This window comes from Hippopotamus amphibius, chromosome 1, assembly GCF_030028045.1.
Source record: "Hippopotamus amphibius kiboko isolate mHipAmp2 chromosome 1, mHipAmp2.hap2, whole genome shotgun sequence".
Classification (NCBI taxonomy): domain Eukaryota; kingdom Metazoa; phylum Chordata; class Mammalia; order Artiodactyla; family Hippopotamidae; genus Hippopotamus; species Hippopotamus amphibius.
In genome coordinates, this window is record NC_080186.1 from 101949875 (window position 1) to 102021686 (window position 71812).

At 44.3% G+C, this 71812-nt stretch overlaps 1 protein-coding gene across 1 annotated transcript; it reads left to right on the forward strand.

Moving 5' to 3' along the window:
- Positions 1 to 28774: 28774 nt before the first annotated feature.
- ATP1A1 (ATPase Na+/K+ transporting subunit alpha 1) lies at positions 28775 to 59657 on the forward strand. The gene is made up of 23 exons (XM_057719967.1): positions 28775 to 29078; positions 39781 to 39885; positions 40927 to 40986; positions 42901 to 43104; positions 43883 to 43996; positions 44391 to 44525; positions 44633 to 44750; positions 45206 to 45474; positions 45966 to 46164; positions 46433 to 46542; positions 48457 to 48591; positions 49255 to 49447; positions 50687 to 50862; positions 51851 to 51987; positions 52835 to 52985; positions 53601 to 53769; positions 53915 to 54069; positions 54450 to 54573; positions 55755 to 55900; positions 56026 to 56156; positions 56423 to 56524; positions 58619 to 58710; positions 59308 to 59657. Exons 1-23 carry the CDS (start codon positions 29067 to 29069, stop codon positions 59334 to 59336), a joined length of 3066 nt encoding a protein of 1021 aa, XP_057575950.1. The 5' UTR covers positions 28775 to 29066; the 3' UTR covers positions 59337 to 59657.
- The last annotated feature ends 12155 nt before the right edge of the window (positions 59658 to 71812 follow it).

The following is a 71812-nucleotide window of genomic DNA, read 5'->3' on the forward strand; positions in this document are numbered from 1 at the left end:
CTAGCACCTGGTCTGCAAGTGCGCTCAGACATGGTATATACGGTGTTGTTACAAGTCATCGTTGACATGTACTGAGTGCTTACTATGGCTCAGGCACTATTCTAAACTCTTTGTATTATTAATGCATTTAATCCTCAAAACAACCCTGTTAGTAAGTGCTATTATTATCCCCCATTTCACAGATGGAAAAAAAAAATATGAAGGCACTAAAACGTTAAGAAACATGCCTGAGGTCACATGCCAGAGGAGACTGAGGAGGAGGTTGTTACTTTGGTACCTTGAGAGTGGCCCATGTGTTAATCAAGCAAAGACTGTAGCAGAATCCAGTGCTAATAAGTGGCAGAGCTGCGACGAGGCAATTTGGTGCCTGAGCCCATGCTCTCGCACTGCTGCCGACTACTGAGCATCTGTTATGTGCCAGGTACTGGACTGGGTCCTCTGCGTGCACTTTCTCTAATCTTTACAACATCCCTGCCAGAGAGTTATGTCTCCAGGTTTCCAACCGAGGAATCCGAATGTCAGAGAGATTAAATACGCTTGCCTAAGATCTTGGTTAGTAAGTGTCAACATCCAGGTCTATACTGAGCTGTAAAGTCATTTGCCTTTTCATGTGCATGTTTCTTCTACAGCCCCAACCAGCTCCCCTACACCATCTTCCCAGGACTTCTCTGAGAGCTCTAGATCAGGTCTATGTTCTGGGCATAAATAGGTGGAGGGAGAGAAAAGAAGGTGGTGGCTGCCAGCTGCTGCTTCAAACAAAATATATCCACATTTACAAAGGCACCCAGGCTGGTTGCCTAGCAACAACTTTCTGCCTCCCCAACCTGTTCCACTCGATCCTTACCACCACACATCACACACACCCCTTGGCCTGCAATGCCCTCTGAGACATCCCCCTTCAAGTGTGCCTTTGTTCATCTCAACCTGATTTGCAGAGCAAATTCTTGCAGCTTGCAACATGCAGGAAGTCCAGGAATCACAGAATTTGTATTGCAGGTGGCCTTAGAGCAGGCAAAACAGAACTGCTCTCCCTGCACAGCCCATACCTTGGCACTCAAAGGGTATCTAAGGCTGTGGGAAGGAGAAGGTCTCATTTCAGGCTCTTTGTCATATCCCTGAAGGTTTAAAAAAAGAGTTTTGTGTTTCACATATGTCAGGTCCTTTAAATAGTTCTTTGAAATAAAAGTTTGATTGGGATAGAACTAAAGTAGACTGTCTAGATTTCTTTTTTCATCTTATCTCCCATGTTTGAAGCTGAGAGCCTCTTATCTTCAGTTCAACCAGTCCAAAAGGCCTTGGGGCTATTTTTGTCCTAGAGTCTTTAAGGGAGGTAGGACAAGGCAGAATACAGAGTTCCCTGAGCTCTTCTTTCAAGCATAAATAAAAAGGGACAACAGTAGTGCAGCTCCTGACAAGCCCAGAAGCTTCAGCTTCATGGTGAGAAGGTGATGCTGACCTGAGAGCCAGGGCTGTAATATCCCTCCCACATGGGCCCCAGGCACTCTTGCCATCCTGGGCGCCCTTGACCACAAAAAGAACCAAAAGATATTAATAATTGTATTTCACAACTATGCGGGTATAAAGACAACTGTAATCCAGGCTGGATTCATTACTATATATTTATTATTTTTATTATGCTCTGTTCATCTTCTTTCTGATTAAAAAAAAATTTTTTTAACATTTTCATGGGCCTCCAAAAGACTTGTGGGTCCAGGCCACTGTGCCTGTAGTGTCTAATGCTGAGAGCAGACCGGCACGCATAGGCCTTACTGGGGTTGGTGCCCAGGTCTGTACTCAGTCAGAAGGTTAGAAAAAATGTGAGGTATTTGCACTCAAGGGACTTCCAGCCTAGCTGGGCAGAAAAACAAAGGCCACAAGTATCAATACAATCACTGAAGCATAGAAACTCATCTCGACAGCCATCAAGAAAATCATCAAGGCCCCTTTCTAGCTTAGTTGCATTCCCATTTAAATAAATAACGTACTTTAAAAGCATAGCTAATTGAGAAGAGTCCAGAAAGGTGGGAGATGACTCTGGCAAGCATAGTATGATTGGATGTTGTGGATAAAGAAAAATCAAGGAAGATCTCTGGGTTGGGGGCTTGAGTGGCCATCTGCATAGACAGGAAATACAGAAAGAGGAGTGGGTTGGAGGAGGCAGCAATGAGTCTTGCGTTGGGCAGGTTGAATTTCAGATGCCTTTGAAGAGTAAGAGGAAAAGACCAGGGCTGTTTTACTCCCCACTGGAGTCCTATCTCCCTGCTCGTGGATATAGGTAGAGAAACCTAGTAACTAGTTTCTAGTTGCCTTTATGGGTTTGGTGCCCAGAACAGGCATCTGGGCTATAGTTAGACACTGGGTGCCGCAGCAGATGCTGGCCCCTGACATTCACTCTGTACCCAAAGGCTATTTATATGAACACCTGTAACTCCTTGCCTGTTCTGGCTTTAGGAATAGATTTGGTCCATATGTAGGACAAGCTGGAACTGCCAAAGAGTTAATGCCCCAGAGCAGCCCTCAACCAGTGATGGAAAGGAAGTTGGGGGAATTCCCTGGCGGTCCAGTGGTTAGGACTCCCAAGTTTCCAATGCAGGGGGCCTGGGTTCGATCCCTGGTCAGGGAACTAAGCTCCTGTAAGCCGCATAATGCAGCAAAAAAAGAAAAAAAGAAAAAAAAAAAAAAAGGAAGTTGGTTGATCAATAACCCAGCTTCTAGTTGGGATAACTCTGAGGCATGGTCTATACAATCTCCCAAAATTCTCCAGCGAGACTGAGTTTCTAGAGCTTTGTGTGAGACTGAAGACACCCTGGTCACACCTTTTTTGGGTAAGAGGCTCCTTTAGGTGAAGGGCTATGTCGCCAGCTCCAGGACCATGTACATCTAGAAAGGAAAGGTTGAGATTCTTAACAGATCATAATCAACGTCCACTTGAATATTCACTGCTCACACAGAGAGCTTGACAACTCAGAGACAGCCCATTCCATTTTCAGGTATATCTAGTTACTGGAAAGTTCTTTCTCAAAGTGAAATAACATAAGTTTTGGTTCTACTTCTTTTTTTAAATTAAAAGTTTCATTTTAGTAAAAAAAAAAAAAAAAAAAGAGGTACATTTCAACGGTTTTTAGTGTATTCACAGTTTTGCAGCCATTACCACCATCAATTTTAGAATATTTTCATCACCCCAAAAGGAAACACTATATCCATTAACAATCTCTCACCATTACCCCCTAATTTTCCCGGCCCACCTCTAGTCCTAAGCAACCACTAATTTATTTTCAGTCTCTATAGATTTGCCTTAGACTTTTCACGTAAATGAACTCATATAATATGTGGTCTTTTTTTGAATAGCTCGTTTCACTTAAGCATAATGTTTTCAAGGTTTATCCATGTTGTTAACATGTGTCAATACTGCATTCCTTTTTATTGCCAAATAATATTCCATGATGGATAGATCATATATTTAATTTATTCATTCATCAATTTATGAATATTTGGGTTATTTTTACTTTTGGATATTCTGAATAAGGTTGCTATGAACATTTGTGTACAAGTTTTTGTTTGAATATGTTTTAATTTGTGGGGAGTATATATCTAGGAGTGAAATTCCTGGGCCATATGGTGACTCTGTTTACCTTTTTGAGGAACTGACAAACTGTTTTCCAAAGTTACATTCCAACTGTCAGTGTGTGAGGATTCTGCTTTCTCCCCATTCTCACCAGCAATTTTTATTTTATGTCCTATTTATAACAGGAATCAATAGTGGTATCTTGTGGTTTTGATTTGTATTTCCCTAATGACTAGTGATGTTGAGAATCTTTTCATGTACTTATTGGCCATTTGTGTATGTTTTGTTTTGTTTGTGGCCATGCTGCGCAGCAAGAAGAATCTTAGCTCCCAACCAGGGATCGAACCTGTGCCCCCTGCAGTGGAAGCGTGGAGTCTTAACCACTGGACGGCTAGGGAAGTCCCCATGGCCATTTGTATATCTTTTTGAAGAATTGTCTATTCAAATCCTTTGCACATGTTTAATTGACACCTTTGTCTTTATATTATTGAACTGTGAGACTTTATATATTCTAGGTTCTGATCCCTTATCAGGCAAGTGATTTGCAAGTATTTTCTCCCATTTTGTGGGTTCTTTTTGCTTTCTTGATTGCGCCCTTTGAAGTAATAAAGTGTTTAATTTTGATGAAGTCAAATTTATATTTTTATTCATGGTTTATTCTTTGGTAATTGTATATAAGAAATCATTGTCTAATTCAAGGCCATGAAAATTTACATATGTTTTCTTCTGTAATTTTAGTTCGCTCATTTAGGTGTATAACCCATTTTGAGTTAATTTTTGTGTATGGTATGAGATAATGATCCAACCTCATTTTTTTGCATGTGGATATCAAGTTGTCCCAGTACTGTTTCTTGAAAAGACCAGTGTTTTCTCCATTGAATTGTCTTGGCATCCATGATGAAAATCAATGGACCATGAATATGGAGGTTTATTTCTGTACTTTCAGTTCTATTCCAGTGATCTACATGTCTATCCTTATGCCAGTACCACACTGTGTTAGTTACTGTAGCTCTGTAGTAAATTTTGAAATGGAGAAATGTGAGTGCTACAACTTTGTTATTTTTCAAGATCACTTTGACCATTCTCAGTGCCTGGCCCTTGCATTTCAATATGAAGTTTAGAATTCATTTGTTCATATCTACAAAACAAAAAACAAAAACAAACAAAAAACCACAAGGGCATCTGTGATCTTATGAAGGATTGTGATGAATCTGTAGATCAATGTTGGGAGTATTGCCATCTTAACAGTATTAAGTATTCCAGTTGATGAACCTGGGATGCCCTTCCATCCATTTACATCTTAAACCCCTTTTGTTAAATTTATTGTGATGAATATAGATGCAAAAATCCTCAACAAAATACTAGCTAACAGAATCCAACAGCACATTAAAAAAATCATACACCATGATCAAGTGGGGTTTATCCCTGGGATGCAAGGATTCTTCAATATACGCAAATCAACCAACGTGATACATCATATCAACAACTTGAAGGATAAAAACCATATGATCATCTCAATAGATGCAGAAAAAGCTTTTGACAAAGTTCAACATCCATTTATGATAAAAGCTCTCCAGAAAATGGGCATAGAAGGAAATTACCTCAACATAATAAAAGCCATATATGAGAAACCAAAAGCCAACATAGTTCTCAATGGGGAAAAACTGAAAGAATTCCCTCTAAGAACAGGAACAAGACAAGGGTGGTACCACTCTCACCATTATTATTCAACATAGTTTTGGAAGTTTTAGCCATAGCAATCAGAGAAGAAAAAGAAATAAAAGGAATCCAAATTGGAAAAGAAGAAGTAAAATTGTCACTCTTTGCAGATGACATGATATTATATATAGAAAACCCTAAAGACTCTACCAAAAAACTGCTAGCACTAATTGATGAGTTTAGTAAAGTAGCAGGATACAAAATTAATGCACAGAAATCTCTTGCATTCCTATACACTAACAACGGAAGAGCAGAAAGAGAAATTAAGGAAACTCTCCCATTCACCATTGCAACAAAAAGAAGAAAATATCTAGGAATAAACCTGCCTAAGGAGGCAAAAGACCTGTATGCAGAAAACTTTAAGACATTGATGAAAGAAATCAAAGACGACACAAACAGATGGAGGGACATACCATGTTCCTGAATTGGAAGAATCAACATAGTGAAAATGACTGTACTACCCAAAGCAATTTACAGATTCAATGCAATCCCCATCAAATTACCAATGGCATTTTTCACAGAACTAGAACAAGAAATCTTACGATTTGTATGGAAACACAAAAGACCCCGAATAGCCAAAGCAATCTTGAGAAGGAAAAATGGAGTTGGTGGAATCAGGCTTCCTGACTTCAAACTATACTACAAGGCCATAGTGATCAAGACAGTACGGTACTGGCACAAAAATAGAAAGGAAGATCAATGGAATAGAATAGAGAATTCAGAAGTAAGCCCAAACACATATGGGCACCTTATCTTTGACAAAGGAGGCACGAATATACAATGGAAAAAAGACAGCTTCTTCAATAAGTGGTGCTGGGAAAATTAGACAGCAACATGTAAAAGAATGACATTAGAACACTTCCTAACACCATACACAAGAATAAACTCCAAATGGATTAAAGACCTACATGTAAGGCCAGACACTATAAAACTCCTAGAGGAAAACATAGGCAGAACACTCTATGACATACATCAAAGCAAGATCCTTTTTGACTCACCTCCTAGAATCATGGAAATAAAATCAAGAATAAATAAATGGGACCTCATGAAACTTAAAAGCTTTTGCACAGCAAAAGAAACCATAAACAAGACTAGAAGGCAACCCTCAGAATGGGAAAAAATAGTTGCCAATGAAACAACGGACAAAGGATTAACCTCCAAAATATACAAGCAGCGCATGCAGCTTAATACCAAAAAAGCAAATAACCCAATCCACAAATGGGCGGAAGACCTAAACAGACACTTCTCCAAAGAAGACATCCAGATGGCCAACAAACCCATGAAAAGATGCTCAACATCACTCATCATCAGAGAAATGCAAGTCAAAGCCACAATGAGGTATCACCTCACACCCATCAGAATGGCCATCATCACAAAATCTGGAAACAACAAATGTTGGAGAGGGTGTGGAGAAAAGGGAACTATCCTGCACTGTTGGTGGGAATGTAAGTTGGTACAGCCACTATGGAAAACAATTTGGAGGTTCCTTAAAAAACTACAAATAGAACTACCATATGATCCAGTAATCCCACTACTGGCCATATATCCAAAGAAAACCATAATCCCAAAAGAAACTTGTACCATAATGTTTATTGCAGCACTATTTACCATAGCCAGGACATGGAAGCAACCAAAATGCCCATCAACAAATGAATGGATAAAGAAGATGTGGCATATATATACAATGGAATATTACTCAGCTATAAAAAGGGATGAGATGGAGCTATATGTAATGAGGTGGATAGACCTACAGTCTGTCATACAGAGTGAAGTAAGTCAGAAAGAGAAAGACAAATATTGTATGCTAACTCACATATACGGAATCTAAAAATGGTACTGATGAACTCAGTGACAAGAATAAGGATGCAGATGCAGAGAATGGACTGGAGAACTCGAGGTTTGGGAGGGGGCGGAGGGTGAAGGGGAAGCTGAGACGAAGCAAGAGAGTAGCACAGACATATATATACTACCAACTGTAAAGTAGATAGCCAGTGGGAAGTTGTTGTATAACAAAGGGAGTTCAACTCGAGGATGGAAGATGCCTTAGAGGACTGGGACAGGGAGGGTAGGGGGGATTCGAGGGAGGGTGGTGGGGGAGTCAAGGGAGGGAGGGAATATGGGGATATGTGTATAAAAACAGATGATTGAACTTGGTGTACCCCCCAAAAAATAATAAATAAATAAATAAAATTAAAAAAAAACAGATGATTGAACTTTGTATACCCCCCAAAAAATAATAAATAAATAAATAAAATTAAAAACAATAAAAAAAAAAATGAGAGGTTTTTGGAGAAAAAAAAATTTATTCCTGAGTATTTTATACTTGTTGATGCTATTGTAAATGGAATTATTTTCTTAATTTTATTTTTTGAATTGATCATTGTTACTGTATAGAAATACAATTCAGTGTAGATATACAATTTGTATATTGATGTTATACCTTCAATATTATTTGTTAGTTCTAATAGTATTTTTGTGGATTCCTTGGGTTTTCTATATACAAGATTATAACACCTGCAAATAGAGATAGTTTTACTTCTTCCTTCCAATCTGGATACCTTTTGTTTCCTTTTCTTGCCTAATTGCCCTTGCTTAAACCTTCTTGTTGAACGGAAGTGGTGAGACTAGACATCCTTGGCTTGTTCCTGATCTTAGAGAAAGTTTTCAGTTTTTGCCATTAAGTATAATGTTAGTTATGAGTGTTACATAGATGTCTTTTTTCGGGTTGAGGAAGGTCCCTTCTATTCCTAGTATGTTGAGTGTTTTTGTCATGAAATGTATTAGATTTTGTCAAATGTTTTTTCAGCATCTATTGAGATGATCATGTAGCTTATGTCCTTGTTTTTCATGTGTTAAATCAAGCTTGCATTCCTGGGATAGATCCCACTTGTGTAACGATCCCTTTTAAGTTATTGGATTTGGTTTGCTAATATATATATATATATATATTTTTTTTTTTTACTTTTAAATGCATTTTTTTATTGGAGTATTATTGCTTTACACTGTTGTGCCAGTTTCTGCTGTACAACAAAGTGAATCAGCTGTATTTATACATATGTTCCCATATTCCCTCCCCTTTAAGCTTGCCTCCCACCCTCCCTATCACACCCCTCTAGGTCATCACCAACCATTGAGTTGATCTCCCTGTGTTATGTAGCAGCTTCCCACTAGCTACCTATTTTACATTTGGTCATGTTGGTTTGCTAATATTTTATTGATGATTTTTGCTTTTATATTTATAAGATATATTGATCTGCCATTTTCTTTCTTCCTTCCTTCCCTCCTTCATTCCTTCCTTTCTTTCTTTCTTTTTCTTGTGTGCTTGCTTGCTTGCTTGCTTGCTTGTATTGTCTTTGGTTTCCTATCAATGAAATACTGAACTTCATAGAGTGAGTTGAAAGTATTCCTTTCTCAACTACTTTTGGAAAGGGAGTATGACTGATTCATGTCAAGTATTCTTTAAACCTTTGGTGTAATTTGTCATTGAAGCCAATTTAGGCCAGAATTTTCCTTTCTAAGTAGTTGTTGAGGTTTTTTAGTTGTGTCATTTTGTGGGGGGGTTTTGTTTTGTTTTGTTTTGTTTTTGAACTGATTCAATCTCTCGCTATAGGTCTATTCAGATTTTCTAATTCTTCATGAGTTAGTTTTGGTAGTTTGTGTCTTTCTGGGAATTTGTGCATCTCATTTAGATTATCTAAATTTTCGACATACAATTGTTCATTGTATTCCCTTATAATCCTTTATATTTCTGTAAGATTGGTAATGATGTTCCCTCTTTTTTTTTTTTTTTTTTTTTTTCCATTTTAGTAATGTGAGTCTTCTCTCTTTTTCCCCCCTTGGTAAGTTTACCCAAAGATTTGCTAATTTCATTGAACTTTTCAAAAAACCAATTCTTTGTTTTGCTTATTTTCTGTAATACTTTTCTTTTTTCTATTTCATTATTTCCCACTTTATTATTTCTTTCCTTCTGTTTCCTTTGGGTTTAGTTTTCTCTGTTTCTGGTTTCTAAGGTGAAAAGATAGGCTATTGATTTGAGATCTTCTTTTTTATCTTTGTAAGTTTCCCTTTAAATGCTGCTATAATTGCATCCTTAAGTTTTGGTATGTTGTATTTTCATTTTCATTCACCTCAAAGTAGTTCTAAATTCCTTTGTACCTTCTTTGATCCAGTGGTAATTGAGGAGTTTGTTGTTTAATTTCCACATATTTAAGAATGTCCCAAATTTCTTTCTGTTATTGCTTTCTAATTTTATTCTATTGTGGCTGAAGAACATACTTTATATCATTGCAGTCCTTCTAAATTTATTGTGGCTTGTCTCATGGCCTAGCATATGGTTATCCTGGAGAATATTCCATGTGCACTCGAGAAGAGTATATATTCTGTGCTTGTTGGATGGCATGCTCTGCAGAAATCTGTTAAATTTGTTTCAAGTCATTCTCACCAGCATTTGGTATTATCCGACTTTAGAGTTTTTGCCAGTCTGGTGATGTGAAGGAACATCTCAGTGATGCTCTATCTGGTTCTTCTCTGATTGCTATTCAGGTTGAACATTTATCTCCTCATATGGTTATTAGCTACTCAGGATTCCTCTGCTGTGATATATGCATATCCATTGTCCTTTTTTTCCTATCTTTTTATTGCTGACTTGTACTAATTCCATTAAATTCAAGCAAGATCCTATTTAAATTTAACCAAAAAAAAAAAAAAAAGCACATATGAAATGATACCATTGTGCAAAATTATTTTTCTCCCATTGCCTAACTATCTCTCCTTCTGGTTGTCAATGTGCATAAAGAGATACCTAGAACAATATTCCCCAAGTGTTAACCATGGTTATTCTGGATGATGGAATTTAGGAGATTTTTGTTTATGTTTTATTTGTTATTGTTTTTTATTTTATTCTCTTAATTTTATATGTTCCTTGAGTTTTTATTATATTTTTTGTCTTCTTCAATGACCTTACTGAGATATAATTTATACAACATAAAGTTCACTCATTTCCAGTGTATACTTCAACACATTTTAGTATATTGACAGAACTGTAAACTATCACAATAATCTAATTTCAGGACATTTCCATCATCCTAAAAAGAAATCTTGAGCCCGTTTATAGTCACTCCCAATTTCCCCTTCCTATATTATGCAAACACTAATCTGCTTTCTGTCTCTACATATTTTCCTTTTTTGGACTTTTTGTATAAGTGAAATCATACAATATGTGGTATTCTGTGTCTGTCTTCTTTCACTGAACATGTTTTTGAGGTTCACCTATGTTGTAGCATCTACTGGTACCTTGGTCCTTTTTACTGACAAATAGTATTTCATTGCATGGGTATATACTGTACTATTTATCCATTCACAAGGTTTTTAAATTAATTTTTCAGCTTTAATGAAGTATAATTGACAAATAAAATAGTATATATTTAAGGTGTACAATATGATTTGACATAATATAGTCTGTGAAATGGTTATCACAATCATGTGAATTAATACATTCATCACTTCACAGAGTTACCTTTTTAAAAAAAATCCATTTATCAGTTGATGGACATTGGGTTGTTCCCATTTTTTGAATATTGTTGCTATGTGTATCTCTGTAAACAAGTTTTTGTGTGGACAGATATTTTTATTTCTCTTGGATAAATATCTAGGAGTCAAATTGCTGGGTCATATGATAAGTCTATATTTAACTTTTTAAGAAACTGTCAAAATGTTTTCCCAATGTTAAGTGCACCGTTTTACATTTCTACCAGCAATTTATAAATGTTTCGATTTCTCCACATTCTCACCAACACTTGTTATTGTCCATTATTTTTATTATAGCTATTCCAGTGGTTGTGAAGTGGTATTTCATTACGATTCTATTTGCACGTCTTAATGACAAATGATACTGAGTCTTCTCATGTGCTTATTGACCACTTGTAAATCTTTTTTTCTGTGTGTATTACCTTTACAACAAACAAAACTATCATTTAAAAAGATTTTGGTGTCTAGCATTGGACATAATCATCCAGACGACATCTGACCAGCATAGAGTACAGTGAGTGTGGATGCCTATGACTTACAAGCTGCACTTTTATTAACACAGGCAAAATATTGGGCAACTTTTGTAGCAGACACATCATATTATAGCCTCAAATTAAGCCTGTGGTTAACTGAATACCCCAGATCCTGTTCTCATTGATTATTGTGGAGCTGGGTTTCTCCCATTCTCTATTTGAGTAATTGATTTTATTGAGCTTGAATGCTGGAGCTGATGTTTATCTCTGTTGAATTTTATCTTGTCAGTGTAGACCCAATGTTGCCACCTATAAAAATATTTTATCTTAAGTCTGTCATCTTACTTTACCTACCTGGCAACCTCATTTTTTTGTCAAAATATCTAAAAAGGGGGATTTTAAAAAATCATTACATTTTTGTATTTTCAGAATCAAAATTAATTCATACCTTCCATAAGCAATACAAAGACTCAGTTACAGTGCATGAAATTTGTTTTAAAAAAGTACCTCAAAAATAAAAACTAATATAGGAAATTAATAAAAGTCTACATTTTTATTTTTTGTAACCAACACAAGGACATATCTTTAATATATGAAAAGTTAAAAGTAAGCATTGACATTCAACTTTGCTTCATAGTAATAGCCACTTCTAATGAATTTATGTTTTTAAAAATGAGATTGATGAGAAGAGAAAGATATACAATGTCACTGAAATGCAAACATTTCATATATAGGGTACTCTATTATGTTTTGAGTCTTTCTGATATCATTTTTAGTGGGAATTTTTTTCTGGAAATGTTGGAAGTAATTGGTTGTCACTTTATGCGCTAATTAGTTTACCCATAACCTAGTCCCATCCCACCTCTTATTTGAAAAGTCTTTTGGATCTTCCCAAACCACTCTGATCTTTTCCCTTCTCTGCAATTCCTATGCAGAACTGAATTCCTTATTCTTCTCTGTCTAAAGCATATCCTTCATGGTTTATCTTCGTTTTATTTTTTCCCTTTCACCCTCTTCTTCAATTTCCACTTCCTTCCCTTTTCCAGCACCCACTCTGGTGCACTGAATGCATGTTCTTCCAGTCGGACTTGTATATGTTTTGATAAATGTACATCCATAAAAAACTGGTTATATGACTATGTTTTTAAGTTACATAAGCAGTATTGTGCTATAAATCTTGTTTTAGTTCTTACTTTAATCCTCCAACAGGTTTTTGAGAGCTATCCATGTGCTACATGTAAATCTAATATAATACTTCTGCCTGTTGCATATGATTCTATCAAATATACATACAAAGTGTACTTACCTGTGTTCTTCATGATGGACCCTTGGGTTGTCTCCAAAACACTTCCATGAACATCCATGTAAGTTGACTGTACTTGCAGTGTTCTCTCTGCTGGTCAGAGAAACTGTTCATAGACAGAAAGTTGCAGTTTCTCCTTATGGACAGTTTCTCTGAGGTATGTACCCAGGAAGGAGATGGCTGAGTCCTAGGATCATGCATACATAACTTCAATAACAATTGCCAGATTGCTCCTTACAAGAGCTGTAGTGGTTCACCTTCCCACACCAGTGGTGCAAAGGTTTGTTTCAAGTCATTCTCACCAGCACTTGGTATTGTCAGACTTGAGAGTTTTTGCCAGTCTGATGATGTGAAGTAACATCTCAGTGATGCTCTATTTGGTTCTTCTCTGATTGCTGTTCAGGTTGAACATTTATCTCCTTGTATGGTTATTAGCCACTCAGGATTCCTCTTCTGTGACATGTGCATATCCACTGTCCTTTTTTTTCTACCTTTTTATTGCTGACGTGCACTAATTCCCTGTACATGCTGGCCGCTAATACCTTAAAGATTTTAGGTATTAAAATCTCTGAACCTTGAACTTATGAGGTTTTATTTAGCAATGTCTCTACCATCCAAGGGCAAACAGATATTCCGCAATATTTTCTTCTATTAGCTTTACAGTTTTACTTTCACATTTTGAGGGCTTTTTAAAATGGGTCAAGATAGGGATCCAAGTTTATTTTTCTTCATAAAGTAAGATCATTTTCTCCCAAATTTTCTAAATAGCCTATCTTTTTACCACATGCTTTTCTTCATTGTATACTTCTCATAGATGCATAGTTTCATTTAGAGACTTTTCATTCTTTCCACTGATATATTTTCTTGTTCTGCACCTAAATCTTATAACTTTAGTTACTATGTCTTTCTCAAATGTCTCATTTTCAAGTAGAATTGTTCCTTCTCTTTGTCCTTCTTTTTCAAAGTTGCTTAGTTACTCAAGATCCTTTATTCTTTCATATAAAATTTAAAATCAGTTTATCATAATCCCAGAAATTCCTGCTGTGATTTTGATTGGACTTGTAGTATATGTAAATTATATCATATATTGATAGATATAATTTTATAAGTTAACATTATATTTTCTCTTTAAAAATAAATTTATTTATTTATTTATTTATTTATTTATTTATTTATTTATTTATTGGCTGTGTTGGGTCTTTGTTGCTGCATGCAGGCTTCCTCTAGTTGTGGTGAGCAAGGGCTACTCTTTGTTGCAGTGTGCAGGCTTCTCATTGCAGTGGCTTCTCTTATTGCAGAGCACAGGCTCTAGGTGTGTGGACTTCAGTAGTTGCAGCATGTGGGCTCAGTAGTTGCATCATGTGGGCTCTCAGGGCTCACAGGCTTTAGTAGTTGTGGCATGTGGGCTCAGTAGTTACGGCTCACGGGCTTAGTTGCTCTGCAGCAGGTGGGATCTTCCCGGACCAGGGATCAAACCCGTGTCCCCTGCATTGGCAGGTGGATTCTTAACCACTGAACTACGAAGGACGTCCCTAAATTACATTTTCTATTTATACTCCTGCAGTCTCTTCAAAGTTGTATTTGAGGAGAGGCAGCCAATAGCTGAGAGTATATTTAATATATTCAAATACGTATTCAATGTCTCTAACCTAAAGTTTCATTGGTGACTAGTGGCCCCAGTGAGATCATAATCTTCATTAAGATGGCTACCTGCCCATTACATTTCACATTACTTTCCTCAAGATCTAGCTCAGTGCTGTATATATGTACTTGGAGAGAAGGACAGGGCTTCAGCCTCAGGGGCACACAGTGGACTTGGAATCTGAAGGCTTGAGTGTAATCCTTCCTATATCTCTGCCTTTGAACTAGTCCCTAATCCCTCTGAATCTCTCCTTCCCCATTCCTAGCACAGGACTAATGAAGTTATTGCAAAAATTCAAAGAGGAAATAGATGTATCTTGCACAGAATTTGGCATGTAGGGACAATACCTGCTATTTGAATCTAAAGGCAAAAAATACTTAAATCAGCTGTAGCCAAAAGAAGAGCAATGGCAGGCAAGAATTATGAACTCCAAAAATGATTAAAAATTCCTACCACATTCACACCAGCCAAGGACATCAAAGACAATCACGTCTCCAGAAACCAAATGCTTTCATCAGAGGTTTTTAAAATTTGTGGCTAAAAGGAGAAGCTTCCACACCATGATGACCACCACTGGCCCTGGGCTTTCTAAAGCAGTCCGGGAAACATTTACTCTGAAAACCTGGTCTTTTGAGTGTAGGAGGAAGCTGCTGTGGGTGATGAGATAATCTGCAAAGAGATAGTTTGCGCAGAATTCCAAATACCTAGAGTTATCTGTATTCAAATGCAAATGTTGCACGTGTTTAAAGCATAGTTGAAACAAATAGGAATCCCTCTTTTTGGCTTGTTATGTTCATCTTTTCCACTAGGCTAGAAACTCCACAAGGGCAGGGACCTGGTCTGTCTTGCCATGCATAGAGTGGACTCTCAATGAATGCTTTTTGAATGACTGAAGGGAGCCCAGATCTATCAGAAATAGAGTGATAGCTCCTTCTTGTTTCCTCACATCACACATGGGCATCAGCTGACCTTTGTGGCAGGAAATGGAGTTGCTAGATGGAACTTGCTATAATAAGCAACTACTCAGTTAAGTGCTATCTCAAGGAGCACTTTGAATTGATCTGCCTGGAATTCTAGCATTAAGAAGGATGAACACACATTGGCCCTGACCTGACTTAACCCCTTATTTCCAGTGAATCCACACATTCCTGAGTTTATCTTTCAGATAAACTAAGTAATCTGAGATATAGAGCCTATGGCAATGGTCTTAAATGAATGAGTAATTCAACAAGTTACAAAGTTCTTAAAAGAAAGTTTGAGGATATGTCCTTATTCTCTTGGGCTTCTCCAGTCTCTATTCATTGCATATAGTGGGTGGGGTTGCGGGGAAGGATTTATATAAAGTAATAATCAGTTGTTCTGTTTTTCCTTTGCCCCTACCCCTCTCACTTTATTTTTTGAGAGAAAGAATGAAGAAGATAGAGTTGGAAAGGTGGAAGATTTCTAATGAAATCACAATTCTTTTCTAAAAGAAAATGATAACACTAAAACCATAAGGCAAACCAGTGGGGGTATTAAAGATAAAATTACCACTCAGAAGTCAATGGCAATGTAGTTATAGGCAATTATTGCATGTACTCTGTGTCCTTTGTAAGCGAATTGACCTTTAAAAATAAAATTGCTCCTGATTGTGTTTTACAAATCTCATTTTCTGTGCTTCTGAGATTGTTTCCAACTGTTATCTGTATATTTTTTAAATCTCCAAATATACTGTTATAAATAATAGCAACCAAAATATCTTGGATTATTAACTTTCCCTTATATTTTTAAAATATTTGTATTGTATATCTCACCATGAAGAAACAAGTCATTCTATTGCCATAAAATGGAATATTATGCAGCCATTAAATAATGTTTTTCAAGGAAATTGTAAGATATATGGTAATGTTCATTATATAATCTTATATGAAAAAACAGGATAGAAAACTGCATACAGAGAATGTCCTTCATTTGTGTTTTATTTAAAATAGTGATTGTGGGATTATGAGTGTGATTATGGTTGTGCTTTATTTGCTTAATTTTATAATTGTTTCTCTGTAATTACCATATTCTGTTCAATAAATGTCACTCATAATCAGGAAAAAATTATTAAAATTCTCAGATATCTTTTCAATAGAATTTAATTTGTCTTTAAAGTATCTTTAGAGGTAGGTAGGGAATAGATATAACTTTTCTATTTTAAAGTGGATATACTGAGATGTCATGAAGTGCCCTGCTTCAAATCACATAATTCATGACAGAGAACTGGAATCTTTTAAGAAGCTAACCTCATGGGTTTGTATAAGCTCCAGGGCTGGTCTCTCCTTGGAGCCTCTTGGTGGCTAGCTCTCTGGGAATGTCTTCCTCTCTTCACTGACGGCACCTGGAGGAGACCCCGAGGTTGAGCTGAGACTCCCGTTCCCTGGGTCAGCCCTCTCCAGCCTTTTGCCAATGGAAGGGAAGAATACTGAAATACATCTCTGGATTACCACCATTTCCAAATAACTGGATCTATCTGGTTAAGATCATTTCAGATACAATGCTATCATCAGTAAAGGCCAACATCCCATGTTTTAAATTACTGGAAGCCTAACTTTAGAATCATTGTGAACCTCTTAGGAACAGGGACTGTCTGTATGCTTTTCCAGAGTTTCCTAGGCAAATTCCTCATACAGCGATATTACATTTGCCGTGGAATCTTTCTAAATACTCATTAACTCATTGACCATCAGCCTTAGAACATTGTACCTTGAGGGCACTGGTTCACATTCAGACTTGGTGGACAGTAGATGCAGTATGCAATGTCTTATTATCATGTGAGATGACTCATGCATCAATGTGGGATCTCTAAATATCCACTTGGAGAAGCAATAAATCTTATGATTTGCTTTCAAGTGGCTTATTTATTTATTTATTTATTTATTATTTGGTTGTGCTGGGTCTTAGTTACGGCAGGTGGGCTCCTTAGTTGCAGCTCACGGGCTCCTTATTGTGGCTTGCTGGCTCCTTAGTTGCAGCATGTGCACTCCTTAGTTGTGGCCAACAGTCTCCTTAGTTGCGGCTTGAGAGCTCCTTAGTTGTGGTTCACCAGCTCCTTAGTTGTGGCATGCAAACTCTTAGTTGCAGCATGTATGTGGGATCTAGTTCCTTGACCAGAGATCAAACTGGGGCCCCCTGCATTGCGAGCATGGAATCTTAACCACTGCGCCACCAGGGAAGTCCCAAGTGGCTCTTTTAATGTTTGTTTGTTTGTTTTTTGAAGTGCCAAATGAGAGCTATTTCTTTCTGTTGGTCACGGCTCTTGATAAACAAACAAAAAATTGATTACCTGGGCTCACCTATAAAGATTTGGCTTCAACTGGTTGCCAGTGGGGCCCAGGCACTGGTTTGTTTGTTTGTTTATTTGTTTTTTAAATCTTCTTTGCTAATTCTAATGCTCAGCCAGGGTTGAGAATTACTAATTTGAACCCTGAATCTTTGCCTCTATGACATATTTAGTATCTCTGATTTATCTGATGCCAAGTGTTTGGTCAAGAATGCAACATCCAATTAGGACACAGTCCCATGGGTAAAATCAAATTTAGGATTTTCCATGTGGTTTCCAGAAATGTACTGCAGCAACAATCAAGTATTTTTGGATATTTTTTAAATCTATAGTTCAGTTTAGGGAAAATGACTTCTTTGCAATAGTGAGTCTTCCAACCCATGAACATTATTTATTCTTGCATTTATTTAGGTCTTGTATCAGTCAGGGTCCAGTGAAGAGCTGAAAACCAGACCAGTACTTTGAACAGAAAAATTTTAACATAAAATTTTTTTACAACCAGTAAAAAGGTGAATAACAATTCAAAAGGGTAGAAGATGCCTCTAAGAGGTACAGAAGGAGCCATTGCAGAGAGTAGCTATGACTGGAGCCGAGGAATAGTGAATATGAAGGTACTTGAAAACTTGAAAGGACCCCCTTAAAAGGGGCAGAGATTCAGACTTCTTTGGAGGTGTGGCTGCCGTAGAAACATGCAGTCCACCAGTAATGGAGAAACAGGAGGGTATGAACTACAACTGAGTTATAGGAATAGCCTGCCACTGAGTGGAGGAGGAAGTTGCTAGAGGCATGGGCAGAACAGCTGGTCTCAGGACTTTTGTTATGGTGGTAGAAGTGGTGTTAATGGGTAACAGTCACTCATTCCCAACCTTAGGGTGAAGATGTTCAATATTTCAGCAGATCTGTTTTCTTGATGTTTTTAGAGGCTGTGGGCAACACCCAGGGAAAATCACAATATAGTTCTCCCACAAAAAAAGCAACTTTTTATTACCAGTGGGGTATGATTTACGGTAAGAAGAGCAGCCTTCAAAAGGAAAATGAGGTTACCAAAGAAATCTCTGATCCCTGTGTTGGAAAAGGTAGGAATTTTGCTGCTAAACCAGCAACTCTTGTCCCCAGGGCACTGGGGCTTATAGGTCCTACCAGTCCCCCTGCAAAAGGATCTAGAATCAGTACTTCCCCGCCCACTACCGCTATTCCAAAGTGTGGGGTCTGATTTTCTGTATATTAAGCATGATCCAGATGCAAGTAGGCAGAGTTTTTCTGATTAGAATTTTCAGAGGAGTCAGGAGGAGAGGTTGCTCTGTGTAAAGGCAGGGCTGTGAGTAACTGGATGTCATGGCAGCAGAGAGAGAAACAAGAACGACCGAAGGAACAAGGAGATTTGAGACACTGTCCATTTGTCAAGAAAGAGGAGAGTGAAGAGACAATAATGCCTCAGAGGCTATAAAATATTAGTGATTCTAGATCAATATAAAAAGAGCCCTAGCAGACAGAAACTAGTTTTGAAGAGGAAATTGGAGATTAACTGTTTCGGGACAGGATATGGTGGATAAAATAATCTTATGGCACCTTTTCAAACGTAGGCAAGTGCCCCTTTATTGGATTAAGACAACAGATCTGAGCCAGGCCAAGGGAGCAGAAGGGAGCCTGCTGGGAGTTGGACCAGGCTACTGGAGGCTGCTCTGGCTGCCTTGGACATCCCCCTCGGCCTCCGTTACCTGCCCAAGTCTTACACCAGCTCCACTCCCAGGCCCTGGCCCCCGTGCTACTCTGCCCTCCATGTTCTCTTAAGCATGCTCCTCCATCAGCTGGCAGAAAGAAGAGGAAGTCTGAGGATGTTGGGACCAAGATGGCCATGGAGTAGAGCTGGGCAATGCCACTCAGCAGCTCGAGGAAACCCCATACAGGTGCGATATAGGGTCCAGGAGACTGTCAGTGGACAGAGAGCAGGCTTTCCAGGAAACAAGTGGAGGAGCCTTGTCCTGAGCCTGGGACCCCTGCAAGAGATTTTAATTTAATTTTACCTTGACACCATTCAGGGCTTCCTTGAATTCTCTCAAATTCAAAGCAACAGTGTATTTGTCTGTGTGTGTGTGTGTGTATCTGTGTGTGTGTGTGTGTGTGTGTGTGTGTGTATTCAGATGTAGCTCCCTTGAGACACAAGTGAAATGAAGTCACGCAAGATTTTTAAGATGAACCTATATGAGTACACAGAGCATCATGGAAAATGCTATTTTCAAAAAGCTGTTCCTTTAAATCGCATGGTTTGGATAACCCTCAGTTTTTGGTTTGGAAGCAAAACATCTCCATCTTTGAGTAAATGTTTCCGAGGGGTCCTAAAGCTAAGCAAACAGCGCGGTGTAGTAGAAAGAGGAGGGGCTGGAGTCTCACTTAGACATTAAGCAGGTGGTCTGTGATCCTGGGAAAAAGCACATGCAGCCCTGCAGACTCAATTCCTCTGTAAAAGAGGAGAGCAGACCAGGTTCTCTGTGGTGTAGAATTCTCATTCCATAAGCTTAGTGTCTCTTGTAAAACCCAAACTGCCCTGCCTGTGAGTGAGATTTCTGTCCAATGGCAGAGCTCCCCTCCCACCTCAATCATCCCATGTTGCCTGAGCACGGCTCCTAATCGCACTCAGTTCTGCTGTAGACTTTTCAGATACAGGGAAATGGACTCAAAGGAAAGTACAAGGACTTGCTCAAGACCACCCAAGTTCCCAGCATTCTGTTTCCTTTTATAGCTCATCCTCACCAACCCTCCTGCTTGACACCAGCTATGCTGTGCGTGTAAACAGAGGGCGGAAGGTGGGGCTGCGAGTTGCATGTAAAGTTTCTGACTCCTTTTCCTGGTATGCGGGCATCTCAGGTTAGGGAAAAGGAATGCAGCCCCATTCAGGCTGCTTGATGGTGCGTCCCTCTGGGGAACAGGGGTGGCTGGCAACCGAGAAGGCTGCTGTGAAGAGCAGGGCATGGCATCCAGCCCATGGATAGACACTTGATATTCCTCCCAGGCAACCCACCCCTCTTCCCACTATTTGAGGAGCTGGAGACACAGCCTCCTGAATCCTCTAAGAGAGCAAGGTGATTTCAGTCACACATATTTCTATGACGTGGATGTCCAAACAGGAAGCCAAAGAAAACTGGCTTTTCAATTTTTGTTTTTTTAAAGGACCATATGACCAGGAATGGATGAGACCAACATGACTGCTTTAATTCTGCAGCCTAAGAAATCTACCATGCATTGAGGTGACCTGATAGAAAACCGCTTTTGCTATTTAGAAATTAAGCTTTCTGTAGTGCACATGGACCTCAAGCCTTCATTTACAAGTCAAGACAAGACCTTAGCTGACACTTCCATACCTGCCAGGAGCTGCTGATGAGAACCAGGTGGCCTGCTTTGATTCAATTACCCAAATGGCAACTGTTTCTTCATTCAAAACTTTAACATCACCTTTTTTTTTTTTCATTATGAAAAAAGCAAAGGGGGAAGAGAATACACTGAGGACTTCTGATTGATGAGATTAAAGGCATGAGAGGGCAGTGGATCCCTGGGCCCGTCTAGCTCTCTGCAGTTCCAGCTTGCAGCATGGTGCCAGGCTCAGCTGCTTTTTCTAGGAATGGGGGTGATGGTCCTGAAAACCAACATTCTTTTGGTTCTGTTCTTAGGAAGAGGAAGAACTCTCCCTTGCCAATTAGTGACTGCATTAGCAGATGGTATCTTTCTTTCTTTTTGTTTTGCTTTTGTTTGCTTGTTTGTTTTTTTAAGTAAAAAAGAAAAAATAAGAAAAGGCTTTATTGGTTTGAAGCTGCCCTTGGAGACAGTGCTTTCTTTTTCCCCGAGGCGGTTGTGCTGTATCAGGCCCTGCAGTCCAGAACATGGATAGTCAAGCTTCTTATTCTGAAGGTGAAGACTTCTCAGTGAGGCCAGTGCTACAGTGTTTTAGTGCAAGGCTTATTTCCCTGGTCGTCACTTGCGGTTTGGTGATAACTAGGCCAGTTCAGACAGGTGGAGTGTTGCCCACCTGACCCTTAATCACCCAGCTCCTGCACTCTGTGCTCTGGTTTCTGCTACGAGCTGCCTGTGTATCTGCAGACAGGCCACCACTGTTGGATACAAGAGGTTGGCTGGGGGGAGAGGAAAGCCAGCACAAAGCAGATTTTGTTCTCACTCCCTCCTCCTCTAGACAAATTTTCATGGATGCCTTCATCCTTCCTTGAACCTTGTTTCTCCCAGGCTGAGCAGGCATTTGAAATCAAGACAAGATCATTCCTTACACTTTTTGAACAGTTGTTATGTGACAGGCGATGTTTCCTGAAGAGGAGCATGTCAACTGATGCTCACAGTAGCCCGGTGATGTGCTTACAGATAAAATAGACTCCAAAGCTTCATGTGAGGAAGGAAACTGCAATTGCCTGAAGGAATCATGTGACTGGGATCCTGTTATTGGATCAGCTGTTTGGGTCCGCCCCTTTACCATCATTGCCACCCCTCCCACCACCTCCCCACCACCTCCATGTCACCAACCCACCACCATCTCCACCCCCGCCTCTACTGCCATGTCCGCTACCAGACGCTAAGTGTCAAACTGACAGAGACTTGTCAAGAAAATAAAGAGCCGAAATGTGTTGACACAGGGACACCTTTTACTTCAACTGTCTAGACCACAGAAGCCAAATTATTCATTAATTTGGCCTCTTACTCCATCATCTCTATCATCTAGAGTCCTGGTCTAGAGGGGGTGGGAGCCAAGTGGCTGAAGTTTCCTTTAGTCAGTGGAACTGCATCAAGAACTGGTCTCTGAGAGAAGCAGAAGCCAACAAAGTCCTTGATCTATTCAGAATTTGGTGTAGCAAAAAAAAAATATTAGGAAAACTGAGTAAAATGCCTGTACCTTCCCCGCAAATTGAATCATCTTCTGAGGTCAGGAACCTGTATACTCACAGATTGTTAAGATTATGTCCAAATCCCAGTTTTCCACCATATCCAGCAACTTGAAGCCTCTGTTTGGGGGAAGGAGTGAATAATCAGGATTATAATGCGGATCAAGACATGCATGTGTGTGCACAAAAGAGGAAGAAAATAAAATTAACACGCGATCTCAAAGCTATATGGGGAAACATGGATGCCTTGAGATTCTGAATTCAATAATACGATCAGAAGAGCTTTGGTAAATGCACTGATTGTGAAACCTTATCCCACGGTTCTGGTACCACCAGAGAAACCTTCCCAAAGCACACATCTGATCATGCCGCCTCCCTGCTTAAAATCCTGCAGTGTCTCCCTATGGCCTGCAGGATAAGGTCCAAGCCCTTAGAATGATATCCAAATCCTCCACAACCTGGACCACGCTCACCTCTCTAGGCTTATCTCCTGCTGCGTCCTCTCTCACAACATGCGCTCTAGCGGTTTTAAGCTACTGGCCAGTCTTCCGACAGACTCAGCTTGTTTAGGTACCGAGGGCCTTACTCATGCTGCTGCTTTTGCTTGCAACCGCCCCCCACTACACAAACATGTACACACATGCGCCCACACGAGGCTCCACTTAACGAGCTCCCATCCTTCTTTCAAGATCCAGCCAGGGAAGTCTTTCCAGCTCCACAGGCGGAACTGACCACTTCTTCCTTTATGCCCCCATGATACGCTGCATAGATACAGCACTTCTCACTGTGTTACTAATATCTCTTTGCGTGTCTTTCTCTATGCCAGATGGTGAACTATTTGAGGGTAGAGAATGTCTTAGTCGTCGTTATATGCCAGCACCAAGCACGACGTTAGGCTCAGAGTAGATGCCCAGTAATAGCTATTCTGGGTTTTTTGTTTTGTTTGTTTATTTTTTGCATGAACTAGCTCTTGCTTCTGTTTCACAGTGTAGAGTGCCAGAGGTAGGGGTTGGAGAAGGGAAGAGAGGGAACTTTTCTTAGGGGCTTATCAGTGAGTCCACATATAGAGGTTGCCCATCAATCAAATGGCAGACTCCAGAGTAAAACCTAAGCTGTTAAAAATGAATTGAGCTGGTTACTATTTTTGTACCTGACCTACTTTTGGGTTACTTTCTACAACTCCCAGACTTTTGTAAATGAACCAAACCACTTTTTGATGGTTTTGTATTCTCTCCTATTATGGTGGCTTTTCACTCCACCGAAGGGAAAATCTACACAGTCCCTGAAACCCAATTTTAGTGCAAAGGCATCTCGGAAGTGTGCTGTTCTCAGTGGACCCAGCTTTCACAGAACTTTCTCAATTGTTTTTCCATGGAAGATTTAAAGGCCAAGAATAGCAAATCTATCCACCCCAATGGCAGCACTCATTTCCTTAGGGCACATGGCTCTATTCCCCTGAGAACAAGAAGGGTTTGATGACAGTTATCTCCTGCTGCATCTTCTCTGCCTCCAGCTTGCCCACGGTGAGATGTAAGCCTGCCTGAAGTTGCGTCTCTACTGCCTGGGTGCAGATAGGACTCTGGCAATAGAATATTTTAAGTTCCAGATCCCTTGTTTGTTGCCATTTAATTTTTGTTTGCAATGGGAGCAGTGGTTGTTGATTTATAGAGAACAAAAGATGAGTTTTTACATGCCAGGATATTGTAACATTTAATACTGTTTTGAATTGGGGTGGGGCAGTAGCAGTGTGTTGGGGGAGAGTTAGAAAAGAAGACCAAAGCTGGATCTGAATTTCAGGACTCAGTGTAATACACCTGGGGACCAACTAAAGAATCCTTTCTAATTGTTTAATTTACAAAGACTGCTATTAATAAGAGCAAATTAGTTAAGTGGCAGCTGTATTAAAGGAATGCTGAGGAAAAGACTGAGGACTTGACTCTGTGTGGTTAATAACGGCCTCCAGGATAGGCACCAAGTAAATGTTGACTTTTCTAAATTTCCAGAGGCAATACCTAAGGGCTTCAAAAATCATTAACAGAAGAAAATATGTTCACAAGCATACTAAAGAGCTTTTATAGGGAGTTAAGAGATGACTGGAAAATGGAGTCAGGGAGGAAACGTTTCAGGGGTTAAAATTCTTTAGCTGACAGATTTCTGATGGTCAGTGGTCTGCCTAGAACTGTGCTTTTAAAGCAGAAGGTAATATGTCTGCTGCTAGACAGGAAAAAATAGATTTGCAATGGCAGGATAGACACTGGCTAGGAGGAACTTTGGAATGGTGACAAGGGTTGGCTTTAATGCAGTGATAGCGGCAGCTAAGTGGCTTTCTGGGGTACCAAGAGAATGGTAAAAGATAAAGATGCACGCTTAAGATTGTTTCCATGCTACCTTTGGTGCAAGCTGGGCCAAAGAGACTTCTGTCCTTCCAGATCCCTAGCTCATTGATCTCGCAAATGTTTGCTTCCAATGGAAAATGCTAACTTCGTGCAGGTTCCAACTCTTATTCTAAAGCCCTTAATTGCAATGGCATGTTTATTCATTTCAGCAAGTACTTACTCAAAGTGCTAGCACTCTTGGCTCAAAATACTGACTTGCATCATATTTTTCAGACATCTGCTGACTATTCACAATGACTGGGCCAACCCTCCGTGGTTGTGTCAAATCCTCCTCGAAGCCATCCACACTTGGCAGCCTTGGGGGGCTGTAAATGCTGAGTCTCTGGACCAATCAGTTAATTGTTTCCCAAGCTAGGAGCTTAATAAGTGCTGATAGGATAAGAGGTAGAGAGAATAGAGAGGCAGAATTTGCCCCACCTTCTCTTCTGGAAGTTTCTTTTATCCTCAGCACTGCTCTGGGAGTATGAAAAGATGCACAATAGTTCTGCCAGTGTCCTGGGACTACCCAGTGCCAATCCCTCACTCAGTTTCTTCATGTAAAATGAGGGGAATGCTTGCTCTCCAAGGTTTCATTCAGAAACCTCTCCTGAGAGGAGGAAAGAAGTCTGTCTCCCAAAAAGGATATTTCCCCCTCTGGTCACCTATGTCCCAAAGCATCTCTCTCGCACACCTGAGATTTCTGGACCTCAGTTCTGGCCACAACTTCCCTTTGTCTTAATTTTATAAGGGTGTTCAGAGCTCCCTAGTACAACCTGGCAGGGGTTCTTTTCATCATTCTTTCTCACAAAAGTTTTCAGCTCCTACTTCCTTACCATATTTTTTCCCTTCCCCTCTTAAAATTTGTCCTTAACAACTGACAATAAACTTTACCCCTAAAAACACCCCTGAAAATTGCCCGGAAATGCCTGGACCAAATGTTACTTGGCTGTAGCATTTACAGAAACATCAACATTAGAGGAGCAGGACTTCCCTGGTGGTGCAGTGGTTAAGAATCCGCCTGCCAATGCAGGGAACATGCGTTTGATCCTTGGGCCAGGAAGGTCCCACATGCTTCAGAGCAACTGAGCCCGTGTGCCACAACTACTGAGCCCACATGCTGCAATTACTGAAGCCCGTGCACCTAGAGCCCATGCTCCGCAACAAGAGAAACCACCGCAATGAGAAGCCCACACACCACAATGAAGTGTAGCCCCTGATCACCACAACTAGAGAAAGCCTGCGCACAGCAATGAAGACCCAACACAGCCAAGACTAAATAAATTTAAAGAAAAAATTAGAGGAGCAATAAATAGCAAGGCCCTTTCTGATATTCTGAAATGTTTTCATCAAATTTTTTCTTTCAACAGGACTGAAATGAAAAGTGGATTATCACGATTTGAAAATGGAATGGGATTCACCTCTAGAGGTGGGATCAGGTGGGTCAGAACAGGGGTGGGGGAGTGTTTGTTGATCTGTATCGGGCTTTTTTTTTTTTTTTTTTTTGGGCGCATGAGCTTGTGGGATCTTCCTAGAGCAGGGATCGAACCCATGTCCTCCGCACTGGCAGGCAGATTCTTAACCACTGTGCCACCTAGGAAGCCCTGTATTGGGCTTTTGGATGAAAGAAATGGTTCTCTGCCTCACGATGATGCACAGCAGACCAATGAAGAGTAGGAATGGGCAGAAAACGCTCTTGCCCGGGTCTTTTTGGTTATCAGAGAGGAGAGGCATGCGGAAACTCTCTGTATTTGTGAGGACAGCCATGTTGAAAGCAATTAGTATTCTTCCACCAAAACTTCCTTGGTGCTATGCTCAGAGACCAAATTTTACAAGTAGGAAGATGGTTCTCATCTTGCACTTTCGAGGCCAGGCTCCTCCATGGCTAGCTGAGTGGCCTAGTTAGAAGAAAGTCCTCAAACCTCCAGTTTCCCACTCTGTAAAATGCAGCTAAAGCCCTTTACTTTCCAGACTTGTGAGAATCCCAGAGGACTTTATATGTAAAAGTGCTATGTGGAGGAGGAAGCAAATTTCCAAGTTTAATATTTCTTATTTTTATGCCTTTCCCCCACTCTTGAATATAGCTAGAACTTGGAGGTGCTCCTGAAAGGACCTTCAGCAATCTTCAGCTGCCAAATAAACAGCTGTTGAGACCAAGGGAAATGCCTTGCTCTATCAGGTTTATGTTGTTGAATGAAAAAAAAAATGATCATTTTACTAATGAAGGGAGGAAAAGGTGATCCGCTGGCAGGAGAAACCTACATTGTTCAGACTCTTGCTTTCTACATTTTGTTGTTGTTCTTGCTGTGCTTTTTCCATTCAGACCAGGGCCCAAGGGACAATTAATCTCAAAACAAGCTGAGAGATCTTTAGGAGCAAAAGCCTCCTACAGGTTAGCAGTAATGGGGGATGTAGGCCATGTAAATAAAGCATTTTCTAGACCCCTGGAGACAGAGCCCTAACTCTTCATAAATTCCTTCTGTTGAATTAGCAGCACTGTTCTGGATTTGGGGATTCTTTCCCCAGCGGTCATGAATCTGAATTCAGTTTACAATTCCTCTGCTCTTCAGGGCCTGCTCTGATTTAACCAAGCTGGAAGGTGGCTGGAGGAGGCACAAGCTCTTAACAATACATTCTTGGGCAAGAGGAAAGAAACAGTTTCTTCTAAGAAGGAACAAGACTTACCCTAATGGTCTAACTGATGACACAGTTGCTAGTTTTTCCCCTTTGTCTTTCTTTCCTCCTTCCCTCCTTCCCCATTTCTTTCAAATTTCACATTTTTATTTATTCATGGTAAATTAATACTTGGAGTTGACAGGGCCAGTTTTAACAGCTTAGGAAGTTAATGTTTTCCTTGTTTCTAGTCGGAATTCCCAGAGACATGGAGTGACTTTCTCCTGCAAATCTTGTGCTTTCCAGAATATGCCTGACTGCCTGAAAACGCTGTTAATAGTACTTTGCTTTTTAACTGCAGGAGAACTTCAGCCTCTGCAGAAGCTGTAATGGGAGGAAAGCCACACAGCACAGCCAGGCCAGGGCCCTCTGGGGGCTTCCTGGACTCCTCAGCACATCCAGGCCCAGGTCCCTCAGAGCACCAAAGGCAGCGGGGAAAGAAGCCCTGCTGTGCCAGACTGGTAAGCAAGGAGAGGCATGAGACAGGCCCTCAAACATCTCCCCCTCAGAGGACACCTTTTGCTAAAGATACGTATCCCCTTAGGTTTCAGGTATTCCTCCCCCCAGAAGTGAATCCCCAAGCACAGCAGCATGAATGAATTCACTGCAGCCCCTTTGGATTCTCATTCGGGGGTCTTGAAGCAAAGGACGGGGGAGGCACTTGGGATCTCTGGTAACGCCAGCTCAGGCCCTGCGGGATATGGATAACGGAGATCCCAAGACCACAGGAGGCATTCAGGAGGGCACCAAGAGGCTGGGCGAGGAGGCCATCCGCAGGTGGGCGCGGGGCCTGGACTCCGCAAGGAGGCGGAGTCCCTCCTCCGGGCGCGGGCTGCAGTCACACCCGACTCCTCCCGCCCCCATTCCGGTGCGCCCCTGAATCCCAGAGGGGCTTCCTGATGCCCAGAATGGCCCCTCCGCGCAAGGTTTCGGTCCCGGGTCCGCGGAGACTCGGGGGCCCAGTTCCGTGGAGGTCCCCGCGCCCACTGCGGACCCTGCGCGCCCTCCAAAGCAGGCCGGTCACCCAGGGCGGCGGGAGGAGGGGCGCGGGAGCTGCGTGGCCGCCGGGCCCCCGCCGCCCAGCCAGCCGGCGCGCCCCGCACTGGCGCGGCCGCGGCCTCCCGGGACGTGGGCACGCGTGCCCCAGGCCCCGGCGCCCTCCTGCCGGGAGCCCCGACCGGCTGCAGCCGGCACGGCCCGGGCCTGGGGGGTGGGGCTTGGGGCGAGGGCGGAGCCAGGCCCGCAGCCGGTGTCAGGTTGCTCCGGTAACGGTGACGTGCCGCGGCGTGGGCGGGGCCAGCACGCAGGTTGCATATTTTAGGAAGTGAGGAGGAGGCGCGGGCTGGAGCTGCGGCTGGGTCTGGGGCGCAGAGCAGCGGCGGGAGGAGGCGGACACGTGGCAGCAGCGGCGGTAGCAGCCCCGGCGGCGGCGGCAGTAAAGGCAGCGGCCCGAGCCGCCGGCCGTCCTCCGTCCTTCCCGGCCCGCGGCAGCCCTCGCTCCCTCCTCTCCGCTCCCCCGGCCGCGCTTGCCCGGCCGGGAGCCGCTCTCTTCTCTTCTCTCTGATCCTCCGGCAGCAGGACCCGGCGCGGGGCACAGACCACCGCCACTATGGGGAAGGGGGTGAGTGTCCGGCGAGCCAGGGGAGGGCCGCGGGGAGCCGGGGAGGAGGAGGAAGAGGAGGAAGTCAGGAGGGCGACCGCAGCCAGCGGGAGGCGGAGGAGGAGGAAGCGGCGCGGCGCGGAATGGCTTGGCAGAGCGGCGAGGCTTAAAAGACGACGCACTTTGGAAATGGAGGGAGCGCAGTAAAGAGGGGCGGGCGGCCGGGCGGGGGAAGGGAGCGCCGAGGGGAAGGAGGGCGGCAGCGCCGGGCGGTGTGCAGCCCCCGCAGAGGGGCTGCGGGCCCCCGAGTCCGAGCGCGTCCGGGGACCGGGGCTCCTGGAGGCGGCGCTCGGGAGCCGCGGGCTCGGGAGGAGGAGGGAGGAGGAGGAGGGAGGACGGCGGCTGGGCGGCCCCGGCCAGCAGCGGGCCGCCGGCGGCATCCCCAGCCCGCTCCTTCCCTCCCTCCCTCCCGCCCTCCGCCCGCCCTTACCTCCCGTCTCTCGCCTTCCTTTTTCCCTCCGCCCTTCTTGCCCCGAGGAAAGGCGTGCTCCTCCCCTTCCCCTGGGGCGCTCTGCTCGGCCCCTTCCCCAGACTGCGGTTCCCGGCGCGGCTCCGGCCCCGCCGCTGGGGGGCTTGCGACGCGGGGGCGGCCCTAGGGTCCCAGGCTCCTCCCGGAGGCTCCAGGGCTTAGCCAGTTGCCGGCAGAGGCGGCCGCCCTCCCCCAAAGAAGAAAACTGGCTTCCCCTTACTGTGGAGCCGGTCGGGCTGGCTGGTGCCAGAAAGGGTGTGTCTTTGCCCTGGGATAGCCTTTAAGGTATACTTTTGAGAGCTTTAATGGGCCCTTTTCCATAAACACGGGATGCGCCCGGGGCAGCTGGAACAATTGGAGTGGTCATCTTGGTGGTGGGGAGGGTGTGTGTAGGTTTTTTTGAAGGGATGAGCCTGGATGGAGCCAGGGTCTCCACCAGGGTCTCCGGGTACTATAAACACGAAAAAGGACGGGAAGCGAGGATAGTACGCGATAGGAATGCCGACCCACCGAAGTGGGGTTCCCGAAGGAACGAGGGGGTTACCCGGGCAGGAGAGGCGAGCGCGGTGGGGATATCAAAACAACGGCTGCTGCCTGCATTTCTGTAACTCGGAGCTCTGATAACCCGTAGCCACGGCAAGAGACTGGGTCCCAGACTTCAACGGGGCCAACGTCCAGTCGAGAAAAGTTTGTACAGAATAACAATCAGAAGTATCAGTTGATGGGATAAAATGACCAGGTCATGAGAATAGTGGTAGGAAAGAATCCGCTCCATTGTGTCCAGGGCTTGCACAGTGTCCAGCACTTAGTAGGTCGTTGCAGGTTCCTAGGGCTCCTCCGTGTGGAGTGAGTGATGGGCAAAGAGGGAGGGTGCGTTCTTTGGGGACTCTACATGGATTTCAGAGGAGGTCATTGAAAGGTTTAGACCTGGTTGAGAAAGTAAGGAGAAGTGGAAATGCACAGCTTGTATCCTTTAAAAGCACAAAATGTGGAGGGCTGACTCAGGTCAAGGAGCTGAAAAGAGCTGAGTGCCGGCCTCTGTACGCCTGGGACGGAAACTGGGTTAGTGGCCTGTGCTTGTACCACACCAGCAAATCCTACCTAGGTTATCCCAGTTAGCAAGCTCTTTAAAGCTCTTTTCTTTGTTTCTTCCTCCTCAAAGGAATAGTTGATTTCTCGAGCCACACATTACTGATTGGAGGGCTGTAGAGATGGTAGATATGTACCCGTGGCCTAGGAAGGTGAAGTGATTTGCTCAAGGTCAAATGGTTGGTTAGTGACACACCAGACGTCACTGATTTGTGAACAGCCTGTGGCCTCCCAGCCTGAATACTCACTCTCTCCTTAACGTTGCCTGATATGCAGAACTCTATAAAGCTAGTTTTCCAGATGAAACGGGTGTTTGTGATGCTGGTTAATGGACCAGAGAGGGAAGTTTGAGTAACTAAGTTATGTCCATGGATCTGTATGTCCGTTTTGTAACCACACACATGTACAGTAGTGGTAAAGATACCTGGGTTTTGAAGGTTCAACCTATATGTTTTATTGGTTTTAATAAAATGGCTAGTAAACACAAAATTGAATTGTAACTGGTTAACACAGGCTGACATGCTGCGTATCTGCCGGGTTGTAGTTAGTATTGTGGGTACCTGGTAAATTGAACGTGGGGGGGGGGGGTCTTGTGTTTGTGTGGTGGTGGTGATTCTCCTGGGATAAAGTTACCCCCTTTGTCCCCAGTGACTTACTGTGATAGTCCAAATGTTGCGAAGGATATTTTATGCTGAAATGTTGGGATTTTTCCACATGGGGATTAAAATGTGGGTGGAGTGGTGACTAAAGCCCTGATGATAATTGGTTAACCAGGAAGCCTGTGCTGCCAGCTGATTTTTAAGGTCCTTGTTAATCTCTTCCCCTCCCCTTCCCACTACTGTTGGGGGCCCGGGTTTTGACGATGTTTCAGGTGATTTTATTTCCCCTTAAAAATCGATCTCCTAAGCTTTTGGTAAGGAAATGAAAGAACAGCTCCTGCTGAATCATTCCTGGATGAAATAGGATTTTGTCCTTTTTTTCATACTGGGTGTTTGTGCCAGTGACTTGGCTTAAATCTGCAGCTGGGCCTACCACCCCCAGTTCTTTAGCTCACCCAAGGTGGGAAGATACACAGGAAATTTTCTTTTTCCTCACGTTTGCAGAAGATGAGAGGAGGGGGCGGGGGATGTCACCTGGTCCTTCACTGCAGTTTTCCATTGTTTGAACATTACCTTCATTACCTAGAGAAGAAACTGTAGCTTATGCGTAGTGATTTCAAGAGGAGCCTGGGAAAAGGTGCAGGTGAAAGTTGCACAAGGGACACACGTGTCAGCAGAGTTCCTGGTTGTATGGTAACATTATCTGCTGCCCTTCTGGAGCTCAACTTGAAAATGTGACTGAATTCCCTCTGGCTGCTATAAAGCGAGTCCTTTAGACCGAAAACGTCATAAGGCAGAGTCCTCAGAGGGGAAGGCTGCTGTCCAGGCCCGGCCCGAGCAAGGGGAGTGGTTGCGGGAGGAACTGGTGACTAGCCCTGAGGACAGGACGGAGAAGGTCGGGGTTGCATCACACCCTTTGCCTGTGCACTGCTCAGTGTATGAGTATCCCCCCTCTCCCCACCCTTCTGTACCCTGCTCTGAGGGTGTATTCTCTTTGGGTCACTTAACTGTTTGTTAACTTGTAGTTTCCTCTGCCAGTAAGTTTGTAACAGTCTGGTGACTCACCTTTGTGAGTGGGAGGGTAGGAAAGGGGGAGGTCTGCATGGTAAGTCTGAGAAGATTGAGAGTAGGCTAAGCCTGACAACCCCCATTCCCAAAGGGGGAGGAATTTTTAAAAACCCAGTGAAATGTTTATTTAGGTGAGGAATAAAACTGAAAATTTCCAGCCCCCTGGGAGTATTATTCCTAAATTGCATGTAAAAAGAAAACCATCCATTTTCCATCCCAGAACGCTTCTAAAGCATTGTTTTCTGATTATTTTAGCAACAAAGGAACAGATAAGTGACTTTCTGTTCAGCCAGGCTATGTTCTTTTGCACAGTATATCCAAACTTAAGAATGAAAGAGGCTTTAAGGAAAATAGTTTTCAAAGGATTTTCAAAGGATTTTGAACAGTAAGTAAAATTAGTTTATTTTAAATGAAAATTTTTTTAAAGCCCTGAAGCGTCAACTTATCTGGCCCTTAGGTAGAGTTACTCACCTAAGTGAAAGTCACCTCCGTTCCGTTCAGAGAGTGTGCAGGGCAAGTGTGAGTGGTGGCTGTTGTTGTTGGGCTTTTAAGGTGTTTGGCATTGAGAGATCAGAGCTTTATAAACTATAGGTTTTTGCTGTTCATCAGTTAGTCTTGAGCCCTTTCAAAACTATAAAACAGTTTTTCTTTTACCTGGAAAAAAAAATACTGAAGATTGAAAAGAATGGGAAATACTGTGAATTACCCTCCAAAGGGAGGCTGAGTGAAGTGTCAGTGGACGCTGCTGGGATGCTATTGAACAGCGTTTTTGAGTTTTCATCTACTTTCACTTTTCGAGTAAAAGGCTTTACGTTTTGAGTCTTGGTCAAAGTCTTGCGAAATAAAATGGGCTTTTCAGCCCTCTGTGAGGGGCGGGAGGGTGAACATTTGTGCCGTGGTGCCTTCTTCTAGCTGCCCAGGGCGCTCTGCCAGCCAGCAGGCCAGAAGAAGAAACACGAGTGTCAGATCAGATGGGCGCACAATAATCAGAGTGGCTGCTCTTGGCCAGCAAAACACCGGGCAGAATGTTTCCCCATCCCTGCCAGAGCTGTCCAGTTCTGGATTCCGCTGAAATTACACGTCCGGTAAGTGATAATGTGAAGGACAGAGAACTTTAAAATACACTATTTTTTTTTTTAAACTCTCCTTCGTTTATATATTTTTGGAAAAGGAGACGTAACCACGTCAGGTTTGAACTTTCTCACGTTGCTATGAATCGAGTGTGTGTGAGAGGAAGTGTATTCTTTGGCTGGAGTCACAGAGAGACTGTTCTTTGCATATGAGTCACCTCCTTAGTTGTGCCTAAATCTGTCAGGAATCCACAAGAAGTTCTTCACATTTATTTGATTGATGTTTGAGCAGATTCTGTCCGTGAGACTAGAAGCATCCCACTCTACCCCCCAACCCACCCTGCAGTCTTTCCTCTCTGGTTTCATTTGGATCCTAAGCCAAGGGAATTTTGGCCAGCAGACCCCATTCCTTAGTTCCTTTGTGACTTTATTACAATGGAGTATATCTGAACATTAATTATCTCTGTATCTGGTTTTATTCAAACCCTGTTTAGTAACAGCCATTAGAGATTTTCTGTTGGTGATCTGAAAAGTCCATCGTTGATGGCTTGTGCTTTTGTCTTCGGTCTTCGGGACCCGTATTGTCTGGGGGCCTGATGATCAGTGTTTAAGTTTTGTGGATTGGTGGAACTTGGTGCTTGGTTTATCTTTCCAGTTTGTCATCATGGTGAGGGCAGGACCTCCTGCACTTTGGGGTCTTGTCCTCTGTGTTTTTCCTTTATCCTTCACATGAGGCTCCCATGGTGCCGTGTTGGTTTTGTTTCGGCTCAGGTGGCATTTTTCTAGGGCCTTTCACTGCCTTTGTCCTCTTCAGCCCTGGAGCTGTATTACTTGCCACCCTAGGCTTCGGGGTGCCAATTGAGGAGTAATCAGGACTTACTGGAAATTGATTCAGTCCCCTTTTAATGCTTGTGCCAGTTATTAATCTGTGGGCTCTCAAACCAACAACTTCTTTTGAGCAGCACTAGCCCAAGAGTGGTCTGACAAAATGAAAAAACCTGGATGAGGAAGGCAGCAGATGGGGGCAACAGGCAGAACATTTTAACTCTTCATAACCCAGGTGCCTAATGTAGAGGTAAAAAATTCCATTGAAAAAAGCTTATTTTTTTAATAACTGAAAAAGCACATTTTTAAAGAGGTAGTAAATTAAAGTATATTGATTATTTAGATGTTTTCAAATGTTTTTGCATGCTCATGGATGTATACTAACTACTGCAGGTAGGGTGGGCTGGCAGGCTTGTTGAAATTTCACATGCAGGCAGATTGGGGAGGAAGGTTAAGCCTTGTTCATTTTGGTCTGAAGGAACCTGCTGGCTAGAGCTGGAGCTGTTTTCTTTGCCCCCTGCTGGCTGATGGGCTGCAGCCCAAGTTTGGAGGGACTGAGCTGGGCTCACAAAGAGACCCACTTGCTTTGGCCTGGCTACTTGATATTTCCCAGCTCACCGCAGGTTTAGGTGAGTGAGAGAAGGAATGTGAAGGCAAGATGGTCCTTCAGGTCCCCTCTTCTTCCCTCTCTGCCCTCAGTGCTGCTCTGAGCTGCAGAGCAGCTGCAGTATCACGGCAGTGCCTGTCCTCCCTCAACCCCAGCCATCTCCAGCCTCAGATCCCTGGCTAGAAAATTCCTTGCCCATAAACTACTTAGTCATTTAGGAGCGATCAGAGGTGTGATGAGCTGGGCTTGGTCCTGTCTTACATCTTTGTTTCAATTGATGATAAAATTAAAATTGCCCAAAATGAGGTTTTTTGTTTTTGTTTTTTTTTAAGGTGCATAAAGACTTTTCATAGTGAGGAGTGGCAGTAATTTTTATGTTAATCAAAACCAAGTTATAATAACCTTTGTGTAGGGCTTTGCAGAGTACCTTCACATACACGTTTGTATTTGATAATGATCAATATATCATCCCAGGGAGATTGGAAAGGCTACCTGCCCCCGCCCCCCCCCCCCCCCCCCCCCCCCCGCCCCGGCCCTTTTATGTAAAGGAGAGATGGAGCCCAGAGTAGGCAGTGCCTCTAGGCAATCAGTAAGGATCAGAGACCTTCCCTCCTGCTAAGGCGGAATTTGCCAAATTGGATTCAGAGGTACCCTTTCTACCAGCCTCTTGGCCAGCTTTGAAATGGGCTGTATTTGGGGCAGTTACTTTTACCCTCCTTCTGGTCCCTCTTGATAGTCCAAAGCCTGTGTTTGTCAGTTTTGGAAACAGTGCTGCCTTTAGGTGTTTTGTTTTGGGATTTGATGGCAGCCCCTCGATTCATCAGAGGATCCGAATGTCTCTCTAGAGTCTTTAGTAGTTATACCAAGTGTTATTGCCATTTTAGGCAACAAGGAAACGGAGGCTGACTGTTCAGAGGGTCATCTAGCTGGCATATTGGCAGAGCTAGAATGACTTGGGACTGGCTTAAAAGCACCATCCGAAGTCCTGTCCAAAGGGCGTGGACATCTCCACTTCCACGTACCCTCCAGACTTTATCAGCAGCAGTTTCTGAAGTCTGAAGGCCTCTAACCTCCCTGCTGGCCACAGGGCGTTGTGCTGATAGATGTGATATATGGTGGGAACTGTGGTCAGACATCCACATTGCACAGCTGAGAAAGCCTCCAAGGCCTGCCCTGATGGAGGCTGGTTGAGATGGGTCTGAAGGCCTCAGGGCAGCTTCAGCTTATGCTGAAGTGACTCACCTCTAGGATGGAAGCTTCTCTCCTAAACTCATTGCACCTTTTTTGTGTGCCTTTTAAAAAATGTTTGGGATGTTTCTCTGCACCTGTCATATCTGCTTCCCACGCCACCCCCTTTAAATTGTTCCTTACTGAAGAAGAGGAAGGAGCATCTCCAGCCCTAGCAGGCCTTGCTCATCGTAAGGATTCAGTGTGTGTTTCTAAAAAAGTGAACGCTGGGGCCTCAGCCCTGGGGGCTGGGGGCTGAGAGCTGAGGGTGGGTGCCTTCCCGACGCTGCACACCCACCCCACTCTGCTCTGTGCGTAAATTCACAGACAGGTGTGAATGGATGACAACAGAAAATGCTGTTAGAACAGTGGGGATCAGCAATTTTGCACAGGAAGCTTTGGGAGATGTTCACTGTGGTCTGCCTGAAGTTGGGACAGGACTGAACAAACAAGAGGAGTTTGGTGCTTTGGAAAGCGGGAAAGCTGCTAGTGAACTCTGTTCTCCTGTCTCAGGAGAAGTCACTGAAATGAATGAAGCTCCTGCAGAAAATCCAGGGCTTGTCAGCAGATCTTGTTATGAAGATGATTGGTTGATCAAGATGATACTCAGTAACCCTTCAGAACTAGATGAACTAATGAGTGAAGAAGCACCTGAGAAATACGTAATCTAGTGAGAATGGAACCCTTAAATAAACTAGTTTGAAACAACTTAAAAAAAATAAATAATAAACAAGTGAACCTTGCTCCAGGTTTCAACCTCGGTTCCTCCTGTCAGGAACTTTCTCTCCCCATCTCCTGAGCACCCTTTCCTTCTACCCTGGTCAAATGGTGGCAAGACGCACCGTGAACCTTAAGAGAGGATGAAATCCCCAGGAAGCACAGGGTGAAGTAATGACACTTGATTTTAGGCCGTGTCACACTGGGCAAGCGCCTGCCCTTGTGTTGACCTCCCACTTCCTAAACTAGAATGGAAAAAAAAAAAAGGTTCACAAGTGGCACTTTTGGGCGGGGTAGTATAACAATGGCCTTGAGCCTCCATTGTCGCCTCCCTCAGAGGCGGCACGGTGCACTCCAAGGGTGCTGTTGCATGAGACAGGGTCACTCCCAGCCCTCTGTGGGAGAGGGAGAACTGATCTGCATTTCCTGATTGAAAAGGTGGGAGTTGTGTGCCCAGAGGAGTGCGAAGGTCATCATAGTAGATTGGAGAGACCATATTATCATTCCCCTTTGCACGTTCTTTGTTTTTCCCAAATGCTTTTAAAAGAAATAATAAGGAAAGTGTCGTCTACCCCATTTTAAGGTGTTCCCTGTCCCACCCTGCACCCCCCTACCCCCACCCCAAACAGGCACAGATTTTTTTCTGCTTTGAAACTAGTAATTGAGATTGGTAGGGACTTGAGCAATGTTTGGTTCCCATCAAGATAGGCCAGTATTATTGTTTTACTTGTAGGGAAGAACTGAATTGCATAAGCTGCCTGGTCTTCTGGACAAACATTGCCTAGTGAAACAATTACAATCTGGAAGGAGAAGAAATATCACTTGTTGGTACTTCCCCTGTCTCTTTCACAAACGTCCTGTTTTAAATTGCCATGAATGGATAAAGAAAGGGGAGGGTTACTAGGGAATCTTGATTTCCAGCTACCTTAACCATTGAGAACTGTGAAGCTTCAGGCAAGAGATCTATTTTGTAAATGGGGGTAAAACTGGAACAAGTCCAAGGCCTAGCTGCTCCAGTAACTCCCCGTTTTTTGGAGTGGAAAATACTGAAAGTGGGAGAATAATCAAAGCCTACAGATGGTGAGGCAGAGGGATTTTAACTCCAATTTTCATATATTTAAATTAAATATATTTTAATGATACTCAACTTGCTTAAAGAGAATTTGCGAACTGGATTTTAAAAATCAACACAGACTGGCCACACGAGTCTTTTAGAGATCCCTGGTCAGTGTCTTTAACATGAATTTTCAGTGTTGTGCTTCCTCATCAAGTACATGTAGGAAGTCCCAGTTTAGGCTGGTTCCTCTCTGGTGGGAGCCCTGTCTTTCCTTTTGTCTGTTTGCTTCCACCGTGTGTGGTGATTTTCCATTTTAACTCTGGCACCAGGGCTCTCCCCAGAGAGGCTGTCACCAGTGTGGTTGCTCCTAGTGGAGAGAATGTCGAGAATGTTGACTATCTTTAGACCTGCTTCATTCTCAACAGATAAGATACGGAAACTAAAGAACACTTGAAGAAATTAATCTGCAGGGAACACTGTAAATGTGACCACAGTTGAGCAATGTGAATATGGTACGTGTCTCTGTGTGTTGGCGACACTAACTAACCTGGGGCCAGGATCTCTTCAGAGTCTTAAGAGGGTGTTTTCAAATTCAAGGGAATATTGTATTATTTGCAACCGTATCGGCTATGACTGAAAGACACCTATATGCTTTGCCTTTTTACTTACTGAATCTTTTCTATTCAGCACAGTGTAGTTTTAATCTAGACACCGATTCTACCTATTGCTTTCGTGTAGCTAGTGATGTACTCCTGGAAATTAGAAATGAAGAAGGGAGAGCCACAAGTCAATGTAAATAGCACCACATGGCATCCCTTGTAAGAAAATTGCTAATATAATTGCCTTTCTTTGCCCTTCTTTGGTGATAGCGATGGTTGGAGGCAGTTTGCAGGCTGGGGGCCTCTGGAGTGAGGGACCTCTTCTGCTCCAGGGACCACCAAGGTCAGGCTTTGTGTAGCTGAGCTCAGGCATTTTCAACAGGAGGTGGGGGAGTGGAACAATCTAAATTTAAACTATGGAATCAACGTTTTCTCTAAAAATTGTTCCAGTTTTCGAGAGGCGTAGGTGGATCCTGTGAATTGTGTGGTAATGCACATGCTTTTCCTACATCCTGCTCATGTCAAAACATTTCCAGGGACTTTGATTTGGGGGCTTTATTCTCAGGCTGTGGGTTGGGGTGGGGACTCCATTTTTGGCTTTCCCTTAAAGAATCTGAAGGACTCTTGGGCTGACTTTGTTGGTAATAAGACGAAAAGGTTAGTGCTCTTAGGCAAGCCCTAAAGATATTTAAAGTTGATATGTAATGACTTTTTTTTGCAAAGAAAAGAATTTAAACATGGTAATAAAAGTCTAGCATTTAGGTGTAAATCATTTAATTCTCTCAAACCTGTAAGGAGGTAGGTGCTGTTATCTCCGTTCTGGGGAAGAGAACAGAGGAATTTCAGAATTAGTGACTTGCCCAAGGACATACAGCTGTTAAGTGGTGGAGCTCAGGATTTGAAGCTGTCTGGTTCAAAATACAAGTGCATAAGTGCTATACTGTCCTCTTAAGTTGGCAATGTGAGGATAGGTTCATTCTTTCAGTGGGGAAGATGGAGCGCCGCGGTGTGCAGATGTTGACAGCACAATCCTCTCCCACCATTGACTCCAAACGGAAGCAACTGGCAGGGCCATTCTGAGGCCCGACCGGACTTCCCCACGGGTCATAAGGCCCCAGGGTGCAGATGGCATGTCCGGAGCTAATGATGGACTGTTGATAGCTAGACTGCTGTGGAGTGCGCAGCACGAGCACTGTATTTCCATGGGTGTTCGCCCAATGACTGTTCACAGTGATGGCTCCCCTAAAACTGCTGGTGCAAATCCTTTCTCCACGATCTTGGATTTTGAGATGCTGTTCCTAATTCACAACCACACCTTTCCCACGTTGCTCTGTAGGTTGGACGTGATAAATATGAACCGGCAGCCGTTTCAGAGCATGGCGACAAAAAGAAGGCCAAGAAAGAGAGGGATATGGACGAGCTGAAGAAAGAAGTTTCTATGGTAAGTACTAGAAGGAAGATTGCTTTTTGTTCTTCTTAAAAGTGAATTATATCTTATTACATCTTTTGAGCATATGATACCCCTCTTCCCAGCCATCCTTCAGTCAGAGACTTGCTTCATTTTCAAAGTAAAGAGATTATAGCAGTTGTACAGATTTTACTGAATTGTAGAGGTTGCTATGGAAAATTTTCATTATAAAAGCTGTTAGAGGGTTGGACAAGTTATTCAACACTCCGGCATAACCCAAGGTCCAGAGGCTCTGTGGTTGACATCGCGGGCCTTTGCATTTGTTTCTGGGTCATCCCAAACATGGGGAGCTTGCAACCTCTGTGGGCTGCGGAGGCCTCCACGGATGCGATCTGCCTAGAATCTGCCTGGTCATCGGAGAAGATAGATGAGGTCTAGTAGGCCTCTAGGACTCTTGAGTTTCTCTGGTGGCGGGCAGTCAGGCTCCCATCACACAGCTCGGGCCATTCTCCAGTGAAGACTGCTCAGTGGGTAGCTGTATGGTTGCCAAGCTATTGGGCGATGGTGAAATTATACTAACTTGTGCACTGAAGAAAAACTTGTATTCTGAGCCGAAAGATAGTGAGGAGTGTGAGGAGTGACACTGATGCTTTTTTTTTTTTTTTTAATTATTTATTTTATTTATTGGCTGTGCTGGGTCTTCGTTGCTGCACACGGGCTTTCTCTAGTTGCTGAGAGCGGGGGCTACTCTTCATTGTGGTGCACAGGCTCCTCATTGTAGTGGCTTCTCTTGTGGAGCATGGGCCCTAGGCGCGTGGGTTTCAATAGTTGCAGCACATGGGCTCAGTAGTTGTGGCTCACGGGCTCTGGAGCACAGGCTCAATAGTTGTGGCGCATGGGCGTAGTTGCTCCGTGGCATGTGGAATCTTCCCAGGGCAGGGCTTGAACCTGTGTCGCCTGCATTGGCAGGCAGATTCTTTACCACTGCGCCACCTAGGAAGTCCGACACCGATGCTTTTTTAGTTTTTTTTTTTAATGGTAGTGTTTAATTCTTTTCCTTCTGTTTTCTCCTAGGATGACCATAAACTTAGCCTTGATGAGCTTCATCGCAAATATGGAACGGACTTGAGCCGAGTATGTTCTAATGTGTTGTATAGAATCCTAATTTTTCCTATCACATTTTCCCCGGTTTCACAGGCCGAATTTAGAACCTTAAGAACAATGACAGCCACCATGTTGAGTGTCTACTACCTGACATGCACAGAGCTTGGGCTCTTGTAAGCTGTTTTACTATTTCATTTCCCCTGAAACTTTTTGGAAGTAGACATTATTTTCCCCATCTTATAGCAGGTGACAGCCAATAGGTGGGAGCCCCAGAATTTGAAATACTGAAAAGTTCCAAAGCCATGCTCATCCCCTGACCTTGTGATTACACATCTTCCTTTTCTTCTTCATTTGTTAAATTGAGTTGATTGTTTCAACTGGTTGAATCTTGAACAATTCAAATTTTTCCACTTTTATCAGCTAGCTTATTGCAGTATGTCAGCGCCTTGGTTTAGTCTACCATTTATTTGAAACTTATTTTTTAAACAGCTCAAAGAAACCTTTCAGTAAAGTACATGTTGTGTATCCTTGTTATCAAGGAGATTTTGATATTAACTTTGCCGCTAACAATATAAAAGTAAAGAGGCACAAGGGTGGAGTTTATTTTCTAGACAATCACTAAAATTCTGAGGAGTGACTTGAGTGCTAGCTAAATATGTAGCTATAGTTTCAATAAATTATCAAGTTCTGAGAAGTCTGGGGGCCTTAAGCTCTGAGAGGATGTCTGACTCTAAGACCCAGCAGGCAGTTACTGTCTGAGCACATCAGGTGGGTTATCTCACTGAAGTTTTCATTAGTCTTCTGAAGTGTGTTCTTTGTGACCCTAAGTTACTTATTCAAATACTGTGGGTCTGTTTTCTTGCTTGTAAAATGGGGTTAATAATACCTAAAAGGGGTTGTGGTGAGGATGAAACAATTGGAAGCACTGGATTCAGTGTCCGACATGTAGAGACAGCTCAGATGGGCGCTGTTGGTGGTGGTGGTTCTGTCCAGGGATCACATCATGAACTCGAGGCAGAGGAGGGTCCTAAATAAGTCCTTGTTTTCCTTGAAGCGTTTGATGTCCTTTGACCCTTTCTCTATCCTCCAATATTAAAAATAACATGAAAACAAAGTGTAAATACACACACACTTCAGGCAAAAATGTATTTTATGTCTTTTTTTCTGCGCTGGTATTCTATTAGGAAAGTAATCACATTTTCCCCTCCTGGTGGGAGCCTTCTGTATATTTTCTGCTGTCAGCGCATCTTGGTTTTAAGGCCCATGAGAAAACAGCAGGGCCTCAGTACAGTGGGCTTTTCTTCCAGTGAATACTTTTCGACGGACAGGTGTCCGGTGGGGAGGGGAGGGGGGTAGCTCAAATATGCAAGTGTGTACCCTTCCCCACCAGACAAGTGTTTTCATTGCCATCCAAAGAATAAAGTTCTATACTAAAGCTTGGCAGTTAACCCCATAACAGGTTGGATTCCAACAGATTTTTTTTTTCCCTCTCCTTTGGTATTTATACAGTGTTGTATTTTTTTTTTTTTTTTCCTCCCTTCCCTGACAGATTCAGTACATAGGAAACTCTTAAGCTCTTAATTTGCAAAACTGAATCGATTCGTTAAGATCGATATCTTTTTGGTAAAAATGCAGTTTGGCGTGAATCCCTTACCTAAAACTCCGAAGAGGCTGGACTGGATTCTAATCTGTCTGTGGATCAATTTTAAGAGAATTTTAGTCTGGGTGTTGTAGGTTCCTCAGGAGATGTGGGCTGTTGTGTGCCTGAACCTGGGCGGGGCTCGAGGGCACAGGGAATCATCAGAATTTCCCAGTTTCTACATTGCCCTGGGACGTTTAGTTTTTCCCCCAACTTTTTTGTTCCAGCTTCCCAGCTGTCAGGTAGCTGTATTAGCTTATAAGTCCTGGAGCAGTTTGTCTTATTTATGTTCCTCTGTTTCTCAGGGCTTAACAACTGCCCGAGCTGCTGAGATCCTGGCCCGAGACGGTCCCAATGCCCTCACTCCCCCTCCCACGACCCCCGAATGGGTCAAGTTCTGTCGGCAGCTGTTCGGGGGGTTCTCGATGTTACTGTGGATTGGAGCAATTCTTTGCTTCTTGGCCTATGGCATCCAAGCTGCTACAGAAGAGGAACCTCAAAATGATAATGTGAGTGCCATAGTGCCTAACTTGGATTGTTAGGTTTGCATAAAGTATCCTCTGTCTTTGCCACCTACTTATTTTCAGTTACCACTGGTTACCTGATGGTTTTAAACCCTGGGAAGAAGTAGCATCAGCAACGATTGCCTTCAAGGCCCCTTCTCCCTTCTTCATTTCAAGTTCTCTCTCCACCTCCTGCCCTGAGTGTGGATGTTCTTCCAAGCGGGGCACCTGCCCTGCATGTCGCTGCCGTGAACAAGCAGCGCTGCCCAGGCCCTGGCCCAGCTCCTGCCGCCGCTCACGGCAGAGCACGGCTTGCCATATTGGAACATCACACGCGTCCAGAAATGTCCGGTAGCCAGTCTTCAAAAGTCCCAAGTTGTTTTGAAAGTATCGTTGTTTAACAAAGCAGGAGAAACCGATTCATCTAGAACATTTCCCAGAGTCTGTCAAGTTAGTGACCACGTGTCAGCGTGACTCCATTTCTGACGCTCTTGTTCGTACACCGTCTCTAGGAAGTAAATATGAAGACGTGAATTCTGTATGTCTGAAGCCTTGATCTCTGTTAAAAATCTGTTTTTTATTCAGTTGAAAATCGACTGAATGTTCCCAATTCTTTAGTAAGAGCCATGCGTCCTAACCTGTTTGCTCTGTCCCAGCTGTAGTAAGAGCTACAATTCTTTAGTAAGAGCCATGCGTCCTAACCTGTTTGCTCTGTCCCAGCTGTAGTAAGAGCTACAATTCTTTAGTAAGAGCCATGCATCCTAACCTGTTTGCTCTGTCCCAGCTGTATCTTGGTGTGGTGCTCTCCGCTGTCGTCATCATAACCGGGTGTTTCTCCTACTACCAAGAAGCTAAAAGCTCGAAGATCATGGAGTCCTTCAAAAACATGGTTCCTCAGGTACCTGCCCTTCCGTCCTTCCCCATCAGGTGACTTGACAGCCCCACGAATGTGAGCTGGTGTGAGGTTAAGGTTTTCCAAGTATTCAGTGGCCTCATCAGAGAGGGATGCTTTCTCCCCCTGCCCAAAACCAGATGTATTTTTCTGTACCCCGGAAAGTGAGTGTCTTCCCTCTGAACATACACGGAGGAAGCCAGCGCAGTGGCACCATGAGGACTGCCTCTTGGATGACTTGAGCAAGCTTTTGTAACTTGTATAAGTAAAAAGATTAATATCTTTGCTGTACACTCAGATGATTAGGTTTACAGATCATCTTGTAATTTTGCCACTCCTGTCTCGCTGGTGTTCGTTTTTATCTGATGGAATGACGTAACCTGTTTTCCCCTTCCAAAAGCAAGCCCTCGTGATTCGAAATGGTGAAAAAATGAGCATAAATGCCGAAGATGTTGTCGTTGGGGATCTGGTGGAAGTGAAAGGAGGGGATCGAATCCCTGCTGATCTCAGAATCATATCTGCGAACGGCTGCAAGGTAGGTGTATGCAGAGCCTCCGTGGTTGGGGCAGAGTGAGTTGCGTGGTCCCGCAGCCCAAGACGAGGCTTGTGTTGCTCACGTGACACGTCTTTTCTCGCGGGCAGGTGGATAACTCCTCACTCACCGGAGAATCAGAACCGCAGACCAGGTCTCCGGATTTCACCAATGAAAATCCCCTGGAGACACGGAATATTGCCTTTTTTTCAACCAACTGCGTTGAAGGTAGACTGTATTAAAGCACTCTTCAGCCTGGTGTGGCATTTATCTTGGGCATTAACAACCACCACCAGAAAAAACCCCATGGCCACAATTCCTCTTTTTGTTTTATTGGCCCCATTTCTGACCACTATAGTCAAGCACAGAGCAGGAGCGATTGACTTGCTGGCAAGACGACCCAGGAAACCTCATGGCTGTTTCCCCTCTTCCCTCCACCTCCCGCGTGCCTCTTCTGTTGGCAGCGCTAAGCTAGCGTGGGGTTTGGAGCTGCTGTCTTCCTGATGGAAAGAAACCCTTTTGCCAAAGTCCCTGTAGTTTAAAACAAACAGCATATACCACCAAAGAGCTGGCCCTTAAAAACGTGTGTTTCTGTCTCTTTTAAACCCTGCCAGGTGATTGTGCAAATTCTGCGGCTTCATTGGTAAAATTTAGTACAATTCCCCCTTCCGTCTCCTTTTAAGGTACTGCACGTGGCATTGTCGTGTACACCGGCGATCGCACCGTGATGGGCAGAATCGCCACGCTCGCTTCTGGGCTGGAAGGGGGCCAGACTCCCATCGCTGCGGAAATCGAACATTTTATCCACATCATCACGGGCGTGGCCGTGTTCCTGGGCGTGTCCTTCTTCATCCTTTCTCTGATCCTCGAGTACACCTGGCTCGAGGCTGTCATCTTCCTCATCGGTATCATCGTAGCCAACGTGCCAGAAGGTTTGCTGGCCACCGTCACGGTAAGAGGCTTGGGGAGGACGGTGCTCGCCCACTCTGGCGGCCTGCCCGAGGGTGAGACTCATCCCCAGCGTTTGCTCAGAGGCTGTGGGGGCTGCCGACTTAGGTTTTTTTGCATGTGTTTGTATGTGGGTTTTCTTCACAGCCACCTGGTAGGGTTAGACAGTGAGAAGACCTCAGTATGTTTTTATATGGAAGATAGTAACCCAGAAGCATACTTTTCTTTTTTTTTTCCTTTGAATTGTTGCATGATCCAGCACAGTGTAGCACAGAAAGGAGAAGAAGTTGGGGGTGAGAGGGGGAAACAGTATGGTAAATCCTGGCTATTTTCACCCCATATACACATTACCGTTATTATTTCTTCCAACTTCAGAGGAAGGTTGGAGAGATTTAGTTTTTAGACAAAAACTAAATCCGTGTTAGGAGGGTAGCCAGAGTTAGTATAGAGTGGCCGCCTGGTTGAGTTTGAAGCAATGTGGCTCCAATGCTTTAGGTGTGCCTGACCCTGACTGCCAAGCGCATGGCCAGGAAGAACTGCTTAGTGAAGAACCTGGAGGCTGTGGAGACCTTGGGGTCCACGTCCACCATCTGCTCAGACAAAACCGGGACTCTGACCCAGAACCGGATGACGGTGGCCCACATGTGGTTCGACAATCAAATCCACGAGGCCGACACGACAGAGAATCAGAGCGGTAAGACCAGAGCGCCCCACAGCTGAGCCTCACCTGCTTGCTTTCTTTTTATCATGTGGTAAAGAGTCAGGGTTTTAGATGGTTTTTGTCTTTGTTTTTTTTCGTGGGCGGGGCGGGGTGGTTTGGCATGTCAATACAAACAGGGTTGGAAAATGCCTAAAACCTGACTAGTTTCATTTATTGGGAAATGAGACATGTCATTTTACATTTTTATGAGACTTTAATGCAAAGCTAGCACAGTATTTTTCTCTCTTTTTGCCTCCACCAGGTGTCTCATTTGACAAGACCTCGGCCACCTGGCTCTCTCTGTCCAGAATTGCAGGTCTTTGTAACAGGGCAGTGTTTCAGGCTAACCAGGATAACCTGCCTATCCTGAAGGTATGCTCAGCAGTTCTGTTAAGGTTGCCTTCGGGATGTGCAGATGCCACACGAGAACCACCACCTGAGTGTTCTTTTTAAACAGCACGTGATCTTTGGGGGCTATAAAGTAACTGTTCATTGTAGGACACTTGGAGTGGTACATGGGATGCTTCGCTATATGTAACTTGAGTTGTGTTGCCAACTGTGATCCCAAAGTATTCATAGTACCCTGTGGTCAATATAGGTCAGTAAAGGGGGCATATACAGTAAAAACTGACCGAAGAGGAGTAGAGGGAAGTGGGAGGCCATCTTTCCTGGTGAAAAACCAACTAGTAAAATCCAGCTTTACTACTCTTGAGTTTATGTGATAATCACCTAACCTCCCGTGGACAGTGAGGGCTACTTTTGTGACTCGATAATCGCATTTGCATATTAGGATACAGCAGATTCCAGTCAATCCCTTAAGCCATTTATTTTCTTAAAATAGCACAGCTATTTCTCTTATCTTATTTGTTCTTAGCGTGCTTACTAATGATGCAAAAATAAGCTAAGCTCAGCCTCGTGGAAGGCGCATGAAATTGGAAATGACTGAGATTTTTCTGTGTGGCCCAGTAAAGGCTTGGTCCCGGAAAGGTCACGAATGTCCTTGCAGACAACAGGAGCTGCATGGGGCCCGCTGGGCAGCTCACTCTCCCCGAGGCTGCCTGTGGTGGTTCTGGTAGAAACTGGGTTGTGAGAGAATGTGGCTTCAGTGGAACCGAGATGGCTTCTGTAGTGAAGACAGGATTCCTTTATTCTTCAGAGGAGATCCTCTTGGCACTGAACTGATGTTGTTTGGAGGAGGTTGTCGTTGATCTTGGGATAAAACCTGAGATGCCGCTTCATCATTTCTCTTACCTCAAAGTGGAAATCTTCTAGGCTTTGAGCACAGGGACTTACAAGTATCCAATCTTTCCTCATTTCAAAGCGCCAGAAAGGTAGCATGAGATGTTATTTCTGAGTTATTTCAGAGGTTTGTGTCCATGTTTTGTTAATGGCATTATTTAAAAAAAAAAAAAAAAAAAAAAGCATGCAGCCCTATTCTGCTTTAGTAACTGGCCTTTATTAAAGTGATCTCCCTTATTTCATGCTTCTTATCAAACATGGCCACACTTCTTATTAAGCAGAGCTACTGTATTTGTAAGTGAGCATTAACTTTTTGTCTGAACATGTGGCCTGGCGTGTCGAAGTTCTAAAATGTGTAACTGTGTAAAAGTTGGCTACAGCCGAAAATGTTTTTAGTATGTCAAAATATAAGCGTGTCACAGTTTATCACAAAAAATACATTACTTAAAGTGTATCTGTTAACTAAAATGCCAGCTGATTGCATTACCCTTGGCGTTAACAATAGCTTCCAATTCACATCATTCAGGCCCAGATAATCCTGCACAATTGAATTAGTTTAGAATGTAAAGTCCTGCTTTGCCCTTGACACAGACAGTTTGCCCTCCATCCTGAGAAGCCAAGGCATTATTTTTTTTTAAATTGCAGGGCAGTGAAGGGAGGTGTAAGTATTTACATTCTCACTCCGTATTTGGAGATTCATAACTAGAACTAGGTGATGGGGTATAAGTGTTGGCTCTGAAACGTCTCAGCAGGGCCGGGGACAGTAAAAAAGAGGCTGGAGTAGATTGGAAGAGTGCCTTGGGCTTCTCCCAAGGGTAGGTGACACCTTCATGTGCCAGTTTGAGTGGGGAAGATGGAAGGCCGGCAAGGAGGAGGTTAGAGTTTAGGGGCTGTGATGCGTGGTCACTCCCCACAACTGTGCTCCTCCTCGCCCAGCTCCCCTCTCCTCCTGACAGATGGGAAGACATCCCGAGTTTTCTCCTGGTTTCCAGTGATGCCTGGGTGGAGCACTTTCAGGGTGACTAACAGAGATGTCTCTCTTCTCAGCGGGCCGTCGCGGGCGATGCGTCAGAGTCAGCGCTCCTCAAGTGCATTGAGCTGTGCTGCGGTTCCGTGAAGGAGATGAGAGAGAAATACACCAAGATCGTTGAGATACCCTTCAACTCCACCAACAAGTACCAGGTCTGAGGGTCTGGGGCCCTTGTGGGGGGACTGACGGGACAGACGCTGGGAAAGGATCCATCTTCCCTTTTAGGATTTTCCAGCCTAAATTCTTTCTAAAAATGAATTAATCGCACTCTTTATGAATGCTTTAACTTTACATCTTACCCTGACCCCGTATAGAAAATCCTAATTTACTTGAATATTAGGATAAACGAAGCCACTTCTAACACGTTGTCCGGGCCCTTTTGAATTCTCGTTTGTGGGGTGGAGTGGGTGTTGGGGGTGTAGGGAGGGGGCTGTGTAGGGCTGCAGGTGCACACATGTGGACCAGTCCCTTCTCTGAATTTTCTTCAGGAAATTTGTATACGTGAACATGTATCAGGGATGTGTGAGCACCGTGTTTCTTCCAAAGCATTCAAAGCGTGTTACAAGGTGCGAGACACTTCACAGTTCAGGAATAGGAGATCTGGAGTATTTTTCAAAACAACTGCTAGGGACTTCCCTGGAGGTCCAGTGGTTAGGACTCTGCGCTTTCACTGCCAAGGGCCTGGGTTCGATCCCTGGTGGCAGAACTAAGGTCCCACGAGCCATGTGGCATGGCCAAAAAAAAAAAAAAAAATTTCCCTCCCTGGGCTGCCAGGCCCAGCCATCCAACGTTTACATCTCCACCATCCTTCCCAGTTGTCCATCCACAAGAATCCCAACACAGCTGAGCCCCGGCACCTGCTGGTGATGAAGGGTGCCCCCGAAAGGATCCTGGACCGCTGCAGCTCCATCCTCATCCACGGCAAGGAGCAGCCCCTGGACGAGGAGCTGAAGGACGCCTTTCAGAACGCCTACCTGGAGCTGGGTGGCCTTGGAGAGCGCGTGCTGGGTATGCGGATAGCCTAATAACGGGACGCACCCAAGGCCGGGAGATGGTTGCAAGTTATCTGGTTAACCTCTGTTTCTCGTTCACTTCCCTTTATTTGTCCCCTATTGTTTTGAAAACAATGAGCACTGGAGAACACTGGGTGACAAAATCCTGCTGGTTTGCTTCTGACTCAGACTTAGACCTTTGGTCTCATGCTGGTCAGTTCTGTTTGCTCAAAAAAAAGAGGGGAAAGAGTTTTATTATCTGGCTTTTGTTGCCATGCCTGTGATCTGTAAACTTAATAAAACAAAATCTAATTTATTCCTAGGGCATCTAGAATAAAGCCACTTCCTGACTGCCACAGAATGGCCGTGATTTGCACAGGCACTTGTGCCACCAGCTCATAAATTAGATGAATGGTAGACTTGGGGCCCAGAATGCCACCTGTCTTTCTTGCTCTGTCAGCCACTGTGGATGAGCAGTACATTCACCCAATGTGTCATTGGGAAAGTGGCATTTAATGATCTTTTGTGGGTTGACAGATAAAAATTCATTATTGATATAATTCTTCTCTTCTTAGGGTAATTTAGAACTGGTCTCATACTCTTGTTCTTACCTGCTCTGTCATCTGACTTGAGGTATCTTAGGTCTCCACCTGAAAGGTCACTCTTAAATGTTTTTTTGTCTGTACCTCCACGACCTCAAAGTAGAAGCAGCCTCTCTTCTATGAACCTGCAAAGCACCTGATACCACTTTAAAATACATTGTAACCGTCACACGACACTGAAAGAAATACCTTGAATATCATGACTCTTGTATTAACAATAACACTAGATGATAAACCCCTTGAGGAGAACGTGTCTGATCTGCATTTATGCTCAGCAGTGTACTTTGGTTTGATGAACAGTGAGCAGACACGTGGCCTTGATTTTTTTTGAGAGGGAAGCAGAAACAAATAGTTACATGATGGGCCAAGTCTCAGTAATTGAGTGGGCAGGTCCAGGATTGGGAAACCCTGGTGCTCAGAGTCAGTCTTCTCCACATTGAACAAAGCCTCTTCCTTTGAAGCTTGGTGATGGATTCTGTCTTTTGCATAGCTTTTTTTCTAGGGACTCTGTATCATTCATAAATGTTCAATAAAACTCATTTGGTTATAAAAGTAGACTTTAAAAACTCTTCCAAACTAAGTGAATAACAAGCCTCTTTCCTGCTGCTGCCTCTGTCACTAGAAGTCCTCACAGGCTCCCTGCTCTCCTGCAGGTTTCTGCCACCTTTTCCTGCCAGATGAACAGTTTCCCGAAAGCTTCCAGTTTGACACTGATGATGTGAACTTCCCTGTTGATAATCTCTGCTTTGTGGGGCTCATCTCCATGATCGACCCCCCACGGGCTGCTGTCCCTGATGCTGTGGGCAAATGTCGAAGCGCTGGAATTAAGGTAATGCCCTGCTCCGCTTTTAGGTATCACCTCTTAGCAGCTCGGGGTGCCCTACTTAGGGACGTTGCTTTGCGGGGTCCACGTGGCAGCTGGTGTTTCTCACCTGGAGTATCAACTTCTCATCTCCAAAGCTTTTTAGTTACCACCAGAGAAGACCAAATGGTATTACAATGTTTGTGTAAACTGCAGATGAGGGATTGAAAAGAAAACAAAAAACAAACAAACCCAACTTTTTTTTAAGAGAAATGTAATTAAGAAGAGCAGAAGACTTGATAAGGTTTTAAGTTTTGAAATATTTGCCTTGTTCTGAATTAATACGCTTCATGCAGTGAATGGCAAGTCTTCTGTGTTTTCAGTTAACTGGTGTTTTGGAAGGAGTGTTTGGTGTACTTTGTTATTGTTCAGGTGCACTGATACAGTGTGGTTGTCACCTGTGTTGCCGGCTGATTGATTTATTTCCACTTTCTCATTCTCATGAGTACTACTGCCCTGAAAAGCCTTGTAAAAAGTATTCTCCTACCACTTTGACTGTATTCTTCTAAATATAATCTTGGGGTCAAAAAGAGAGAGCAGTAACCGATTTGAATTCTTGTTACTTATTGCTTTCCCTCCAAATTGGGCCAGTTTCAGGATGCTGACCAGCAATATGTGGCCCCTTTACCCACCAGTGTCAGATTTTTATCTTCTTTGTTGTTGTTGGTTTTAGTAAATTTGAGTATTTTTATGTGGTGATGTAAAAGGAAAAAGACATCGTTTATTCTGTGTGCTTGTGTGCCAAGATTAATTGTGGGTATTGCTTTGTGTCTTCCTTGAAGTCGTGTTGATATTTTGGGCTAGTTCATATTTCTCAGTTTTATATTTGCGTTTCTCTCCCCTAGATATTCCAAGCCGAGTCAGCCTTAACATTTACTCTTGCCTGCTTGTAAGACGTCTCGAGGTCATCTGCTTGGCAGCTGCATTCAATAAATTGTCCTCTTTCTTGTCGCAGGTCATCATGGTCACCGGAGACCATCCAATCACAGCCAAAGCCATTGCCAAAGGTGTGGGCATCATCTCGGAAGGCAACGAGACCGTAGAAGACATCGCTGCCCGCCTCAACATCCCAGTGAGCCAGGTGAACCCCAGGTAAGGCAGGAAGGTCAGAGCACTGCTGCCTTGAATGTGCAGATGCTGGCAGTTGGGCATCGTCAGCTTGGCTCTGCGCGGTTTCCTTCCAGGCTGGCTCTGGGTAGGGGCACCCCTCCAGTGCCAGGAAACAGCCTTGTTGTTCCTAGGAGGGTTTGCAGTAAGAGCAGTCCTCATAGCAACACGTAGATGGTGCTGACTGTTCCAAGCACCTGCTACAGAAACCCACGAAGGTAGGTAATACTCCCACCTTGCAGAGCAGGGAAGCTGAGGCTGTCCCGCAGTTCACTTGGCGGTCTGGCTTCTGAGGGCATGCTGTCAGCCGCTGCCCCATTCTGCCCAGCACCGGCACCTTGTCTCTTTCAGGTCCACCCTAACAATAAAACAAGGCACAATTGTCCAGGTAGCTCAGGCCAGAAAAGGCGATTTTGGCAATAAAGTAAAATAGATAACTTGAGACAAATTAGTTTTGCTTTGAGTGTTTTGTTAAGGTTTAGGGCCACCCCTGCCCCCACCAAACCCTATTTTGGGTTTGGGTTCTCATCAGCTCTGCCACTGTCTAAAACTTAGTAATGTTATTTCAATGCGTCTTATAAAGATGGGGCAAGGAAGATGAGGGACAGGCCTGCCCAGTGGTGGTTGTGAGTCTTGCATGAGATAATGTATATGGAAAACGCTTTGTAACCTGTGAAACACTGCACCGATAATAGCTTTCACATAACGGGACGGTTGCCTCTGGCTTTGTGGTGTGTACGCAGTGCTCTGCATAGCGTGGCAACATAACTTCTTGGTGATGAGCGTTGTGCTGTGAAGTGACGGGTGACTCTTCTTTCGGTCCCGATGGTAGGGATGCCAAGGCCTGCGTGGTGCATGGAAGTGATCTGAAGGACATGACTTCCGAGCAGCTGGATGACATTCTGAAGTACCACACAGAGATCGTGTTTGCCAGGACGTCTCCACAGCAGAAGCTCATCATCGTGGAAGGCTGCCAGAGACAGGTCAGTGCACAGCCGGGGCCGGGCTCTCTCAGACGCTGCTGACCTCAGTGATGTGGTTCCAGTAAAAACAAAAAAACAAAGCAACAGTGGTGGAAACATGAGCCAGCGTCTCTCAGTCTCAGTATACACATGCTAGTAAGAAGCTCCAGGCATAGAGAGAAGGGTGACTGGATCATGATTTAGCCGAGACACGTACTCCACTGTACAGGTCTTTGCTGTGGCCCGGAGTCAGAGCTTCAGTACTCAGCACTGAATAGCAGAGCAGGGTCCTAACATCTACACTGGAGGTGTGAATGGCCAGGAGACTCTAATCCCATACCCGGGAAAGACCGGGTGTGGGAGGGCGCATAAAGGAACAGGACTCTCCAAAGTGCCACTCACCCAAGCCGTGACTTTGAGTAGCCCTCGTGAACAAGGTGGAGGGCGCGTTTGCTGTCACCCTTGGATTCTGGTAGCAGCTGTGTGCAACCCTGGCTGAGACGGTCCTGAGTCTGTATAGAGTCTCAGTGGGAAAGGAGCAGTGTCTGTAATGAGAGGTGAATGGAGGCTACACCTCCCTTTTCCCCATCTCTAGACCACACGATTCCTAGCCCACATCCCTCCTCTTTCTGGCAGGGCGCCATCGTGGCTGTGACTGGTGATGGTGTCAATGACTCTCCAGCTTTGAAGAAGGCGGACATTGGGGTTGCCATGGGGATTGCTGGCTCAGACGTGTCTAAGCAAGCTGCCGACATGATCCTCCTGGATGACAACTTCGCCTCCATTGTGACTGGAGTCGAGGAAGGTGAGAGGGCTGCCTTTAAAGCCACCACCAAAACCTCGTCTAGGTGCTGCCGAGCAGAATCCATTTCTGTACACTTTCGGGATGCGTGCAGTTTCCGGTCCCTCTCGTTAAGCTCTACAGTAAAAACATTCTTTTGCTGTCGTAGGTCGTCTGATCTTTGATAACTTGAAGAAATCCATTGCCTACACCCTCACCAGTAACATTCCGGAGATCACCCCCTTCCTGATATTTATTATTGCAAACATTCCACTGCCCCTGGGGACCGTCACCATCCTCTGTATCGACTTGGGAACGGACATGGTGAGTGACTGTCACGGCTTCCACACATCGCAGCGTTAAGGTGTGGCATTAGCACTCGCTGCCGTGCTCTCTGGGCCCCCGTGGCCACCGTGAGGAAGAGAAATTCTCGGAAGTGACATCTCCAGTGTGTGGCAGCCTCAGCATCAAAGATGCAGTGTTATCATCCCTCAAGACAACTGTCAACATCTATTTATCAGATGGAAATCTTCCTTTTTGTATGATTTTACTTTTTTTTTTTTTTTTTAAGTGGGACTTATAACATCTCATGTTAATGAAAAGCATTCTTTAAAGGGAGGGCAAGAATTTTAGAACAAAAGGTTCACAGCATCAGCTTGGCGGTTTCTGACAACTTTAAATCCCTTCGCACGCCTCCTCCCCAGGTTCCTGCCATCTCCCTGGCTTACGAGCAGGCTGAGAGCGACATCATGAAGCGGCAGCCCAGAAACCCCCAAACGGACAAACTCGTGAACGAGCGGCTGATCAGCATGGCCTACGGACAGATCGGTGAGCCAGCAGGTTTAGCGTATCTGTAGGGGTGGTGTCTGCCTCAGATAGGGTTGACTTCTGAGCCTTCAGATGTTGGCTGACTTTCAAATCCAGAATGAGCCACGATCTAGGGTGAGACTGGGGATTTCTTTAGATTCCCTTCCATGTGAGAAGAAATCTGCTGTCTGCCCAGAGACCGTAGTTCTTTAGACGGGGCACCTGCGACTGAGCTCATCGGGCTTAGAACAGAGGATGCCCCTGCTCGGGGAGTCTTTCCAGGCACAGTTCCCGGGAGCTGCAGTATTGACTCAAAGGCAGCTTTTCCTGGGGAAACACAGTGTCTGTCACTCATTTGACAGTGCAGACCGTAACTCGCTGCCCGGAGTTTGAGGGTTTGGCTGATAGGTCACCACCAAGTGGCGACTCTGCACCCCCACTCTCCCCTCCCCCCCTCCCCACACCCAGTACTTGACTTCTGTCCCCCAGGGGAGCATGACCAGCTAACAGATGGTCCAGGTGGTGGGCAGTGAAAATGCCCTTTGATCCTAAATCCTCTGCCTTTAGGAAAACTTGGTGAAGCCACCATGAGCAAGTGTTTTTCTGGATCAGTGGGTTGTATCACAGAACACTTGCATAAAGTGAGACAGATGAGTACATTATGGAAATACGGAAAGGATTGATTTGACAGTTGCTGACAACAAAGTAATTGGCGGATGGCAAGAATGACCTAATTTTGAGCAGAAGAAAGACTATGACCAGAGTGTGGGGTGAAAATGAGGGTAGTGTGACCAGATTGGATCCTGGGGAGAAGGGTCCTGAAAGTGGGGGAGAAGGAGGGTTGGGTCAGAAAGTGCCACATTCACGATTTACACAGTGGCTGGCGAAAAGGCGATGTGTAGAAATTTTGAGAGATTGGGGTGGGAGGGAGGTCCATAATTTTTCAGAAATTAAAAAGCAGGGAGATGGATTTTTTACCCTCGAGGGTTGTGCCCTGATAGAAGCGGATGCCCGAGTAATAGAGGTGGGTGTTGAAGATTACGGCCCGGATACCTTCTTTTAAGCTCTAAAAAGTGACTCAGAGTGGAGCAGGCGTACGCTAGGAGTGTGTCCCAGGTCCTCCATCCCACCGGTCGTAGCCTGTGAGAGATCAAGATCTTCCTCCAGGCCCTGGCATTCAAGTTGTCTTTCCAACCTCGCAGGTATGATCCAGGCCCTGGGGGGCTTCTTCACGTACTTTGTGATCATGGCTGAGAACGGCTTCCTCCCAAGTCACCTGCTGGGCCTCCGAGTGGACTGGGATGACCGCTGGATCAATGACGTGGAGGACAGCTACGGGCAGCAGTGGGTGAGTGAGGGTTGCCCGCCCGACCAGTGCTGGACAGCGCTCCTCCAGCCCCAGAGGACAGAGCCACGCGGCCTCTGACATGCGGACAAAGAGCCAGGCTTACCTGTCTGCTTTGTGCATTTCAGACCTACGAACAGAGGAAGATCGTGGAGTTCACCTGCCACACAGCCTTCTTTGTCAGCATCGTGGTGGTACAGTGGGCCGACTTGGTCATCTGCAAGACCAGGAGGAATTCCGTCTTCCAGCAGGGGATGAAGTGAGTAGGGCACACTCAGGGGTCCTGGCTCAAAGAAGGAGTCTGGTGATGTCTAAACCCCTTGCAAAAAAGCCTAGCACACGACACACAAGGCAGAGTTTCTGGAACCTTGTTTGTGGAGCAAATTGAGGGCTTCCTCATCTGACCTCAAGTTCCTAAGTACAACTAATGACACGTAAAGACATCGACCTGCCATTGAACACGTAGCATTAGAAGATACACTTCTGTTTGCACATTTTAACCTTTCCCCCTCTCCTTGTTTTCAGGAACAAGATCTTAATATTTGGCCTCTTCGAAGAGACAGCCCTGGCTGCTTTCCTTTCCTACTGCCCTGGAATGGGTGTTGCCCTGAGGATGTATCCCCTCAAGTAAGTGCATCCTCTTCTAGCTCCAAAAGGCGGGAGATCGTAAGTGTGGCTCTTCCTCCCATGACACGTGTTAGTGGCTGTTATTTTTGGAACTCTTGGGTGATGTGTACAAGAGTTCCTCTGGATTGGAAAATGAGCAAAGCCTGACTCAGTAATGCAGACGAGCAACTCCAGAGGCTCTGCTTAGGATTTGGCATCGCGGGGGCCAGCTGGGCTCTGGCCCTTTGGCTTGACACCAGCCAACTGCGCTGAGCACTCAGGCCCCCGTGGCCACAGCCCAGTCATCTTGGGGCCAGCCGGGGATATCCCAGAGGCTGGGGACACAGGTTCAAATCTTGATTTGCTCACCCAGTCCCTGCGCATCGCACGTCAAGCCCCTCATCTCTGTGGGCCTCTGACGTCCCTGCTCTCGAAGGAAGGTGGTAGAGCAGCAGATCTCGGGTCCTTTCACTTTACAGTCGAGCACGGGTCGTGTTAGGAGATCACAGGTAGAGTTGGTTGGGGGACGCCGACCACGAGTCTTTGGTCAGAATCAGACTGGCCTTAAACATGGTGAATGACTGCGCTTTGGATGGACTTGAATTTTCACATAAAGGATTTGCCACAAACTCCAGGAGCATTTTGAAGCATTCAGTGTGTTATGGTGTCTGAGTGCTCGAGGTCAAGCCGCTGCCACCTAATTAGAATATGCTAAGCCTCGGAAAGTGGGACCCTAGGGGTCAGACGCCCCATCCTCACTCAGACCCATCTGGATTCTCTCAGCCAGCCCGTCGCCCTCCCCTCCTCTCACTGATCTCATCCCGAAAGGAACCAGACCCTGGTGGCACCCCTGAATTCCCGTCTGTGGTGCAGGGGGGGAGCCTGGCATCCAGGGTCTTGTTACTGTGCCAGCCTGTCTTCCTACCCTCATACCCACCCAGGCTTCTGTTAGGTGAACTCAGTACTCCTCCTCTGCCTGCAGGTTGGGGAAGGCTGTTCCCTTCTCACCCCATCAATCCCGATAGTTCTTCAAGGATGGTTTCCTTGGGGCTTGTCCCCGTGTGGTCTCGCCCTCCTCCGGGGCGTGACCGGCTGCACCCCCCCCCCCTTTTGCCATTGTCGTCACTTCTGCTCCCCATAGATTGTAATCTTCAACACATGGACCACAGCATCTTTTGTGACTTTGTATCCCCAGCCCCCTGCACAGAGTTGGCACACAAAAGGCACACGTCTTATCCAAGCTGAATTCTATCACCTTGAGCCACCGTTAAGAGGAGGCCAGGAGAATCAGAGCTCTCTAAAAGGTCAAAATGGAAAATCTCTGCAAAATCTCAGCCTACAGCAGGCTGGTGCGGGTTGTATCTAGTGTGGAAGGTGGCGTAGTCACAAGGGTCCCCAGATCAAACGAGGTTGTCTTCTAGTGTGTGGAGGACACACGGGACAGGAGGAGGAGGAGGAGGAGATGACAGAGCTCTGCCCTGGGGCAGGCCTCCTCGTGTGGTTGCTGCGGGAAGCTGGTAGTCAAGAATGTGTCCGCCTCCTTTGGAGGCTGCCTAGGGTGCCTGTCTCCAGGCTGGGGACTGTGGCAGCAGCCCCTGGGCCCCCGAAGGCCTCGGATCTCTACCAGGGTTCAGCTTCTTATTCCCCAGGTCTGGGACTCAACGCGCTCCTTCTAACTGTCCCAAACCCCAACGACAGACCAAATTCAGGGGATGATTAAACTGGTTGTGACCCACACTGGCAGTCCTTTATCTTCACATGCCAGGACATCAGACAGATGTGCTTGATTTAGCTCCTTAAATACTTCAGAAAAGGAAGAAAGAAAATGTCTAGTTGCTCTGGAATCGTCAACAAAAAAATCTAAGCTGACCTGCACACCAGTTCTCATGGAAGCCCAGCCAAAGGTGGCAGTCCGCTTTCTTCTGCCTCTCCAGGCCCTGGGCACACCACCGTGGGCTGTTTTTATTGTGTGCGCTGTGTTAATGCTTGACAGTTACCCATGACTGTACTTGGCTTCTCCTTTCGGGCTATTTCATCATCACTGTGCTGATGTGCCGTTTCTTTCTCCCTTTGAGTTGTGTGCACGTATCCATTGTCCCCTGATTCTGTTTGCAGGCCTACTTGGTGGTTCTGTGCCTTCCCCTACTCTCTTCTCATCTTCGTGTACGACGAAGTCCGGAAACTCATCATCAGGCGACGGCCTGGCGGTAAGAGCAGGCGTTTTAGGTGGGGGAGGGGCGCCTGTGGTCCCGCTGGCTGCTGCTCTGTTTCCTTCAACGTATCTGGGCTCCTCCACAATCCGTCTGCTTGGCCAAGTCCCTGGGAAGCCCACTGTAAACTGGCTGCAGTCACAGGCCATCCTCAGAATGGAGATCTCCACTGAGGTTTCAGAACCGACCAAGCAGGATGCAGTGGAAATTTCTGCAATGGTCAGAAGTCTGAACCGTCTTTCCAAATAACATGTTTGCTCTTAAAAAACATTCAACTAGGGGCTTCCTAGGTGGTGCAGTGGTTAAGAATCCGCCTGCCAATGCGGAGGTCATGGGTTCGATCCCAGCTCCAGGAAGATCCCACATGCCGTGGAGCAACTAAGCCCGTGTGCCACAAAAAAAAAAAAAAAAAAAAAAACATTCAACTAAATACAGTTGAGGGCCCCAGATTGAATTTGGGATAAACACCCCACCCCCTCCCCCCTCCATTGGCCTTGTCCCCCTGAGGTCCATTCTCTCTGCCCATCCCTCTGCCCCCTGCAGAGGAGGAAGACTCACTGTCGCTTACCTCTTGTCTCTCTCTGCTGCCCGCAGGCTGGGTGGAGAAGGAGACCTACTACTAGACCCCCTCCTGCACGCCGTGGAGCATCATGCCACACACTCTGCACCCACCACCCACCCCCTCTTTGTGTACTTCAGTCGGAATTCTACCCTGGTAGGAAAGCACCGAAGCATGTGGGGAAGCGCGATGTCCCGGAATGAAGCATGTAGCTACATGGGGGGGGAGGGGGGAGGGCTGCCCGAGAAACATCTGTCTGTGGGAACGACATCGGGGAAGGTTTTTATGTGCCTTTTTGTTTTTGTAAAAAGGAAAACTCGGAGAGACTGAAAGAATACATTTTATATCTGGATTTTTACAAATAAAGATGGCTATTATAATGGAATTGGTCTCGTGGCCTCATCACTCCGGGGTCCAGATGTCCTCGTGTGCTCAGTCTGGAGCCGTGGTTCCCAGCGCATGCGTCCCTGGCCAGCAGCTTCATCAGCATCACCCGGGAACTTGTTAGCACAGCAGAACCAGGGCCAGTGACCCAGAAGCTAACCAGCAAGCTGTTTAATAAGTCTCCAGGTGATTCTGATTCACATTCAAGTTTAAGAACCACTGATGAAGGGGAAACTTTCTGCCCGTGCTTTTGTAGTCTGAGTAGATGAGCTTACCTGACCCATTTTCCCGTGGGCTCCTGAGGGTCGTATGGCTGGAACTCCCCCTGCTGCCTTCACATTTGCTTCTCGACCTGTCACGAGAAGGATTTTCAGACCCTCAGAGGAGACCCTCCTCTTCCTGTCCTGGTCACAGCCCCACCTGTGGTCTCAGATGATCACCACGACAGCCTCAAGCGTTTCCAGACCAAGATTTGTCTGAGAAGCAGAAACCTACCTGTACACAGTCTGTCGGGACACGTGTGCACATCACAAAGTGCTTCCCTTCCACGTACCTTGTTCCTAATTTCGCATCGAGTAGCTCCATTTCAGAGAGTGGTTATGTGCCAGAGGGTACTGAAGAAAGAAGGTGAAAGGTCTGTTTACTTCAGGGTCAAGTTCAAGTATACCTCCTGCTTTCAAATAGTATAAAAGGCCCCCTCAAGTCCCATCACTCAGTGCTGTTAACTACCTGCACTTCAAGGCTGTCCTTGCTTCAAGCGGATGCAATCAGGAGTCCTTCCGTCCGGCGCTGATGATCTGATCTGCCAGCTGATCAGAGATGGGGTTCGAGTTTTTTTTTCTCTGTAAAGCTTCATTCTCCTCATGCTGCTTGTGCTGCCTGCCTCACTTCCAAGTTGTGCAGATGGGAAGGGAACGGGTGACTCCCACGTACCGGCTGGTCATCCCCCGAGCCCGAACTGGGAGGGCCGGGGTGGGTGGTCTGTGCCTTCTTCGTCCAAGCCACCAGTTCTTTTCTTTCTCAGGGCACATTCTTCCAGGATGTCCCTGTGCCTGTAGGCAAGTCATTTTTAAGGAGCCTCTTGTTCAGCCCCACATAAGGAAACTAGGATAAAGCTAAGAACCGACAGAGATCTCAGGCTCGGGGCTGGCTGACAAGTGGTGATGGGACCCTCCCTGCGGACATAGCTCTCTGTGCTTCGACTGGCACAGCCTTCTCCGAGGCTGGCTGTCCTCTACTCCCGTACGTCTGTTTCCTGGCACCCCTGGACGGCTGACCAGTGAACATACCCCTGATGAAGGTCATGGGTACTCCCTGGCATTTGAAGCAGCCTGAGACTGTAGAGGTGACCCCAGGTAGCTTTCTGGCCAGGACTCTATGCAGCCCAGGACTTCCGTGAGCACCTTGGGGAGGGTAGAGCAGGACAAGGGCAGACCGGAACTTCCCGCCCTCTTTCCACCAGAATATCTCTGCCCTTTTTCTGTTTGACATTCCCTTGAATAAAAAGTTTTCACAGCCAAACGTTTGATCTAGACACCGCAGATAAGTAGCTGACAAAGCTGGCACCAAAGCCACGCCTCCTAAAGGGCCAGGCTTTTCCAAGCTTTCTACAGGCAGCAAGAGTGAGTGCCCGGGCCTCATCCTACCCCTTCACACTCACCCACTAACTTAGGCCCTGGCAGGAGGAGCTAAAATTTGCTCTAGGACAAGAGAAACAGCTCCTGGATACTGACCCCAGCTACTGTCTACCCCACAAATCTGCAACTGAGCCCTCCTGACCCCCGCTCCACCCCACCCTCCCCCGCAGTGTCCTTCAGACATCCCTGGGATGATGCCCTCCTGACCCTTGGCCATATGCCCCTTGGCTGTGTCAATATCTGAGCTCTTGCCAGTCATTTTCAATGTCCTTACTGGTTCCTTATCTCTTTAGCTCTCACCCTCCTTCCTTTCATGGACAAGCTTCTAAGGAGACTTACCATCACTTTTTCATCCCTCTGCCTCCTGCTGCCTCCCACTAACACTGGTCCACCGAAATGATCCTGGTGCAGGTCACCACTGATTTGATTGTTAACCCACTGGGCACTGCCCTGTCGTTCCTTGGCACCTGCAGCACCTATGACTCCATCACAAGCTTCCTGAAACCAGCCACTTTGTCTTTCTGACATCACCTGTGCTCTCTCCACCTTTCACCTCATCTCCACCTGCCCCTTGGCTGTTCGTTTCCTCAGGGAGGTCCCCACCCCCTCCCCGCCTCATATGCTCCCTGGGGTTTCACAACATGTCACCTATGTGATGCTTTCCAACTCTCCAATCTGGTCCTCTCTCCTGAGCCCCCAACCCCTAAATCTGTCTCCTGGGCATCTGTGTTTGTTCAGAAAGAGCACAGCACACTGTAGAGTCTTAACCACAGTGACAAACCCAGAGTCTGAAGCCCCTCACGATGCAGGTGCTCTAGGCAAAGATATGTCGCCCTGTGGCCACTTCGGAACCCTGGGAGTCACGTGAGGCTGCTCTCTCTTACCTTGCTGTGGCCTTGCCACCCCGCCAATCACCAACCCCTGCTGGTTCCAGTGTGGTGGCTGAGAGCACGGGCTTTGTGTCTTAACAGCCTGGACATGGTGGCCCTGTCACTGACTGACCATGGGCACGGAATTTAGTTTCTTTGTGCTTCATTTACTCTAGAATAAGGGTGGTGTTTCAGAGTTGTTAAAGGGATTATGTGAGATTATAGGTGAAGGGATTAGCACCGTGGCTGGTGCTATGAATCCTCTTCTCTGCCTCACTGCCCTTCACATCTGGACCTCCTGGCTGGTCTCTGTAGGTTCTGCCTTCCCCCTAATTCAGTGCCTCTCAAAGTGTCATCTCTAGACCGGCATCACCTGGGAACTTGTTGGAAATGTGCATTCTAATTCAGACCTACTGAAGCAGAACCTGGGGGTGGGGTGGGGGGTGGGGTAGGTGGAGAGAATGAGCTATCTATTTTAATAATCCTTCCAGGTGATTCTGATGCCTGTCAGAATCTGAGAACCATTGCTCTACGCCATCTTCCAAGCTCCACTTGGCTACCTCTCACCATGCATGTCTTCACCCTTGACCTCAGCACAGAAACCCATCTCTGCTCAGCCATCCAACCTCCTGGGCAGTCCTAATGTGCTCCAGACTGCTTCCCCTGCCATCCTACAAGCCCCTTGGCATCCCCCTTGCAACCCAACCTTGGCCCAACCTGCATTCTGCTGGCTAATCAACTCATCATTGCAGATACCATTCAGGCCTTTGTTCCTTAGGAAAGGTTCAGTGGGCTCTTGTTTTTGTACACCTTACTGTAGCCCCTAGGCCTCTGTTTATTGATTTGTTCCCTTACCAAGGAACTAGAGTTCTTGAGTGCGTGGACCAGGCCACGCCCTCCCCAACATCCCGCACAGTCAGTGCTTGTTGGATGAATGAACACACGCTTATTACCAGACTTTCTTTCTGCTGCCCAAGCAGCCATATTTTTAACGTTTCACCGTCACCTTGAGTCTCTGTTTTTGGATCAGAACTGACACCACCCAAAGGAAATCCATGCACAGGCTTGCCAGAAATCTGTGAGTTAGGGCCTCTCCCCATCTCTCAAGACTCTGAAGTTGGAAATTAGAGAGTATTAAGAATGAGTCATGGATGGAATTAGGATGGCAAGAAATGGACCCGGAGACCATGGCAAGTGACACAAGGAGGTAGACAAGGTGAGGAGATCTACACAGAGACCTTGAGAGAGACACAGGTCCTTAGAGCTGCCTGGGTTCCAGAGCTTTCAAATCCCTGCCCTGAGCCTCAAATAATCTCACAAGAAACCCTTCCCACCATCCAACTAGGTTGGAATCTCCTGTTAGGTAGCTGATTAGTACTCTGCTTCTTCATAGAGCTCACAGTTCTCACTCTTTATTACTCAATTGTGTACTAATTAATCTAATATCCATTTTTGCCTGCTAACCTATAAGCCCCATGAGGTCTGGAAGCCGGTCTGTTCTTTTCCATTTTATCCCTGATGCTCAGTTCTGCGCCTTAAAAAGAGAAGTTGGCGCCTAGCACAGTGGCCAACACTCCCTATCTAAAGAGAAGAGGGGGTTCCGGCTCAAGAGGACGACGTAGGAAGATTCTGAATTCGCCTCCACCCACAGACATACCGAACCTACAGCTACATATGGAACAATTTCCTCTGCAGAAAAAACCCTGAAAACTAGCTGAGCAACTCCTACACATCAGGCAAAGCACATCAAAGCAGATAAGAAAGGCCAAGACAATCTGGCCATAAACTCTGCCCCCAATGTGACGACCCACAATCAGGAGGGAATCTAAAACCCAGAGCTTCTCCCTGAGAAGCAAGGCACCACAATTTTATGACCTGAATCTGAGAGACATGCCCCCAAAATGTCTAGCTTTGAAAACCAACAGGTCTCACATCCACAAGACTCATAGGCTATAGTGAATGGAGAAACAGCTCTTAAAGGGCTTGTATGGTAGGACTCACTTACCCCAGAGACCAGCACAGAGCTGATTGAGAGGCGTCTAGACCTTGTGTGAAAGAAGCTTATTTGCTTATCTTAAAGCATCAGCCTGAGGGCAGACATCTAACCCAGGGGCCTGCGGGGTTCTTTCCAAGGATGAAGCCTTCCAGCCAGCACCATCTCTGTGCTCTCCCTCTGCCTTGCTCCAGCTTGCTAGCGTCTTCCAGGAAGGAACTTGTATCCTCATCCAATATCCTGATTTTTGTGGCTGCCACCCAAGGAACACATTTAGACCACCTGGCCCTGGTGGCCAGCGAGGCTTATGCTTAAGGGTCCCACAGAACTGTAGGAGAAAGAGTTTTTAAACAGCCACCACCCCCAGGGCATAGCATGAGGCAACAGTCCAAGGAGTCCAGTCTTCCTATGAAAGAGGCCTATAGGCTTATCTTCACAGCTGTGGCTTGAGGGTTCTAATTAGACACACATCTAAGGTTCTGCAGAAATCCTTTCCAGAGACCTCGGAAGATGGGCACTATCTTTGCACTCTCCCTCTGCACACTTTAGAGCATCAGTATCTCCTGGAGGGGAGCATTTGCACATGTCTGATGCCCCAGGTTTTAGGTCTGGTGCCCAGGGGATACTCCTTGATCGCCTGACTCTCATGACCAGAAGGGCTTGCATCCCTGAGCCTCACAGGACTGTAACAATCAGATAAAAAGTGTTTGGCTGGCTAGCAGGGCACAGCACAAACAGCAGACTGAAATACACACCCAGTCCCTCTGAGAAAGAGGCCTATTTTATTGTCCTGGAGCTGTAGCCTGAGGGGCAGACTTCTGGTCTGGCACATATCTAGGAGCTCACTAAGGTGCATTTGAGGAATGATGGAGGCCATCTCTGTGCTCTCCCTCTGCCTTGTTCCAGGTAACTGGTTTCTCCCAGAAAGGAACTTATATGATCATCTAGCACCCCCATTTTTGCAACAGCTACCCCGAGGACATATCCACATCACCTAGCTCTAATGGCCAGTGGGACTTATGTTTGTAGTCCCACAGGACTGTATATTATTTGCATATCTTAAAAGCTGCTGCCCTAGGGTTTGGCTTCCAGTCACCTGAATCTAGGTGCTGAAATCCTTTCCTTTGGGACACTGACAGGTCTTGGCATACCCTTAATTACTGCGAGCCACTAAAAAGAGACTGCATAGGCAATCACAAAGGTTTGAGAGACAACCAAGAGCTAGGGCAAGGTTAACTGATAAGGTTCATCTCCTACACAAGGCCACTCTTTCAAGAATGGGAGAGGTGGCTGTTTTATCTAATCCATAAAGATCAATAGAGAGTTAAGGGAAATGAAGAAACAGAGGAATATGTTCCAAATGAAAGAACAAGATAAAATCCCAGGAAAAGTTCTTAAGGAAATAAGATATAAGTACCAAAGAGAAGTCACAGACCTGAAGAATAGAATAACTGAACTGAAAAAAAGCACTAGAAGGGTTCAACAGCAGACTAGATGAAGTAAAGAAAGGATCAGTGAGCAGCAAAAAGAAAAAAGAATTAAAAAAAAAAAAAAAAGAAGAAGGTGGCTTAAGGGAATTATAGGAAAACATCAAGTGGATTAATATTCACATTATAGAGGTCCAAGAAGGAGAAGAGAGGGAGAAAGGGACGGAGAATATATCTGAAGAAATAATGGCTGAAAATTTCCCTAACCTGTGGAAGGAAATGGACACCCAGATCCTAGAAGCCCAGAGGGTTCCAACTAAAATGAACCCAAAGTGACCCACACCAAGACACCTTAAAATTAAAATGTCAAAAGTTAAAGACAGGGAGAGAATCTTAAAAGCAGCAGGAGAAAAACAACTTGTGTACAAGGGAAGCTCCATAAGGATACCAACAGATTTTTCAGAAACTTTGCAGGCCAGAAGCGTATGGCATGATATACTTAAAGTGCTGAAAGAAATACTTCTAAACAAGAATACTCTTGGGACTTCTTTGGTGGTTCAGTGGTTAAGAATCTGCCTGCCAATGCAGGGGACACAGGTTCAATCCCTGGTCTGGGAAGAGCACACATGCTGTGAAGTAAGTAAGCCCATGGGCCACAACTCGGCCTGCACTCTAGAGCCTTGAACCACAACTACAGAAACCCATGTACCTAGAGCCCATGCTCCACAACAAGAGAAGCCACCTCAATGAGAAGCCCATACACCACAATGAAGACTAGCCCCTCACTCATCTCAACTGGAGAAAGCCCATATGCAGCAACGAAGACCCAATGCAGCCAATAAATAAATTAATTAATTAAACCCCCCCCCCAAACAGACAAAAAAAAAACAAGAATACTCATCCAACAAAGTTGTCAATTGGAATTGAAGAAGAGATGAAGAAGAGTTCTTTAGACAAGAAAAAGTTAAAGAAGTCCACCACCACAAAACTGGCCTTACAAGAAATGTTAAGGGAACTTCTTTAAGCTGAAAAGAAATGGTGCTAATTATAACAGGAAAACATATAAAAGTATAAATCTCACTGGTAAAGGTAAACATAGAGTAAAATTTAGAATAATCTAATGTTGTAAAGGTGATGGATTAGTGACTTATAAAGCTAGTATAAAGGTTAAAAGGCAAAAGTGGTAAAAATGACAGTAACTACAAAAACTAGTTAAGGGATACACAAAATAAAAAGATGTAAAATGTGACATCAAAAAGATAAAATACAAGAGGAGGAGAAGACAAAATGTAGAGCCTTAGAATGCATTCATACTTAAGTTATTATCAACTTAAAATAGACTGTTATAAGTTTTTTATGTAAGCTTATGGTAACCAAAAAGCAAAAACCTGTCCTAGGTACACAAAACATAAAGAGAAAGGACTTTAAGCACTGCAATAAAGGAAATCATCAAATTATTAAAGAAGAGAGCAGGAGAACAAAGAACAAACAGAGAAACTACAAAGCAGCCAGAAAACAATTAGCTAAATGGCAGTAAGAACACACCTATAAATAGTTATTATAAATGCAAATGGACTAAATGCTCCAATCAAAAGACATTGAGTGGCTGAATGGATTTAAAACAAAAACAAGACCCATTTATATGCTGCCTACAAGAGACTCACTTCAGATGTAAAAGACTAAAAGTAAAGTGATGGGAAAATATAATCCATGTAAGTTTAGGTAGCTATACATATATCAGCCAAAATAGACTTTAAAACTGACTGAAATAGGAGCCAAAGAAAGACATTATACAAAGGGGTGAATTCAACAAGAGGACAACACATTTGTAAATATTTATATGCCCAGCATAGGAGCACCTAAATATTAACAAACCTAAAGGGAGAAATAGACAACAATACAATAATAGTAGGGGACTTTAAATACATCACTTTAATCAATGGCTAGATCATCCAGACAGAGAATCAATAAAGAAACATTGACCTTAAACATGTTAGACCAGATAGAGTTAACAGATAATATACAGAACATTCCATCCAAAAGCAATGATCTTCTCAAGTGCACATGGAATATTCTCCAGGATAGATCATATGTTAGGCCACAAAACAAGTCTTAATAAATTTATGAAGATTAAAGTCATACCAAGCATCTTTTCTGGCCCTAATGGTATGAAACTAGAAAACAATTATAAGATGAAAACTGGAAAATTCACAAATATATGGAGATTAAATAACATGCCACTGAACAACCATGGGAAAAAGAAAAAACCAAGAGAAATTTAAAAATACTTTGACACAAATAAAAATGGATATACATCATACCAAAACTTATGGCATGCAGCAAAAGCAGTTTTAAAAGGGAAGTTCATAGTGATAAATCACTACACCAAGAAATAAGAAAATTCTCAAATAAATAACCTAACTCTACACCTCAAGGAAGTAGGAAAAGAAGAACAAAGCCTGATGTTACTAGAATAAAGGAAATAACAAAGATCAGAGCAGAAATAAAGGAAATAGAGACTAAAAAAAATACAAATGATCAAGGAAACTAAGAGCTGGTTATTTGAAAAGATAAACAAAATTAGTGAACCCTTTTCTAGACTCATCAAGAAAAAAAGAAAGAGGACTTGGATAAATCAGAAATAAAAGAGGAGATATTATAACCAATACCACAGAAATACAAAGAATCATAAGAGACATAAAAATTATATTCTAACAAATTGGACAACCTGGAAGAAATTAATAAATTCCTAAAAACATAAACCTACCAAGACTGACTCATAAAGAAATAGAAAATCTGAACAGACTGATTACTAGTAAGGACATTGAATCAATAATCAAAACCTCCCAATAAATGTCCAGGACCAAAAGGCTTACTGGTGAATACTACTAAACATTTAAAGAATAATTAATACCAATCCTTCTCAAACTCTTCAAAAAAATTGAAGAGGAGGGAATCCTTTCAAACATAATTCATGAGGCCAGTGTTACCATGATGCCAAAACCAGACAAGGATGCCACAAGAAAAGTATAGGTCAATATCCCTGATGAACATAGATGCAAAATTCCTCAAAAAATTTAGCAAACTGAATTAAACAATACTAAAAGGATCATACACCATGATCAAGGAGGATTTCTTCCAGGGATACAAGGATGGTTCAACATCCACAAATCAATAAATGTGATATAGCATATTAACAAAATGAGGGATTAAAAACATGATCATCTCAATAGATGCAGAAAAGGCATCTGACAAAATTCAACATCCATTTATGATAAAAATTCTCAACAAAGTGAGTGTAGAGGGAACATATCTAAACATAATAAAAGCTATATATGACAAGCCCACAGCTAACATCATACTCCACAGTGAAAAACTGAAAGCTTTTTCTCTAAGATTAGGAACAAGACAAGGATGTCCATTCTTGCCATTTTAATCCAATATTGTGTTGGGAGTTCTAGCCAGAGCAATTAGGGGGGGAAAAAAGGCATCCAAATTGAAAAGGAAGAAGTAAAACTATCACTATTTGCAGATGATATGATACTATACATAGGAAACCCTAAAGATGCCACCAAAAACTGTTAGGACTAATAAACAAGTTCAATAAAGTTGCAGAATACAAAATCAACAAAAACATTTTGCTGTGTTTCTATGCACTAATAAACTATCAGAAATAGAAACTAAGAAAACGATTCCATTTACAATTGTATCAAAAAAAATAAAATACCTAGGCATAAAATTAACTAAGAAGGTAAAAGTCCTGTACACTGAAAACTATAAGACACTGATGAAAGAGACTGAAGAAGACACAAATAAATGAAAAGATACTCCATGCTCATGAATTGGAAGAATTAATACTGTTAAAATGTCCATAGTACCCAAAGCAGTCAATAGCTTCAATGCAATCCCTATCAAAATTCCAATGACATTTTTTGGGCAGAAATAAAACAATCCTAAAATTTGCAGGAAACCACAAAAACTCAGTATAGTCAAAGGAATCTTGAGAAAGAAGAGCAAAGTTGGGGGCATCATGCTTCCTGATTTCAAACTATATTACAAAGCTATAGTAATAAAAACAGTATAGTATTATCATTAAAACAGACATAGATCAATGAAACAGAGAGCCCAGAAATAAATCCATGCATATATGGTCAATTAATTTACAACAAAGGAGTCAACAGTATACAGTAGGGAAAGGACAGTCTCTTCAACAAATGGTGTTGGGAAAACTGAACAGTCACATGCAAGAGAATGAAACTGGACTACTATTTTATACTACACACAAAAATTAACTAAAAATGGATTAAATATTTGAAAAAGACCTGAAACAATAAGACTCCTAAAAGAAAACATAGGTAGTAAGCTCCTTGACATCAGTCTGATTTATCGGATTTGACACCTAAACCAAAGGCAACAAAAGCAAATAAACAAGTGGGACTACATCAACCTAAAAAGCTTCTGCACAGCAAAGGAAACCATGAACAAAATGGAGAAGGGAACCTATTGAATGAGAAAATATTCATAAATCATATCTGATAAGGGACTAATATCCAAAATATAAAAAGGATTCTTACGACTCAATAGCAAAAACACAAATGATCCAATTATAAAATGGGCAGAGGACCTGAATAGACATTTTTCCAAAGAAGATATACAGATGGCCAATAGGTACTTGAAAAGGTGTTCAACATCATTGATCAGCAAGGAAACACAAATCAAAACCACAATAAAATATCACCTCACACCTGTTGGAAGGGCTATGATCAAAAAGATAAGAAATAGCAAGTGTTGGCCAGGACGGGGACAATTGTTGTGGGAATGGAAATTAGTGCAGCCATTATACAAAACAGTGTGGAGTTTCCTTGAAAAATTGAAAACAGAACTACCATATGATTCAGCAATTCCACTTCTGGGTATTTATCCAAAGAAAATGAAAACACTAACTTGAAAAGATAGACACATAACCTTGTTCACTGCAGCACCACAGTTGACCCTTGAACAATGTGGGGTTTAGGGTGACAACCCTCCACACAGTCAAAAACCTGAATAAAACTTCACAGTTGACCCTCTGTATCTGAGGTTCTATATCCATGCATACAACCACCCACAGATGGTATAGTACTGAACACATATTTAGTGAAAAAAATCCACACGTAAGTGGACCCACACAGTTAGTTAAAACCCATATTGTTCAAGGGTCAATTGTATTAATGATAGGTAATATATGGAAACAACCTAAGCGTCCTTTGATACACACACATACACAAGTGTGTACACGCGCACACACACACAATGGAATATGACTCAGCCATAAAGAAGAATGGAATCTTGCCATTTGCAACAACATACATGGACCTTGAGGGTATTATGCTACCTGAAATTACTCAAAGACAGATGATCTCACTTAAACGTGGAATCTGCAAACCAAAACAGAACAGATAATAAAACTCATAGATAATAGAGAATAGATTGGTGGTTGTCAAGGCAGAGGGTGGGGGGAAGGGGGTGAAATGAGTAAAAGTGGTCAAAAGGTACAAACTTTCAAACTTATAAAAGAAATAAGTCATGGGAATTATATACAATAATATTGTAGAGCATATTTGAAAGCTGCTAAGCATATATCTTAAAAGTTCTTTTCACAAGAAAAAAAATTTTGTAACTATGTATAAGTAAACTAGACATTGTGACCATTTCACAGTATACACAAGTATTGAATCATTATGTTGTACACCTGAAACTAATATTATGTCTATTATACCTCAATAAAAAATAAAATCATTTGATGTATCAAAATAAATAAATAAAGAGAAGGACGAAGAGGCAAAGAGACGTCCATGGCCCCACGTAGCTGAGAAGAAAAGGCAAGTCTTTGCTGGTGGGTCTCCTGCTCCCCACCCTCCTGGAGGCAGACCTGGGTGTGCAGAGCTGCAGAGGCGAAGAGCCTCCTGGGTGGGTTCAGGCTTGATTGCGGGGCTGCCTGACATCTGGGCTCAGAGAGTTTCAGGCTCTGGGTTTCTTTTTTATTCCCAGCCTGTGTGCCTAGAGAGAAGTGGTCTCAGCAGTGGTTTGGGAAGTCTGTTTCCTCGGCTTGTTAAATGGGAGATCTGGACAAGAAATTGACTTTCTCCAAAGCTTTCTTTCTGTCTTCAAAATGGAGGCAACTGCCACCCCTACCATAGGAGGGTGCTGTGAGGATTGAATGAAGAGCACCAGGCTCTTCGTCAGGGTTC

Excerpts from the sequence above, each read along its gene's own strand:
- ATP1A1 (XM_057719967.1), top strand. Across the intron at positions 43,997-44,390 it reads TCAAAAACATGGTTCCTCAG|CAAGCCCTCGTGATTCGAAA; the intron begins GTACCTGCCCTT and ends CCCTTCCAAAAG. Across the intron at positions 56,157-56,422 it reads GTCTTCCAGCAGGGGATGAA|GAACAAGATCTTAATATTTG; the intron begins GTGAGTAGGGCA and ends CCTTGTTTTCAG.